At 41.6% G+C, this 72,089-nt stretch overlaps 1 protein-coding gene across 1 annotated transcript; it reads left to right on the top strand.

The window, feature by feature from the left end:
• Positions 1 to 40,162: 40,162 nt before the first annotated feature.
• Positions 40,163 to 70,381, top strand: MC2R (melanocortin 2 receptor). Its single transcript, XM_082257280.1, has 2 exons — positions 40,163 to 40,233; positions 69,370 to 70,381. Exon 2 carries the CDS (start codon positions 69,424 to 69,426, stop codon positions 70,351 to 70,353), a length of 930 nt encoding a protein of 309 aa, XP_082113406.1. The 5' UTR covers positions 40,163 to 40,233; positions 69,370 to 69,423; the 3' UTR covers positions 70,354 to 70,381.
• The last annotated feature ends 1,708 nt before the right edge of the window (positions 70,382 to 72,089 follow it).

Raw genomic sequence — 72,089 nt, 5'->3', positions numbered from 1 at the left:
CAGCCCAGTTCTCCTAAAAAGAACTAAAGAACCACCAGCGTCATATAATATCCATTCCCATGGGGAGCAGGGGCAGCAATTACCAACTGGTACCTGGCAACGTCTCAGGGGGGACAGGGGGATCAGGGGGAGGTGGGACCACCAGCGAGCTCTCGCCGTAACGACCCAGCTTAACCGTGGAGGAAAGGCAGCTAAATACGTTCAGGCTGACGTCTCCAGGTAATGGGCACTACTCCACGTTTGGTGGCATATGCACTCCGGGGCCGCACGTGTCTGTGGTGTGCGGGCGCGGGACGAAGCGGAGCGGGTCCTGGGGAAGTATCGATAGAGCTCTGACCCAGATGAAGTTCTCAGAGGCTTCCTTGGTGTCTTCCGTCGCCCAGTGTTAAGTCCGATACAAAAAGGTAGGTGAAAAAGTGGAAAATCAGGGGAAGAGGGCCGGAGCTCTAGCAGTGCATGTCTTCACGCCGCCATGTCCAGGACATGCCCCCGTCTCCCCCCCCCCCCACCCCCCCAGTTGAATTTTTGAAACATTCCATTCAAAGATAATTGACTGTGATTTCCGTGAGATAGCAATGGTAATATTGACTTAAAACTTAATTTACCGGAATGTCTAGGAACATTAGGGATAGAAAAACCATGGAAGCAGATCCAGATAATGTTGTATTAGTAATAATATATATTAGCTTGTACATTTTATTTCAAAAACATAAAAAGGATGAATTTGGAATATACTGTATTTTGCTAATCTTTTCGATACCATATACCATCTAAAGATTACATTATACATAGCCTCAATAATTTCGGTATTTATTAATTAAAGATGCTCTTTTTGTCAACGATTGTCAGTCATTAGGATTTATAGTTTCTCTTAGATCTAATTCCCAGTTAACCATATAAAATAATTTGTCATTAGATGTGGATAGGAGTCGAGAAAGGAAATATGTCTAGATTGTTTATCAAAGTGTCTGCATAAATATTCAAAGGGAGACATTGCATTTAGGGTTGAGCGAACACCTAGATGTCCGTGTTCGACGGGTTCGGCCGAACTTTAAAAAAAAGTCCGGGTCCGTGTCCCGGACTTTTACCGAACTTTTCCCGGACACCGAACCCCATTGAAGTCAATGGGGACCCGAACTTTAAGGCACTAAAATGGCTCTAAAACACCAAAGGAAAGGGCTAGAGTGCTGCAAATGGCAGCAAAACGTAATTAAGAGCATGGCAAGTGCTCTGCAAACAAATGTGGATAGGGAAATAACTTAAAACAACAAAAAAAAAAACAGAAAAATAAAACAATGTTCTTCTTCATCTCTGAAGGACGAGGCCCATATGGAGTAGGAGGGAGGTTGAGGTGGTGGTGGATGTGGCGGTGACATAGGCGTGCGCACAGGGTGTGCTGGGTGTGCCTGGGCACACCCTAATCACCTAGGGCACATAGCATTGCCAGTGAGGAGATGGGAAAGATCTCCCTGGGACCTGCTCTGCTCTATTTCTCCTTGCCTACAGGTACATGGCCCCGATACATTACTCTCCCTGCTGGCAAACACATGCATGTGTATTTCAACTTTGGGGTGCACACCTTAATGCAATAGGCTGCGCACACCTATGGGCGGTGTAGGTGGAAGCGGCGGTGGAGGAGGACCAGGGCCGGATTAACAGCATCATGGGCTTGGTGCTGAGGATTTTGAAGGGCCTTAAGGGCCGTGCCTTGCCATGCACCCAGAGGAGGAAGGGTGCAGCCATGCATGCCTAATTCAACATGGGATGCTGTCTCTGAAGCCCATAAACACATCCATGCATCGCCAACTGTCCCTCCTTGTCCGGCCTTCACGCTGTGTGGGGAGGTTCTGAGGGTGCTGCCTGGGGAAGCGAGCATAGAAGCCAGACTTCTGTGTTTACAAGTGACAGAAGAGCGGTAACAGTGAATATGGCCAACCCGGGGCCTATATAAAAGGTAGGGGCCTGGAGCTGCAGCTCCAATAGCCCCTACATTAATCTGGCCCTGAGGAGGAGGACGAGGTAGCCAACACTGCTTCTTTTCAAAAATTTTAAATGAGGGTACACCCCAAAAGAGTGAGAAAGAGCAAAAATGGAACAATGGGTGGGTAAGGTCGGTATCCATTGCTATTCTGCATAAGGTACGGAAAAGTCCCGTGGGATCCATGCCTGGTTCATTTTAATGAACGTGAGCTTGTCCACATTGTCTCTGGACAGGCGGCTGCGCTTGTCTGTTATAACGCCCCCAGCCGTGCTAAATACCCGTTTAGATAATACACTGGCTGCAGGGCACGCCAGCACCTCCAAGGCGTAAAGGGCAAGCTCAAGCCATGTGCCCAATTTGGAGACCCAGAAGTTGAAGGGGGCAGACCCGTCATTCACTACATGTAGGCGTGTGCACACATACTGCTCCACCATGTTGGTAAAATGCTGCCTCCTGCTAAGACGTTCCATCTGAGCTGCTGGTGCTGCTGTTTGTTGTGGCGTGCTGACAAAGCTTTTCCACATTTCGGCCATGCTAACCCTGCCTTCTGAGGTGCTGGCGGTGCCCTGGTTGCGTTGGCGACCTCCTCCTCCTCCTCCTCTGCCTTGTGCTTCCACTGTGGCCCCGCTGTCAGATGGGAATGCCAGCAGCATGGCGTCTACCAGCGTGCGCTTGTACTCGCGCATCTTGCGATCGCGCTCCAGTGAGTGAATTAAGGACGGTACGTTGTCCTTGTAACGGGGATCCAGCAGCGTGGCCACCCAGTAATCAGCACAAGTTAGAATGTGGGCAACTCGGCGGTCGTTGTGGAGACACTGCAGCATGTAATCGCTCATGTGTGCCAGGCTGCCCAGAGGCAACGAAAGGCTGTCCTCTGTGGGAGGTGTATCGTCCGTGTCCTCTGTATCCCCCCAGCCACGCACCAGTGATGGCCATGAGCTGGCCTGGGTGCCACCCTGCTGTGAACATGGTTTCATCTCCTCCTCCAGCTCCTCCTCCTCCTCATCCTCCTCATCCTCCAGAACTGTGCCCCTGCTGGACAATTGCGTCCCTGGCGTTTGCGTGTGCAGGAACCCACCCTCGGAGCCCCTTGCGAATGACTGCCCTGAAAGCCTTGGAAATGTTACCTCTTCATCCTCCTCCTCCACCTCATCCTGTGCCACATCCTCTTCCATCATCGCCCGAATTGTTTTTTCAAGGAGGCATAGAAGTGGGATAGTTAAGCTGAGAACGGCGTCATTGCCACTGGCCATGTTGGTGGAGTACTCAAAACAGCGCAACAAGGCACACAGGTCTCGCATGGAGGCCCAGTTAAATTAAATAGCGGAATAGAAAATATGATCCAAAAAAAGTGTATGTATATCACACGTACACAACCACACTGGGCCCCAATTACTATTGTTTGTACCCCTAAAAGGCTAGATGAGGAGTAGGGGGAGTATGGAACAGGCAGCACCCTCAAACCTTCAGAAGTATGAGATGAACCCCAACAACTTGGAAAGGTGGATCTCTCTCACACGTACCGACACAGACTATCCCGCAATTCAATTGATCCTCAAAGGTTTTTATTGAATAGCGGAATAGGAAATATGATCAAAAAAAGTGTATGTATCTCGCACGTACACAACCACACTAGGCCCCAATTACTATTGTTTGTACCCCTAAAAGGCTAGATGAGGAGTAGGGGGGGTATGGAACAGGCAGCACCCTCAAACCTTCAGAAGTATGAGATGAACCCCAACAACTTGGAAAGGTGGATCTCTCTCACACGTACCGACACAGACTATCCCCCAATTTAACTGATCCCCAAAGGTTTTTGATTAAATAGCGGAATAGAAAATATGATCCAAAAAAAGTGTATGTATATCACACGTACACAACCACACTAGGCCCCAATTACTATTGTTTGTACCCCTAAAAGGCTAGATGAGGAGTAGGGGGGGTATGGAACAGGCAGCACCCTCAAACCTTCAGAAGTATGAGATGAACCCCAACAACTTGGAAAGGTGGATCTCTCTCACACGTACCGACACAGACTATCCCCCAATTTAACTGATCCCCAAAGGTTTTTGATTAAATAGCGGAATAGAAAATATGATCCCAAAAAAGTGTATGTATATCACACGTACACAACCACACTGGGCCCCAATTACTATTGTTTGTACCCCTAAAAGGCTAGATGAGGAGTAGGGGGAGTATGGAACAGGCAGCACCCTCAAACCTTCAGAAGTATGAGATGAACCCCAACAACTTGGAAAGGTGGATCTCTCTCACACGTACCGACACAGACTATCCCGCAATTCAATTGATCCTCAAAGGTTTTTATTGAATAGCGGAATAGGAAATATGATCAAAAAAAGTGTATGTATCTCGCACGTACACAACCACACTAGGCCCCAATTACTATTGTTTGTACCCCTAAAAGGCTAGATGAGGAGTAGGGGGGGTATGGAACAGGCAGCACCCTCAAACCTTCAGAAGTATGAGATGAACCCCAACAACTTGGAAAGGTGGATCTCTCTCACACGTACCGACACAGACTATCCCCCAATTTAACTGATCCCCAAAGGTTTTTGATTAAATAGCGGAATAGAAAATATGATCCAAAAAAAGTGTATGTATATCACACGTACACAACCACACTAGGCCCCAATTACTATTGTTTGTACCCCTAAAAGGCTAGATGAGGAGTAGGGGGGGTATGGAACAGGCAGCACCCTCAAACCTTCAGAAGTATGAGATGAACCCCAACAACTTGGAAAGGTGGATCTCTCTCACACGTACCGACACAGACTATCCCCCAATTTAACTGATCCCCAAAGGTTTTTGATTAAATAGCGGAATAGAAAATATGATCCCAAAAAAGTGTATGTATATCACACGTACACAACCACACTGGGCCCCAATTACTATTGTTTGTACCCCTAAAAGGCTAGATGAGGAGTAGGGGGAGTATGGAACAGGCAGCACCCTCAAACCTTCAGAAGTATGAGATGAACCCCAACAACTTGGAAAGGTGGATCTCTCTCACACGTACCAACACAGACTATCCCCCAATTTAACTGATCCCCAAAGGTTTTTGATTAAATAGCGGAATAGAAAATATGATCCAAAAAAAGTGTATGTATATCACACGTACACAACCACACTAGGCCCCAATTACTATTGTTTGTACCCCTAAAAGGCTAGATGAGGAGTAGGGGGAGTATGGAACAGGCAGCACCCTCAAACCTTCAGAAGTATGAGATGAACCCCAACAACTTGGAAAGGTGGATCTCTCTCACACGTACCGACACAGACTATCCCGCAATTCAATTGATCCTCAAAGGTTTTTATTGAATAGCGGAATAGGAAATATGATCAAAAAAAGTGTATGTATCTCGCACGTACACAACCACACTAGGCCCCAATTACTATTGTTTGTACCCCTAAAAGGCTAGATGAGGAGTAGGGGGGGTATGGAACAGGCAGCACCCTCAAACCTTCAGAAGTATGAGATGAACCCCAACAACTTGGAAAGGTGGATCTCTCTCACACGTACCGACACAGACTATCCCCCAATTTAACTGATCCCCAAAGGTTTTTGATTAAATAGCGGAATAGAAAATATGATCCCAAAAAAGTGTATGTATATCACACGTACACAACCACACTGGGCCCCAATTACTATTGTTTGTACCCCTAAAAGGCTAGATGAGGAGTAGGGGGAGTATGGAACAGGCAGCACCCTCAAACCTTCAGAAGTATGAGATGAACCCCAAAAACTTGGAAAGGTGGATCTCTCTCACACGTACCAACACAGACTATCCCCCAATTTAACTGATCCCCAAAGGTTTTTGATTAAATAGCGGAATAGAAAATATGATCCAAAAAAAGTGTATGTATATCACACGTACACAACCACACTAGGCCCCAATTACTATTGTTTGTACCCCTAAAAGGCTAGATGAGGAGTAGGGGGAGTATGGAACAGGCAGCACCCTCAAACCTTCAGAAGTATGAGATGAACCCCAACAACTTGGAAAGGTGGATCTCTCTCACACGTACCGACACAGACTATCCCGCAATTCAATTGATCCTCAAAGGTTTTTATTGAATAGCGGAATAGGAAATATGATCAAAAAAAGTGTATGTATCTCGCACGTACACAACCACACTAGGCCCCAATTACTATTGTTTGTACCCCTAAAAGGCTAGATGAGGAGTAGGGGGGGTATGGAACAGGCAGCACCCTCAAACCTTCAGAAGTATGAGATGAACCCCAACAACTTGGAAAGGTGGATCTCTCTCACACGTACCGACACAGACTATCCCCCAATTTAACTGATCCCCAAAGGTTTTTGATTAAATAGCGGAATAGAAAATATGATCCCAAAAAAGTGTATGTATATCACACGTACACAACCACACTGGGCCCCAATTACTATTGTTTGTACCCCTAAAAGGCTAGATGAGGAGTAGGGGGAGTATGGAACAGGCAGCACCCTCAAACCTTCAGAAGTATGAGATGAACCCCAACAACTTGGAAAGGTGGATCTCTCTCACACGTACCAACACAGACTATCCCCCAATTTAACTGATCCCCAAAGGTTTTTGATTAAATAGCGGAATAGAAAATATGATCCAAAAAAAGTGTATGTATATCACACGTACACAACCACACTAGGCCCCAATTACTATTGTTTGTACCCCTAAAAGGCTAGGAGTAGGGGGAGTATGGAACAGGCAGCACCCTCAAACCTTCAGAAGTATGAGATGAACCCCAACAACTTGGAAAGGTGGATCTCTCTCACACGTACCAACACAGACTATCCCCCAATTTAACTGATCCCCAAAGGTTTTTGATTAAATAGCGGAATAGAAAATATGATCCCAAAAAAGTGTATGTATATCACACGTACACAACCACACTAGGCCCCAATTACTATTGTTTGTACCCCTAAAAGGCTAGGAGTAGGGGGAGTATGGAACAGGCAGCACCCTCAAACCTTCAGAAGTATGAGATGAACCCCAACAACTTGGAAAGGTGGATCTCTCTCACACGTACCAACACAGACTATCCCCCAATTTAACTGATCCCCAAAGGTTTTTGATTAAATAGCGGAATAGAAAATATGATCCCAAAAAAGTGTATGTATATCACACGTACACAACCACACTAGGCCCCAATTACTATTGTTTGTACCCCTAAAAGGCTAGGAGTAGGGGGAGTATGGAACAGGCAGCACCCTCAAACCTTCAGAAGTATGAGATGAACCCCAACAACTTGGAAAGGTGGATCTCTCTCACACGTACCAACACAGACTATCCCCCAATTTAACTGATCCCCAAAGGTTTTTGATTAAATAGCGGAATAGAAAATATGATCCCAAAAAAGTGTATGTATATCACACGTACACAACCACACTAGGCCCCAATTACTATTGTTTGTACCCCTAAAAGGCTAGGAGTAGGGGGAGTATGGAACAGGCAGCACCCTCAAACCTTCAGAAGTATGAGATGAACCCCAACAACTTGGAAAGGTGGATCTCTCTCACACGTACCAACACAGACTATCCCCCAATTTAACTGATCCCCAAAGGTTTTTGATTAAATAGCGGAATAGAAAATATGATCCCAAAAAAGTGTATGTATATCACACGTACACAACCACACTAGGCCCCAATTACTATTGTTTGTACCCCTAAAAGGCTAGATGAGGAGTAGGGGGAGTATGGAAAAGGCAGCACCCTCAAACCTTCAGAAGTATGAGATTGTGTTCACTGTACCCCACAAAGATTGAGTTCACTGCACCCCACAATGATTGTGTTCACTGCACCCCACAAAGATTGTGTTCACTGCACCTCACAAAGATTGTGTTCACTGTACCCCCCAAAGATTGTGTTCACTGCACCCCACAAAGATTCTGTTCACTGTACCCCACAAAGATTGTGTTCACTGCACCCCAAAAAGATTGTGTTCACTGCACCCCAAAAAGGATGTTGTTCACTGCACCCCAAAAAGGATGTTGTTCACTCCACCCCAAAAAGATTGTGTTCACTGCACCCCACAAAGATTGTGTTCACTGCACCCCAAAAAGATTGTGTTCACTGCACCCCAAAAATGATTTTGTTCACTGCACCCCAAAAAGGATTTTGTTCACTGCACCCCAAAAAGGATGTTGTTCACTCCACCCCAAAAAGATTGTGTTCACTGCACCCCAAAAAGATTGTGTTCACTGCACCCCACAAAGGATTTTGTTCACTGCACCCCAAAAAGATTGTGTTCACTGCACCCCAAAAAGGATGTTGTTCACTGCACCCCAAAAAGGATTTTGTTCACTGCACCCCAAAAAGATTGTGTTCACTGCACCCCACAAAGGATTTTGTTCACTGCACCCCACAAAGATTGTGTTCACTGCACACCAAAAAGGATTGTGTTCACTGCACCCCAAAAAGATTTTGTTCACTGCACCCCAAAAAGATTGTGTTCACTGCAGCCCAAAAAGATTGTGTTCACTGCAGCCCAAAAAGATTGTGTTCACTGCAGCCCAAAAAGATTGTGTTCACTGCAGCCCAAAAAGATTGTGTTCACTGCAGCTCACACACAGAAAAATGGATGTGGATCACTGACACCTGCCTATCTCCAATCCCACACCACACAGCAATATCGATTGTAGTTTGTAGAACACAGTTTCCCTAAAATTCAGCAGACTCTGTCCCTAACAGGATTGAGAAGAGATCGTAGATCAGGATTGAGTGCAGATTCACCCCACCCCCCACACAGCAATATCGATTGTAGTTTGTAGAAGACACTGACCCTATAATTCAGCAGACTCTATCCCTAAAATGCCTACAACTCGCCCTGCCTAAACACTCCGACCTGTCCCTCAATTCTATCCGGACACAAATGGTTTTTTCCTGCCTATCTTTCCCTAATCAGCAGCCAGCACGTTGATGTGTGCTCTGTCCCTGAATCTAAGCAGCATAATGACGCCGCTGCGGCTGCCTCGAACTTATAAAGACTTGGTCACATGCTTCAGACGGCCAATCACAGCTACTGAGACATTTGCAGGCATGGCTGGGATGGCTTAAGGCACACCAGTTAAACGATTGTTGATTGGCTGTTGAAAGCCCGCCATGAAAAGAGCGCCAAAGCATGCAAAACCCGGAAATAAAACGACCGAACACGGATTTTTACCCGAACATACAGTAAAGTGTCCGTGTCCGTGTTCGGGTACAAAAAATCCAATTATTCGGTACGAACACGAATAATACAGTCCGTGTTCGCTCAACACTAATTGCATTCCCTACAGCATGGGATGAAAGTGTATTACTTACATTTAGAATTTGACTACAATCATGGATTTCACCTTGTAGAATTTTTCTAATCCTTTCATCAAGCATCTATTGATATTGTACAATGAGATTTGTCGAAATCTGTGATTTTCGCTAGAGCCTTATTTGTCAGTCATTTAACCACCTCCTTCCCAAGCCTATCCTGACACTTCGTTCCTACATGTAAAAATAAATCTACTTTATTTGCTAGAAAATTACATAGAACCCGCAAACATTATATATATATATATATATATATATATATATATATATATATGTATTCTTTTTTTAGCAGAGACCCTATAGAATAAAATGGTGTGTGTTGCAATTTTATATATCAAACGGTATTTGCGCAGCGGTTTTTCAAACACTATTTTTTAAAAAAAAAAAACACATCCATTAATAAAAAAAAAAACAAAAAAAGTAAAGTTAGCCCAATTTTTTTGTATAATGTGAAAGATGATGTTACACTGAGTAAACTGATACCTAACATGTCACGCTTTAAAATTGCATCTGCTGGTGAAATGGCGGCAAATTACGGTGCTTAAAATTCTCCATAAGCGACGGTTTAAATATCTTTACAAGTTACCAGTTTAGAGTTGCACAGGAGGTCTGGTGCTAGAATTATTTCTCTCGCTCTGATGTACCCGACAGAGATCCTCTAGTCCCTTTATTAGCTTTGTTGCCCTTCTCTGGACTCTCTCCAGTTCCAGCACATCCTTCCTGAGGACTGGTGCCCAGAACTGGATTGCATACTCAAGATGATTGTAGGGTGGGAGAGTTATCATTTTATCTCTGGAGTGAATGTCCTTTTTAATACATGCCAATATTCTGTTGGCTTTGCTTGCAGCAGCTTGGCATTGCATGCCATTACTGAGCCTGTCATCTACTAGGATCCCCAGGTCCTTTTTCATCCTAGATTCCCCCCAGAAGTTCTATCCCAAGTAAGTAACTTGCGCTCATATTTATAGAACCCATATGCATTACTTTACATTTTTCAACAATAAACCTCATTTGCCATGTTGTTGCCCACCCCATTATTTTATTTAGATTGTCTTATAAGGTTTCCACATTCTGCACAGAAATGATTGCCCTGCTTAACTTTGTATCATCCGCAAACACTGAGATTGAGCTGGTTATCCCACCCAACATTTATAAATAATTTAAACAGAATTGGTCCCAGGACAGATCCTTGGAGTTCCCCACATACCACACTGGACCATTCCTACTCACTATTTTTTACCATCCTTTGGACCCACCCCTGTGGCCAGTTTTCAATCCAGGTACTCACCCTATGCTCCATGCCGACAGACCTTAGTTTGTAAAGTAAACATTTGTGGGAAACTGTATCAAATGCCTTTGCAAAATCCAGATACACCATGTCCACAGGCCCTCCTTTATCTAGATGGCAACACACTTCTTCATAGAATGGTAATAGATTGGTCTGGCAAGGCTGATAAAACCATGCTGATTATCACTAATGATACCATTTTAATTACTAAAATCTTGTATATAGTCCCTTATCATGTCCTCCAATAGCTTGCAGACCATTTATGTTAGCCTAACTGGTCTGTAGTTTCCAGGGATATATCTCGGCCCTTTTTTTAAATTTGGTACCACTTTGGCTTTTCTCTAATCAACTGGTACCATCTCAGTCAGTAAACTGTCCATAAAAATTAGGAACAATGGTCTGGCTATCACTTGACTGAGTTCCTTAAGGACCCTCGGGTGTAAGCCATCTGGTTTCAGGTGACTTATTTATGGTAAGTAATGTGAGAGGGATTTCATAATGTGAGTGAAATAAAGAGGAATTGAGTATCCCATGTCTATGGTTAGGTTTGATCAACATATCTATTGGGAGAGGAAAACAACCTTGATATTCAATATGAGCCCATTGAGGTAGTATGTGTTTTTGTATAAAGTTGTAATATTTTACCCAGCTGTGCTGCCTAAAAATATTTGAGGAGGGTTGGCATTCCCAAAGCACCTTGTACTTTAGGAGCATTTAGGGTATACTGTACATATTAATGTGGGTTTAATTTTTTCCCCCTATACAAATTTAAAGAGTTTGGATTGAAAAGAATCTTAATTTATAGCCATGTTTATTAGAAGAAATAGAAGAGTTTAGGAAAAATGACAGTATAAAGACATCCCAACCATGAAGGGGTGGTAATGACCATCTATCCAGGCCATCTAAGGACAAAAAGGTGAGTATTTGCAGTGAAAACGTGTATGGAAGAATGGAGTTAACTGTATATCTAAGTAGGAAAGAGATAAAGATGACTATTTGAATTTTAAATAGGACAATAATGTTTTTACACCTTGTTTGTCCAAACTGAGATTCATGACTTGTTATTTAAAATCATCTAGGTTGAGCCTGGATATGTAAGAAAATGCAATAATTTCAACATTCAAGTAAATAAATATTCTGTGCTTCTAAAAATGAATAATTGTTTTAAGACCCTGGAAGCTGTACAAATATCACAAAGATATTCAAAAATAATAATACCAATATTCAGTGCTATAAATAGAAAAAATACAATTAATAAATAATAAATAAAATTGTAAATCATTATCCTAAACAATGTATAGTGCTAGTCAATCAGTAAAACAAATGATCAGTGCATGCTGTGCATTGACAATTCCTATCCACTTTCAGTGTGCTATAACCCAGCTTGCTTTGTCAGAAGGAAGTCTATACAATATAACATGTAGGAAGGGATTTAAACAATGTGATGTCATCATGCACATTGGGGGCTACATGCATGCACAACATTAGGAAGTGGTGGTGCGGTATACTCTCAGAAAACATAAGCGCACAATCTTAAGTGTTGAGTTGCAGCAACCTTTCTTTTTATAGTTTGTGATGGATTGTGTTTGTTAATGAATACTATCAAGCTTTCCTGGAACCTGTATGGACTCATCATACATGTGCTTTCTGACCTTATTATTTATTTAACTTAAAATTAGAAGGAGAGTTTATCACCTGGTTTGCTATGGTAGAGTAGATCTGGCACATTAATTTACTGAATCAAGTTTACACTTTGTGGATGACGTTTGTTATAGAGCACTTCACTGACATGTCAACAGTTTGAAAGTAATTTTTTTTATTCTAGACAGCACATGTTGTTTTTTTATGGACATTAATGTATGTTTTTTTGCACAGTTTATTAGCAAATGAGTATTATTAATATATGCACTGACTATTTTTTTTACTGATTCATTGATTCAACACACTTGTTTTGTGGACATTAAGTGCTTGCCGCCGGGCCACAGTACATTTACAGCATGGGCAGGCAGAATCATGTACATGTACATCATCTAGCCTGTTCCGGGTTAGGGATACACAGCAAGCCACTCCGGCAACCACTGTGTCTCCCAGGACCAGGCCGCTTTGAGCAGCTGGGGATCACATGATCGCTATGTCAACAAAGCTTCATTCATAACAGCTGTTATTCCTATAGTGATGCTGTGATTGGCCTACAGCTATCACATGGTGCCTGGGCCACTCACAGTACCCTGTGCCATTTAATAGCTGTGGGCCAATCACAACACACAATAGTAAATCACAGTTGTTATGAATGAAACCCATTCATGGCCATTCAAAACATTGCTGTTACAGAAATCATCACTGTAACAGAAATTAAAATGTAAAAAACAATACTGAATGAATAAACTACATGTCTCATCTGCCACTACTGGAGGTGCTTGTAATCCATTCACATTGCCTGAAAGCCCTACAGAGATGCGGGCAACAGAGCTGTAGGCAATGTGTACAAGAGCCTGAAAATCCACTGATCTCAGGTGCAATGCTCTGCATGCTTCTGTGAAAAAAAATAACAAATGCTAATTTTTTCCTGCAAAAATATATGTATTTATTATTTTTTTTCAAAAAGGTGAACTTTGTCTTTATATCGTGTTAATTGGTGGCTCACAATATGCAGCGATTCATCAGCAGAAGTCTCTCTATCTGTGAATGGATGTTAAAGCTACATAATTTAGTTTAACAAATGATTTTGCATGTGATTATCCAAAATCAAGATACAATAGTACAGAAGGGAATGTGTATATAGCAATACAATTATCATGAACAATACCTGCTTGGTAAAAACAGCTCTGGTGATGTGTAAGAGCAAATAAGCAGAAAGGTAAGTGAAAAATGTGTAAAGAGTCTGACACAACACTTATGTTGACCTTTACTGTAGAAACACCAGGGGCAGGTTAATGCAAAGGCAGGTAAGACTCCCACCTTGGAATGTATGGTGATTATAAGGCTGGCAGAGGGGCAGCATGAGCAACTACTAGCTCTGTTGGGTTGTCATCACGAAGGCCCATCTCTGCAGATTACACTGACAAAGTGGCATTCTCTGTATATTTAACTGTACTTCTTTGTCAGTGTGACAACCAGGTCCTCCTCTTCATTGATTAAAGGCTGAATTTGTCTTTTGATCTACACATAAAACTTTTTTTTATTCCCTCTTTCCATCCACTTTTTTTTCTCTTTTGCTAATCTTTCAAGCATAAACATTTAACATTTGTATTATTTCTGTTTTCTAGCATTACAATAAAAAATACACATTTTGGCCTCCTTTCCTTGGGTGCCTTAAGACTTCATCCTGGCATTAATTGTCATTCTCATGACATCCTGCACTTTCTTTTGAATCAGTCCAATCTTTGTACCAAGAAAGCAACATTTTGGGGTATCTTGCTGATGCAACCAAGAGGTCTTGCTGACCATATTTGTTGATGTCATATTGTTCAGTTTATGTTTGGTATATTAAAGGTATTTTGTGTAAAGTTATGTTTTATTAGTATCACTATATTTCATTTTATTAGATGAGTCAAGCATCCAGCGTCATTATGGGCAAATTACCATACATATAGAAAAGAAGGTTATAACCGCGCTGAAGGTGAAAAAGTGGTGAGCTGCGACTTCAAGTGTGACCACACCCCTTAAAAATGCAATATAATAAGTCGCGCTAAGTGAAAGAAAAACAAATAAATGTCCAACTATTAAATGTCCCAAATTGAACGTAGATTGTGACTAGTAGTGTTTTGAGAATCCTGAACAGCCTCCAAAGATCCCATAGGAATTGTGCTTACTGGAACGGCAATTTTAAATTGCAAGATTCATATGATGAGGTAAGTTCACATGCCAAGGTAATCCAATAGAGTTCTTGCGCCGGATACTCAGTGTAGATGATCGTATATCACATAGAGGAAAGAAAACATTCCATAGCGTGATACCGTAACAAAAACTTGTCAATTAATCAAAGTGTATTCAACCACATAAAGTGTGAATATCCTTCACCAATTGTGCAACCGCTTACCAAAGGATAAGTAAATATGTGTATTGATCCCAGAGATAAAGGAAGAAAAGACCGCCACCAGACGTAGAGCCTCTTACCAGATAGATCAGCAAAACGTATTTTCTATCCAAAAATAGAGAGGTGAAACCACCACCAGATGTAAGGCCTCTTACCAGATTGAAATGGAAAGTCAGCAGAACATTAGGTCCACATGCACCAAATATCAGCAAGCCACCCAATGACGTTTAAAGCCTCTTACCGGACCATAAAGAATATTGCTCGATATGGACACTTGATGTAATCCCCCAGCATATGGACAGGTATTCTCAGGGACCCAATGGCATCAAGGCAAACCACAGATAGTTGCACGATGTGAACACTTGATGTGCACAGGTGGCCTCTAGGACCCCCTAGTGCCGAAGGCTGAGCCGCTGTTGTTCTCAGGATATATCGGCAGACCAGCCCAATAAAGAGAGAAAGGCGCCAATAGTGTAAAAACTTCTAACAGATTTATTATAAAAGGTAGTGTACTTACAAACAGATATTGTGTAAAGCGAAGGATGTGAAGCCGCCGGCCGGACGGCAAGGCGCATCCGCTCCCTCAATAAGCTTCCGGAGATGACGTCAGCACGCCGTGAAGCTTATTGAGGGAGCGGATGCGCCTTGCCGTCCGGCCGGCGGCTTCACATCCTTCGCTTTACACAATATCTGTTTGTAAGTACACTACCTTTTATAATAAATCTGTTAGAAGTTTTTACACTATTGGCGCCTTTCTCTCTTTATTGGGCTGGTCTGCCGATATATCCTGAGAACAACAGCGGCTCAGCCTTCGGCACTAGGGGGTCCTAGAGGCCACCTGTGCACATCAAGTGTTCACATCGTGCAACTATCTGTGGTTTGCCTTGATGCCATTGGGTCCCTGAGAATACCTGTCCATATGCTGGGGGATTACATCAAGTGTCCATATCGAGCAATATTCTTTATGGTCCGGTAAGAAGCTTTAAACGTCCTTGGGTGGCTTGCTGATATTTGGTGCATGTGGACCTAATGTTCTGCTGACTTTCCATTTCAATCTGGTAAGAGGCCTTACGTCTGGTGGTGGTTTCACCTCTCTATTTTTGGATAGAAAATAAGTTTTGCTGATCTATCTGGTAAGAGGCTCTACGTCTGGTGGCGGTCTTTTCTTCCTTTATCACTGGGATCAATACACATATTTACTTATCCTTTGGTAAGCGGTTGTACAATTGGTGAAGGATATTCACACTTTATGTGGTTGAATACACTTTGATTAATTGACAAATTTTTGTACGGTATCATGCTATGGAATGTTTTCTTTCCTCTATGTGATATACGATCATCTACACTGAGTATCCGGCGCAAGAACTCCATTGGATTACCTTGGCATGTGAACTTACCTCATCATATGAATCTTGCAATTTAAAATTGCCGTTCTGGTAAGCACAATTCCTATGGGATCTTTGGAGGCTGTTCAGGATTCTCAAAACACTACTAGTCACAATCTACTTTCAATTTGGGACATTTAATAGTTGGACATTTATTTGTTTTTCTTTCACTTAGCGCGACTTATTATATTGCAAAGTACCATACATGGCTCCCGATTTAGAAATGTAGTACTAATGTTTTCCTTGCTTGCTTAGCATACAGTTTTGCTTTGCTAGAGAGCGATCTCGTGTGAGGGACCCTTTCTTTGTACTTACTTGGGTTCAATGGGGATGTTAACTATAGTCACAGCTTACACTTTAATTTTATAACATCAGTATTGTAACAGCAAATTATATTTATCTCGACAATCCAATATACAGTAAGCTTCATAAAAAAATCACTTTTTATGTTGTGAGTTTTGCCTATCTTCTAGCCATCTCTACAACTTATTGGATTTCCTGCCACACTTTGTGGCTTCTCCTCTACTCATTCCCTTGGATTACTTTTAATTTCTAAGGGCTATATTATAATATATATATATATATATATATATATATATATATATATATATATATATATATATATATATATATATGCAGTATATATACAGTATGAGTACACCCCTCACATTTTTGAAAATATTTTATTATATCTTTATCTCTACAATGTAAAGTAGTGAGTGCACAGCTTGTATAAACGTGTCAATTTGCTGTCCCCTGAAAATAACTCAACATACAGCCATTAATGTCTAAACCACTGGCAACAAAAGTAAGTACACATCTAAGTGAAAATGTCCAAAGTGGGACTAAAGTGTTTTGTGTGGCCACCATTATTTCCCAGCACTGCCTTAACCCTCTTGGGCATAGAGCTCACCAGAGCTTCACAGGGTTCCACTGGAGTCCTATTCCACTCCTACATGATGACATCACGGAGCTGGTGGATGTTAGAGACCTTGGGCTCTTCCACCTTCCATTTGAGGATGCCCCACAGATGCTCAATAGAGTTTAGATCTGGAGACATGCTTGGCCAATCCATCACCTTTATCCTCAGCTTCTTTAGCAAGGCGGTGGTCGTCTTGGAGGTGTGTTTGGGGCCGTTATCATGTTGGAATACTGGCCTGTGGCCCAGTCTTTGAAGGGAAGGGATTATGCTCTGCTTCAGTATGTCACAGTACATGTTGGCATTCGTGGTTCCCTCAATGAACTGTAGCTCCCCAGTGCCGGTAGCACTCATGCAGCCCCAGACCATGACACTCCCACCACCATGCTTGACTGTAGGCAAGACACACTTGTCTTTGTACTCCTCACCTGGCTGCCGCCACACAGGCTTGACACCATCTGAACCAAATAAGTTTACCTTGGTCTCATCAGACCACAGGACATAGTTCCAGTAATCCATGCCCTTAGTCTGCTTATCTTCAGCAGACTGTTTGCAGGCTTTCTTCTGCATCATCTTTAGAAGAGGCTTCCTTCTGGGACGACAGCCATGCAGACCACTTTGATGCAGTATGCTGCATATGATCTGAGCACTGAGAAGCTGACCCCCTACCCCTTTATCTCTGCAGCAATGCGGGCAGCACTCGTACGTCTATTTCCCAAAGACAACCCCTGGATATGAAACTGAGCATGTCCACTCAACTCCTTTGGTCGACCCAATAGAGGCCTGTTCTGAGTGGAACCTGTCCTGTTAAACTGCTGAATGGTCTTGGCCACCATGCTGCAGCTCAGTTTCAGGGTCTTGGCAACCATCTTATAGCCTAGGCCATCTTTATGTAGAGCAACAATTCTTTTTTTCAGATCCTCAGAGAGTTCTTTGCCATGAGGTGCCATCTTGAACTTCCAGTGACCAGTATGAGAGAGTGAGAGCGATAACACCAAATGTAACACACCTGCTCCCTATTCACACCTGAGACCTTGTAACACTAACGAGTCACATCACACTGGGGAGTGAAAATGGCTAATTGGGCCCAATTTTGACATTTTCACTTAGGGGTGTACTAACTTTCAGAGGCGGCTCTAGGCTTTGTGAGGCCTTAGGCAGAATTTAGACATGAGGCCCACTCACCTCCTTTGCAGGGGTTGAGGAAGAACCCAGAGGCCGAGCATTGAATTACTGCTACTTGTGTGGGTGGGATGTGTACTGTGGCAATCACATGGGATGAATAGGAGAGGGATCGGACTGGGAACCATGGGATAGGGGAGAAGGAGGAAGGGGTAAAAAGGGGGGGAGTGGGTAGATGATGAGGGATGGGTAGTGAAGAACCGGAGTGAAACTGGGGGATCCTGGTCTGTAAAGCAATAAAAAAAGGAGAAGGATTTGTGCTTGCATGAGGGAAAGAAGGGGGGGGGACGAAAGGGGGGGGGAAGAAAGAGAGGGGGGAGAAAGAAAGAAAGGAATGGAGAGAGATGGAGGAAGGGTGCCCCTTACATCAGAGTACTCACTGGAAGGAGAAGAGAGTAGATGGATGGGATGAATCAGGTGCCATCTTTCCTCTTCTTGTTGCTGGTCTGCAATCTTCCTGCCCACACCTCATCTTCTCTGAGGTGAAAACTGTCGGAGAGGGCGGGAATCACAGGTGGAGAGGGCGGGAGGAGAAGCAGAAGCAGCTCTCTCTCCTCCCCCATCTGTGTTCTGTGAGGTAGGAGGAAGTGTCAGCGCCATGGCTGTAGTATATGGCTTGATCTGAAGCTGTCAGCGAGCTCCCATCCCCCGGTGAGCTGCTCCTGATCACAGTCCTGAATCGTAGCAGCCCGAATTCGGGACTGTGCTGATTGCAGGGAGATCCCTGCTGCCAGCCTCAGAGGTGGCTCTTTAACTCGGCAAATTAGGGGGCCGCGAGGCCCCTGTGAGTGCGAGGCCTTAGGCGACCGCCTAATTTGCCTAATTAGAGAGCCAACCCAGAGTGCCAAACTTTGCCATACTTCTTGGGGCATTCCCTATTCATGTACATGTCCTTGTACAAGGGAAGGCTACTGTTTACTAATAGTTTCCACTGGGAGAGAGAAGAAGATGGCTTTTTCCAGTGCATGGTCTTTCTTGCGCAGAGGAGAAGCAAGCTTATCAGTGTTTTCCTAGCTACAGTCGGTGCCAAAGCTTCTACAAGGCTTAGTAAACAAGTTTTTATGAAGGGTTGTATAGGGATAGAAGTGACTGAATCAATTAAAGCAAGTACTTCTTTCCAGAAAACTTCCGCCTTAGGGCAGTGCCAGAAAATGTGAGAGAAGTGCCCCGGGGAGGAACCACATCTCTAACACTCTGGTGAGATGTCGGAGTTCATCATGTGAAGTCTAAGGGGAGTAGGCTCTGTGTACAATTTTAAACTGTACAAGGCGATCCCGTATTGAAACTAGGGACCGAAAGAGAAAATCCCAGACATCATCCCAATCATCATTATCCAATGCAGGAATGTCACATTGCCTATGAGTCCAAAGACCCTCAAGAGGGGCCAGGGACACAAAAATTGTGGGAATACAAATGTGATGCAGGCTTCTCACCACACTGTACGGAGTACTTGTTCCAATTCCAATTGGAAAATCATGCAGGAAGATTGAGAAAATTGGGCATTGAAAGCATGAGAGAGCAGTAGGTGGCGAAACAGGTAATGTGAGGGAAGGTGAGATAGGAGAATTAGCAAATGTTGTGACACCACTTGTGAAATTAGCTTAACGCCAAGTTTGGTCCAGACGTATGAGTCTGGAAGTTTTTAAATCTGTGGCAAAGTAGGGTTAAGCTATAACGGTATATTTGGAGAGACAGCTGTTTTCTGGTAACCTTCACAAGCAAGACCTACCCTGCACGCCTGTAGAGTGGTGAGCATGGAGAGAGTCAGCTCATAGGGTGCCTGAGGTCCTCTGAAAACAAAAAATGTAAGGGCTTCTAGGGATTTGACTACTGCGGCCTCCAGAATGGTGGATGAATTGAGTAGATCAGGGTTTAGCCACCAAGTAGCTGTCACTAGCTGAGCAGCTAGAAAATATTTGTGACAGTCTGGAAAGGCCAGACCCAGACCCCCCTGTGTAACTGGGTGCATTAAGGTGCTCAGCTTGTAACGGGGAGGTCTGTGTCCCCATAAAAAAAGAGGAGAACATCTGGTTTAATTTTGTAAAAAAAGAGTTTGGTAACCACTGTGGGGAATGTCTGAATAAGTTTGTGAAGTTAGGGATAATCTTCATTTTTATCAGATTATTACATCCCATTAGGGACAACGGAATACTCTCCTATGCCTTCAATTTGGTTTTTACCTCCTAAAAAACCAGGAGTAAGTTGAGAGGAAGGAAATCAGAAGCTTGACGGGAGATCAACACACCCAGGTATTTAAAGTCATCTACCCACTGTAGGGGGGTATCTAGAGAAGCTGTAGACCTGGCTGCCTGATCATTTAGAAACAACAGGGACATGGACCAATTCACTCCAAGTCCAGTTATTTTGGAAAATTAGTTTAAAAGTTGTAGGGCATCCTGTAGGGAGGGGCCTGCATAATTTAGGAAGAGTGGCATGTCGTCAGCATACAGGGCAACCCTCTCCTTCAGCAAACCAATGCGAAGACCTGGCGAGGTGCGTACGGCCTCAGCCACCAGTTCAATAGCTATAGCAAACAAGGCCAGGGAGAGAGAGGGCAGCCCTACCTGGTACCTCTACGTAAACCGAAGGAGGCAGGCAGTCCACTTCCCAAACTCACTGAGGAAGTAGGACAACTGTATATCACCCTTAGCCAATCTATGAAAACGAGAGGGAAACCCATCCTGCGAAGCACTTCCCACAGAAAAGGCCACTCGATGGTGTCGAACGCCTTCTCTATGTCAACAAGGCCACCACACGCGAACCTACATTTAGACGCTGGACATGGATATCAGTATGAAGCCTGGGGAGGTTAACATCTGTGGCTCTCGGAGGCATAAGCCCGTCTGGTCTGAGTTGATCACAGAAGAAAAAATTGGGTGCTAAGGGCAAGCAGCTTTGTCAGGAATTTAAAGTCTCTGTTTAATAGGGCTATAGGTCTGTAGGAAGCACAAGCTTTGGGGTCCTTAAGAGGTTTTTAATTAAGAGGTAAGTGAGCGTGGTACATAGATGTGGGTAGTTTTCCATCTGTGAAGCATTGAGTGTAAAGGGGGGGCTAAAATTAGTGCCAGCAATTCCCTGTTTGAGTTATAAATATTAATCGGGAGGCCGTCCGTGCCTGGAGCTTTCCGAATGGAAGGACTGAATTGCGTGGAGAACCTCTTGAATGGTAAAAGGGCACATCAGTGCCTCCTGTTCCTCATCCGAGAGCCAGCCAAGTGCTACAGGATCCAAGAGATCATGAAAGGTGCTCGGTTGAAGGTCGGATAGAAGTGTAGAAGTGTACAGATTTTCATAAAATATTCTGAAGGTTTCCAAAATGTCTGAAGGGTATGTCACTGATTCCCCATAGGAGGTGACAATTTCAGAAATTAATGTAAGCGGTCTGTCATGCTGGGCCATCATGGCTAGCAATCGGCCATTCCGGTAACCTTGCTCAAAGAAACGTTGCTTACTTTTAAACATGTTTAGTCTGGTTACCTCAATTATATGACGTGGCAATTCCCTTTGAGCAACCAGTAATAAGTCAAGGTTGCCAGGTGTAGGATCAGCATTATAGATTTTGGTGCGGTCAGTAACTAGTTGATGAGAGAAGGTCGTGGCCATTTGTTCTTTCTTAATAGCAGCAATGGAAGAAATGTATTGCCCTCTAAAGGCATCCCACAGATTCTCAGGAGAGGCGGACCCTGGATTGTGTTCCCCAAACTCAGCTAATAGGGGTGGAATTTTTTCCTACCAGGTCTTTTTGAAAGATCCAGTGGGGACCAAGCTGCCACGGAGCCACACTGCGTGAAGCAGGGGAGTGGAGTACTATGGCCAAGGGATTATGATCAGATAAGCCACTCGGTAGGTGTGATGCGGTTATTTGAGTTACTGTTGCCTTTCTATCATCTCGAACCAGTCTGCCCATTCTCCTCTGACCCCTGACATCAACAAGGCATTTTCGTTCACACAACTGCCACTCACTGGATATTTTCTCTTTTTCGGATCATTCTCTGTAAACCCTAGAGATGGTTGTGCTTGAAAATCCCAGTAGATCTGCAGTGTTTGAAATACTCAAACTAGCCCGTCTAGCACTAACAACCATACCAAGTTTAAAGTCACTTAAATCCCTTTTCTTCCCCATTCTGATGCCTGATTTGAACTTCAGCAAGTCATCTTCACCATGTCTAGATGCCTAAATGCATTAAGTTGCTGCCATGTGATTGATTGATTAGTCATTTGTGTTACCAAGCAATTGAACAGGTGTACCTAATAAAGTGGCTGGTGAGTACATTATATATGTACAATATATATATATATATATATATATATACTGTATATACAGCATCTCACAAAAGTGAGTACACCCCTCACATTTTTGTAAATATTTTATTATATCTTTTCATGTGACAACACTGAAGAAATGACACTTTGCTACAATGTAGTGAGTGTACAGCTTGTATAACAGTGTAAATTTGCTGTCCTCTCAAAATAACTCAACACACAGGCAATAATGTCTAAACCACTGGCAACAAAAGTTAGCAGAGGCGGCTCTCTAATTAGGCAAATTAGGCGGTCGCCTAAGGCCTCGCATTAACAGGGGCCTCGCGGCCCCCTAATTTGCCGAGTTAAAGAGCCACCTCTGAGGCTGGCAGCAGGGATCTCCCTGCAATCAGCACAGTCCCGAATTCGGGCTGCTACGATTCAGGACTGTGATCAGGAGCAGCTCACCGGGGGATGGGAGCTCGATGACAGCTTCAGAACAAGCCATATACTACAGCCATGGCGCTGACACTTCCTCCTACCTCACAGAACACAGATGGGGGAGGAGAGAGAGCTGCTTCTGCTTCTCCTCCCGCCCTCTCCACCTGTGATTCCCGCCCTCTCCGACAGTTTTCACCTCAGAGAAGATGAGGTGTGGGCAGGAAGATTGCAGACCAGCAACAAGAAGAGGAAAGATGGCACCTGATTCATCCCATCCATCTACTCTCTTCTCCTTCCAGTGAGTACTCTGATGTAAGGGGCACCCTTCCTCCATCTCTCTCCATTCCTTTCTTTCTTTCTCCCCCCTCTCTTTCTTCCCCCCCCTTTCATTCCCCCCCTTCTTTCCCTCATGCAAGCACAAATCCTTCTCCTTTTTTTATTGCTTTACAGACCAGGATCCCCCAGTTTCACTCCGGTTCTTCACTACCCATCCCTCATCATCTACCCACTCCCCCCCTTTTTACCCCTTCCTCCTTCTCCCCTATCCCATGGTTCCCAGTCCGATCCCTCTCCTATTCATCCCATGTGATTGCCACAGTACACATCCCACCCACACAAGTAGCAGTAATTCAATGATCGGCCTCTGGGTTCTTCCTCAACCCCTGCAAAGGAGGTGAGTGGGCCTCATGTCTAAATTCTGCCTAAGGCCTCACAAAGCCTAGAGCCGCCTCTGTGGAGGAACCTTCGACTGCCTTGACTACAGTATATTGTAACACACTTTATGATTGCGTGTTCAAATTTCCATGACTGAAGACACTCATGGTTCAATATGTATGCAGCACCACAATTGTTACAGGGTGCAATAGAAGCCATCCTGCTATAGCTCTGAAGTCTTGAGTTACACACTGCCAAATTGCACCTCTAACTGTAATGTTTTAGGTTGTGTTCTTTTGTCTGGCTATTTGTTATATGTTTAATAGCACAATAAACAGATTAAAAAAAAACAGTAACTCAAATAACCACTCGTTACCAGCAAGGTATGCAGAATACCATCTCTGAACGCACAACACATCAAACCTTGAAGAAGATGGGCTACAGCAGAAGGTGACAACACTGGGTGTCACTCCAGTCAGCTAAGAACAGGAAACTGAGGCAACAATTTGCACAGGCTCACCAAAATTGGACAATAGAATATTGGAAAAACGTTGCCTGGTCTGATGAGTTTAGGCTGGTGGTGTAATGGTGTAAAGGATATTCTTTTGGCACACTTTGGGTCCTTTAGTACCAAATGTCCATGAGTCCCTCGGCCACCCGGGACTCTCCCTCTTAATTGGCTGAAACACAGCTGCGGCGCCATTGGCTCCTGTGGCTGTCAATCAATGTCAGTTAGCCAATCAAGAGAGAGGGGGCTGGGCTGAATGGCACTCCATGTCTAAATGGACACACGGAGCTGCAGCTCAGCTCGGGTGCCTCCATAGCAAGCTGCTTGCTGTGGGGCAACTCAATAGGAGAGAGGGGCCAGGAGCACCAACGAGGGACCCGAGAGAAGGAGGATCTGGGCTGCTCTGTGCAAAACCAACTGCACAGAGGAGGTAAGTATAACATGCTTGTAATTTAAAAAAAAAAAAAAAAAATGAGACTTTACAATCACTTTAACAAGAGTAGGCCATAAATAATTCTAAGACAGAAAGTATGATACTGGCTTGATTAGGAAATATAATAAAGAAAATAAAGAAAAAAAGGCTAAAAAAAAAAAAAAAAAAAAGAAGAATGTGAACACCACATGAAAGTATTGGTAAGATGCAATATATTTTTTTTTTGTGTGTTTGAATTTAATACTACTTTAAGTAGGCAAACAATTTCATATGTTTCTCAAAGCAACCTTCCCTGTCAATGTATTTGCTGAAAATTTACTGTCTGTATAACAAGTGTTATTTCCAGCTGCCCTGTACTTTTCATCACCAGTGTCCTTGCCATCTTCCAATATTTACACATTTCTGATTATTCACCATTGTTATCTGTACACTAAGCACTGCCCATGCCATCTGCCTGCAGATGTAACATTTCCTGCATCAGACTCACGCAGATAAAGTAATATTGGGATGTCTGAAGAATTCATCAATTGAAAAGGTAATTTCCTGATTTAATGTGTCATATTATGACAAGCAAAACAGTTTTGAGCTATTTCTAATATTTGTTGATATTGTGCATTGCTTTTAAACAATGTACTCTGAGTATGTGACTACTACTGTATGTAACATAATTTCAAATACACCGGGTCTTGGAGAGGATATTTTATTGACACTGACCTAGTCTGTACATCTAGTGTTCACAGACAATCCAATTGATATACATAAGGAACAATACTTCGCATAACATAAAATATTAAAAATATCAGCAAAAATGTATAAATGCATTTTTGTCTTGCTTTTTCATATTAGTAGGAACACTTTTATGGTTAGTCCAGAGAAAGTAGAAAATAACTATTGTTGAGCAGTTGGTATAAACTGCTTACGTTTGACATGTTAATTTTTTTTCTTTAACCACTTCAACCCCAGAAGGTTTTACCCCCTTCATCACCAGGCCTTTTTTTGCAATGCGACACTTTTTTACTGACAATTGCGCGGTCGTGCGACGCTGTACCCAAAAAAATGTATGTACTGTTTTTCCCACAAATAGAGCTTTCTTTTGGTGGTATTTGGTCACCTCTGTAGATTTTATTTTAATGCGCTATAAAAAAAATGTCAGACAATTTTGAAAAAAGAAAAAAAAAGCAATATTTTTTACATTCTGCTATAAAACATACCCAATGAAAAAAACTGTAAAAAAATCGAATTTTTTCATCAATTTAGGCCAATATGTATTTTGCTAAATATTTTTGGTAAAAAAAAAATCCCAATAAGTGTATATTGATTGGTTTGAACAAAAGTTAGGTTATGGCAGAGATCAGCGACTTATGGTGGGACACCGACATTGCGGTGGACGAATCGGACACTAAGTGACACCTTTGACACTTTTTTGGAGACCAGTGACACTAATACAGTGATCAGTGCTAAATAATAGGCACTGCAACTGTACTAATGACACTGGCAGGGAGGAAGTTAACATCAGGGGCAATCAAAGGGTTAAATGTGTTCCCTGGAAGTGCTTTCTAACTGTGGGGAGTGGGGGGTGCTTGTACTGTGCTTAGCAGAAACACAAGATCTCTGTCTTCTCCTGTCACAGAACGGCGATCTGCCTTGTTTACACAGGCAGACCGCCATTCTGCCTGCCTCGGGAACAATCAGCGGGTCCTGGCGAGCATCAGATCTGCGGGACCAGATGATTGGCTCCCACTATGTCCAATTACAGCTGGAGCGGGTTGCCGGCGGCACACCCGGCCCCAGACCCGGCTTTTGAAATCACGTACAGGTACGTGATTTCGCACTAAAGGGCCGCCCTGCCGCTGTATTTATGCGGGGTGGTGCTCAAGTGGTTAAAGAAGTTCTTGTTTTTATCCATATCCTTCCAACCCAGCTGCATTACTCTATCGATCTAATACTTTAGGTAGGAGACTCCCTTTTACTTAAGAAATGTTTTTATAAAGCAGTAAAAGTATAATTAAATAGAGAGGAGATGTAGTAGAACACCGGTCAGGTTTTTATTAATGTCTGTGCCTCCATTAGGGAGATTCACCCTCTCTATTTGTTCTGTTTACCATTATCATTCCAAGTGAAACTAAAATAAAATCCCCAATTCTAGACCAATCACAGTGGCCCTTTATCACATGATCAGATGTTAGCCAATGAGAGCCGGTAACCTGCTTGTGTTAGGGACATGTGCACTTATTAGTGTCCTGATTAATAGTGCAGTCACAACAGTGCCCACCAGTGCTAACCAATCAGTGCCCACCAGTGCTGCCAATCATTGCCCATTAGTGTCACCTATCAGTGCCAATCACTGCTGCCTATATGTGCTGCCTATCAGTACCACCTCCAGGTGTCCTTCAGTGCTGCCTATCAGAGGCCATCAATGCCACCTATCAGTGCCCATCAGAGCCGCCTATCAGTGCAACCTCATCAGTGCCACCAAATCAGTGCTCACCAGTGCCGTCTCATCAGTGATCACCAGTGCCACCTATCAGTGCCCATCTGTGCCACCTATTACTGCCACCTCATTAGTAACCATCATTGCAGTCTATCAGTGCCCATCAGTGCAGCCTATCAGTGCCCATTAGTGTAGCCTTATCAGCACACATTAGTGAAGTAGAAAAATTACCTGTTTGCAAAATGTTATAACAAACTATGACAAATTTTTTCTTTCTTTTTTTTTTACTTTTTGGTCTTTTTAGTTTGTTTAGCAAAAAATAAAAAAACCCAGTGATGATTAAATACCACCAAAAGAAAGCTCTATTTGTGTGAAAAAAATGGTAAAAATGTCATACCATTTTTACAGTATTGCATGATCGCGCAATTGTCATTCAAAATGTGAGAGCGCTGAAAGCTGAAAACTGACCTGGACAGGAAGGGGGTAAAAAAGCTCAGTAGGCTAGTGGTTAATTTTCAGAGATTTCCTCTTACTTCTTGGTTGGATATGGGACAGGAACTAATGGAAATCTCCGCCATAGGAAGCAGATGTCAAAAAAAATCTGACAGGGGTTTTAACCCTTCATTGGTCTATCCAAAAAGAAAAAAATGTTTTGTCTATAGTTCTACTTTAACCACTTTAGCCCCGCTCACTGTGCCTCTACTGCGGCACAGTGGCTCGTTCCCGTCCATCGGCGTAGACCTACGTCACTGGACTCCTCCCCTTGTGGGCAGCGCTCGCGCGCCGCCGGGGGCTCACTCCCGCTGTATTCAGTCACAGCGGGAGTCGGGCCAGGGGAGGAGCAGCGGTGATCGCCGCTGCTCTTCCCCGATCGTCTGGGAATCGAGTTTCGAGATCCCCCCGCTCCTAAGTGACAGACAGTGACAGATTGCAGGGTTTAGCATGATCTGTCCCTGTGTCACTCAGTCACCTCCCCCCACACACGTTAGTAAGCCCCAGGCATACATTAACCCCTGCCTCCCAAATAAAATTAACCCCTTCCCTGCCAGTGTCATTTTGACAGTAACAGTGCATATTTATAGCACTGATTACTGTAGTAATGTAACTGGTACCCCCAAAAGTGTCAAAAATGTCAGTCAAGGGTCCGATCTGTCCGCCGCAATGTCGCAGTCCCGCAAAAAAAAAAAACGCAGATCGCCGCCATTACTCATTAAAAAAAAAACACTAAAAATTACAGAAATCTTTCCCTTAGTTAGTAAACGCAATAACTTTTGCGCAAACCAATCAAAATACGGTTATTGTGATTTTTTTTTACCAAACATAGGTAGCAGAAAACAAATTGGCCAAAAATTTAAAAAAAAATTGATTTTTACATTTTTTTGGGTGGGATTTCATATAAAAAAATGTGAAAATATTGTTTATTTTTTCAAAATTAACGCTCTTTTTTTGTTTATAGCGCAAAAAGTAAAAATCGCACAGGTGAACAAATACCACCAAAAGAAATCTCTGTTTGTGGAAAAAAAAGGACGTAAATTTCGTTTGGGTACGGCATCGCACGACCGCGCAATTGTCAGTTAAAGTCTCACAGTGCCGAATCGCAAAAAGTGGCCTGGGCGTAAGACAGCAAAATCCTCCGGTGGTCAAGTGGTTAATCTGACATTCACCAAACATCCCTGCAGGTTAATCTTCATGGCACGTGTGTTTAAATGACATTGATTGATTGACAACCACATAATGTTTGGTAAAAGTCACATTCACTACTTCACTATAAATATGCCACTTAATTGTCAACTTCTGGAACTCTTGAATTTTATGACATGTTTGAGCTGTCCTAGACCCACATCTAAACCCCAAAGCTGCCAAAACACCTTTCTCATGCAGCATTCCTGTGCACAGTTGCAAACTCAAATCCATAATTATTAACACACATACAGTAAATGAAATTTCCTCTGTGATTGATTACATGCACATTACCTAAACAACGTAGACACATGAAAGAAAATGATTATTATTATTAATGTAGCAAGGTTTCCAGGCCTGTGGCCTTAGGTGGGTCTGCCATTGTTACCGGTTACCTCTTCAGCCCAAGTGAGCTGCTGCCCTGGGTGAGAACTGACACATTGACAACTCCGGCATCTTTGTTTGGTTGTTTTACTGTAGTTTTAGGAGATGGGAGAAGGGAATGAGTGGGATACTCCTTTGGCTCGACTATGTAAAATTCTGGGACTTTTGTAGTAAAAATGCCTGTTAGCGCTGTCTTGATGCCGACGCTAGCCAATGCTTACTGACGCTCTAAACACATTGTATCTCTGAAAGATGTGCTGAAACTCCGACTTAAGTCTAGCAGATCCAGGACTGTGAAACATTGAACATCTGACATTGCTTGCACTGCAAATTCACTGACTACTCTCTCCAGCCTTGCCCTGGCTTGAGGTAGCTTGCTGTGTGTTCCTGTATGGCTGAAACTCTCAACTGATGCGCTCACATTGTGCATTAACTCTTCAGGGCCCTAACTGCAGGTGCCCCCTTACAACTTCAGGGTCCTCAACATAGGTACCCCCTCTATCACTTCAGGGTCCTCTGACTAGGTACCCCCTTTACAGCTAGCTGACACTTTGGATCCTAGAACCTCCTCCGGAGTGGTCCCCACTGACTCTAGGTTGACCCCCAGGGTCAATCCTCAGTAATCATGACCTGTGTAGGCTTTCCTGGGACTGGACCCCTCTCGCTCTCCGCTGGTTCTCGGAACACCGGATCCCCGCAGCTCAACTCAGCACTCTCTGGATTCTCAGGCAGCACCCGAGACATCCGCTTCCTCTGACAGGAGGAGAGACAGCCGTCCTCTCCCTCCTGGGACTCTTCTCCCACCAAAGACCATGAGTCATGCTCTCCCTCAAACTTATACCCACTCCCAGAATCCTTTGCGGCAGAATCTGCCTTTTGGGGTAGTTACAAGCCTGAATGTATCCCTGATTGGGTTTCTGAATCCTCTACTGCCCTATGATAAGCCTCTCACAGAGCCAGTGGGGAGACTCCCCTTTCAGCAGACACACCTGGAAACCATGACACCCTACCAAAAAGAAATCATGGCCCTGCTGTTAGGCAAATAAAGCCTACTATACATTTTACCTAGCACCTACCTGTAGGGTGCTACACCAAAATTAGTATTATTATAATAAAAAACAGACATAAAATCATATAGCTGTTCACAAATGAAAAAAAGTCCTAGGGTCAGCATTGAAAACTCCATCAAAGTATGGACAGATAAAAAAAAAAAAAGTTGAGTAAACAATCATTAAAATACAATTAAATGTGGGAGGGAAGTGAAGGGAAATTTCCCCAGAGAAGGCACACAGGAACACAGAACAGGGAACATGGACATAACATTTACTTCTTTACTCTCAGGCTAATTAAAAGGTTTAACTGGAACGGAATAATTCTATGTGTCAATGTCAAGGAAAGGCAATGGCTTAGCTTTAGATATAGGGACTCAGCCTGTTTATTTAACACTTCAAAAAGACATCTTACTGCACACAAAGACAGATATTGATATACCAAAGCTACTGACTGAGAAACACCCCAAGGACATAAAAACACCACACTAATCTCATATAAGTAAAATATAACTGAAGACTGATCTTCATTATCACACAGCCATGGGAAACATCAATATCATCCACAAATAAAAACGTAAATAAACTAAAAAGAAGCAGATTATGCTCCTAGATCAGAACACAAATAAAACAATAATGTCAAATAAACCAAACCCATGAAGGACACATGAGTCATTACACAATTTTCCTTTAGATTTACCAAAACCATAAAATATGAGGTCAAACCTAAACATTTTCAATTTGTATGCAATCAGACAGGCCCTTGCGCTACATAACATAAAGAAATATTGCAGCGCTGCAAGTGCAATCAAAAACTATATAAAATGATATCTCTGTTATAAATAATACATTGAAGTGTATAAAATAGTGATAAGTGTCCTTAATCACAAGAAAGTGTCCTTTATATCAGATCCAAGTGCAGAAAAATAACAGTTTTAGGTGTCAGGTTGATATCTTGCCTCCACCATATAGCTGAAAAATAAACTCACTGGAACCCTTTGCTGTTAAAAATAAAAGGACAGCAACAATGCCTCTAGCTGCTAGGGTTCTTCCTCTCTGGCTATCAATGTTAACCGCTTGCCGACCGCGGCAAGTAGATATACTGCGGCGGTCAGCCCCTCACAGGCAAAGTGACGTATATATACGTCACTAGCCTGTGAGGCTCTGGGGGCGTGTGACCGCCGGACCCGATGTCCGCCGCTCACTCTGCGATCATCGGGGGAGAGGGAGAAAGGCAGGCAGCTTGTGTAAACAAGCTGCCTGTCATTCTCCCCTGTGTAGAAACACTGATCATACGGTTCTACTATGTAGGACCGTTGATCAGTGTTCCTACAGCTCAAGCCACAGCCAATCACAGTTAGAATCACGCCCCTATAGGGACACACACAGTCCCTCCCTCTCAAATAAAGTTAACCCCTTCACTGCCAGTGTAATTTTACAGTAACAGTGCATATGTATAGCACTGATTACTGTAGAAATGTCACTGGTAACCCCAAAAGAGTCAAAAATGTCAGTCAAGGGTCCGATCTGTCCGCCCCAATGTCACAGTACCGCAAAAAAAAAAAATTGCAGATCGCCGCCATTACGCGTTAAAAAAAAAACAACAAAAATTACAAAAATCGTTCCCTTTGTTAGTAAACGCGATAACTTTTGCGCAAACCAATCAAAATACGCTTTTTGTGATTTTTTTTACCAAACATATGTAGCATAAAACAAATTGGCTGAAAATGTTAAAAAATTTTGATTTTTACTTTTTTTGGGGGGGAATTTCATATATAAAAATGTGAAAAATATTGTTATTTTTGCAAAATTGACGCTATTTTTTTGTTTATACCGCGTGATCAAAAAATCGCACAGGTGATCAAATACCACCAAAAGAAATCTCTGTTTGTGGGAAAAAAAGGACGTCAAATTCGTTTAGGTACAGCGTCGCACGACCGCGCAATTGTCCGTTAAAATCACGCAGTGCCGAATCGCAAAATACCCCCTGGTCTTTTAGCAGCCAAATCCTCCGGGGCTTAAGTGGTTAACTGATAAGATGTGGTAAATCTTCTAATCTTTCTGATTAGGCCATTAGGAAACTCTCAACCAATCAGGCAGGAAAATCACCAAACGCAAGAGCAAGTACTCATAATGTAGTATTTACTCACATCAGCAAACCACCAAACTCTGAATGGAGAACTGGCGGCTGGACCTTAAGTAAAGTGCAACTGAAGCAAATAGTCCATAAGGTGCATATGACGCATAGGGCAAACGACACTTACAGAATGACAGATGGACCTCAGGCGTATGATCAAGCTCAACGGCCGTTTCGCTGCACGCGCATCATCAGAAGCATTGAAATATAACCTGCTGTGCCCAAATATTTATGCAACCCTCACCATGTATCAGATTCCCATTGATTGGGGACAACACGAGCAGCGGAACGTCACTTCAGATTTCGCCGCCATTTTAGTGTAGTCTATGATGTAATATCTGGTGTCCACATCGTATAATCTAGGACACAACTTCCGTTCCGGCGCCATGATGCAGCGGACCATTAACAAGGAAATAGCACCGGCGTTATATTACAATGGTCTAGAATACGACGTCCGGTCAGGCGCCATTATGCAGTGGACCCGTCGGCAGGAAATAGCACCGACGCATTATTGCAAAGGACCAGGAAGTAAACAGAGGACCTACTTATTAAATATTAGATCTAAATAAAACTAAAAAATAAATTGAAATGATAAAAGGTACAAATTATATATGAGACATTTTATTGTTAGGCACACCTTAATAACTGTGTATTAAAAAACTTAGGGGCAAAAATTAGGAGTGGGATGTTGATAAGGAATACATATTAATATATGACAACCCAGATACAATTTGACAGGAAACAATAAAGGACATAAAGAGAATACTATGCATAACTAACCAGTTCTTGGAATGAGATGTCAAATGTCCTCGCCAAAATTCAACGAGTATCGATGAAACAGTTGACATTCCATTCTACGTTTAACCCCATGGGGGAAGAACATTTCAATCCATATAACCATTTCATTTCTATCTTAGAAATCTCTCTGGTATGGTGGCATCCCCTCCAATGGGGTTTGAGTTTTGCAATGACCTCAAATTTAAGGGAACTAGGCTTTCTATTGTGACAGGTTCTGAAATGGGTAGATACGCTATGATGTCTGTAGCCTTTCCTAATATTATAGACATGTTCTCTTAACCTGTCTCCCAATTTCCTGGTGGTCCTGCCAACTTATTGTTTATTGCAGGAGCACTCAAGGAGATATACCACATGTCTCGATTCACAGGAAATTAAATTATCAATTATCAATTTGATACCCTTTACCTCTGATGGTAGAGGAAAAATGTGTAATCTTTCTTTTCCTTTCTGTATTTGCGGTGCAAATCATACACCTGTTGCAAGGGAAAAAGCCTTTTAATTCAGTAAAGGGTTTTTGAGGGGGGTTCACAATATTCAAACCCAAGCGATCTCTTAAATTAGGAGCAGCTCTAAAAACAACAATCCTCTGTTCTAAAGATCAGGTTTCCTGAGAAAGGTTACAATGAGACCACTTCAGACCAGATGATTGAGGAGGTTGCCAATCTGAGTAGGGATTCCATATTAACATTTCCTCTACCATCACAGGTGTGTTAATATGCTACCTGGACTTATTCATGCTCTATACATGGGTTGTCTATATATCATTACAGTTCAGGAATGGCGTCGGACTGGAAGTTGTGTCCTAGACTATTAGATCTATTAGGAGACTGTAAGCAAAGGGTCGATCTGTTGCACAACTGACATGCCTTGATGGAAAACATCCCAAGGGACAACTACATTTAAGCCAGCCATACATGGATCGGAATTTACCCAGATTGGCAGGGACGGGCTGAATTTTGATCTATGTATGGGCAGGCTGGTTATAGTGTGTGGATGGGGGAACTGGATCTTATTTTTTTTTTTTTTTGCTGATTGAACAAAAAAATAAAAAAATGATGACTAGGCTTGCCTTACCCTAAAAAAAAAAAAAAAAAAAAAAAAAAGAAATCAAGCCTACCCTTTAATCCCCTCCAGCCCTGTAAAATAATCTCAGCTAGAAGCCCTCCACCCAGATGTTTACCTACCTCCAGTTGACAGCAACAGCATCTTCTTGTGTTTAGTCCCTACATCCCAAAATCTTCTTTGGTTCTGCTCAGACCTGTCTAGTACCTCCTCAATAGTGGCATATCATCCATGGGTGCTAGGTGTTCACTGCACACAGGCCCCAATGGGGGGGGGGGGGGTGTTGCTTGTAACTGACCCCACCGCCACACCGATCACTTCAGATTATTAAATTTCAACTGCTGCAGGAGGTACCCACACTTCACCCATGGTTGATTCCCTCCCTGGTTGGTACCTCCTGCAGCAGATGAAATTTGATAGTCTGAAGTGATCAGTGTGGCGGTGGGGGCAGTTACAAGCACTGATCTCCCTGTATGGCTTTCAATAAAGTAGCTGAAAGCTGCTTCTCCTCCTCTTCCTCCTGCAGATTTCAGCTGCTTACAGGCCATACAGGGAGATCAGTGCTTGTAACTGCCCCCACCGCTGCACCAATCACCCCGACTGTCCAATGGATTTCTCTTCCTTTCTGGGCCACCCTGTGTACTCTTAGGCCCCCTTCATCGGGGGATGTGTCAGGATGGAGAGTAGGGGAAGGGGGGTAATTTCTGGCCCCTTCATTTTCTAAATGAGCGATCAGTGATTACTGAATCTGTCCATTTCAAACTGAAGCATCGTAAATGTACGATGCTTCAGTTTATAAATAAAATGAGTCTCTGTCTCCTCTTCATTCAGCTTCAGTGCAGCTAAGGCTGCAGAGAAAGTGACTGGGGAATCTCTGTCCTTAGTCCCTTTCTCTGTCTCAAAGTGGAGATGTCAGGGGTCTGTTTAGACACCTAATATCTCACCCAAGTCCCCCAACAGAGTTGTTAATAAAGAATTGTAATACATATTAAAAAAACTAATTGTAAGGAAATAATACAAAAAATAAAATTGTAAAAAATAATAGAATATAAAATTTTAACAAAATAACAAAAAACTACTGACACTGCCCACTGCCCTACTGACACCATCCACTGGCCCCCAAAAAGCAATTTAAAAAAATAAAAAAAGTATTAAAAATTAGATTGTGAAAAGATAGAAAAAATAAAACAAATATAAAGAAATACTGAGACCGTCCACTGCCCTACGGACACCATCCTGTACATACTACCCACTGCCATACACTCCACACTCCTCTCCCTGCGCATACTACCCACAGCCAAACACTCGGCACTCCTCTCCCTGCACATACTACCCATCCCCATGCACTTTGCACTCCTCTCCTGCACATACTACCCATCACTGTACACTCTGCACTCCTCTCCCTGCACATACTACCCACCGCTGTACACTCTGCCCTCTCCTGCACATAATAATCACTGCAATATACTCCGCACTCCATTCTTCTCTTGCACATACCACCCACTACTTTACACTACACAACCCTCTCCGGCACATACTACACCCTGCCATGCACTTTGCAATGGGCATTCCCTATATAACATGACCAAATTTTGCACTATGTAGGCAATTTCAGACTCCATTTAACCATACCCACTTTAAGCTACGCCCAATATTTAGTGCAATTTAAACCACACCCACTTTTCACCATTTTTTTTGTTTTAATTAATGCCTAGAACCCACTTTTGATCTTGCACATGGGCCTGCTGATTTCATGATATGCCCCTGTTCCTCATATTTTTTTAATACTAATAAATTAATAGAAGGGACAGTTGGGGGGGCTTTGTCCAGAGATAGACTTGAAAGCTGCCCATACACTGTTAGAATTTCATTCAATTCCTCTGTATTGGGCAAAATTATAAAAGTAAGTGGCACTGCCAGTTCCACAAAATTTGATTACTCAATCAACTTTTGTCAATGAAGCCAGGCAGAAATTGTGGGCAATAGTGCCTGCAGTCAATTAACTGCAGACATTGTTTAGATATTCTGATAGCTTGCACTAGCAGCTGGCAGAATAGTATAGCCCAGAAAGAGGGATTTAACCATCTCCATTGTTTGGGTGGATGGAGGAATCTGGCTGGCAATAGATAAGTCTGTTTTTTTTTTGTTCATCATGCGGGTTGAAGGAAAAAAAACTGAACCCACACGTTTAATGTGAATGGGGGAATCCCCCCTGCTGTGTCAATCTTAGAAAAAGTAGTATAAACATTGCAAAAAGTTCTGCTTTTGAAAAAGCCTACAGCTAGGTCCAAAGTAATAGTTATAAAAAGATGTGTATATTCCAGATTTAAACTCCACAGGAATTTACAATCATGCACATTGCAGCTGAGAAGCTAAAATGTTACTGTAGTTTGCTTGCTTATAAGAAATATCTGTCAGAAAATTTGCTGTAGGCAACATCATATATCTGAGCTAGATGTAGTTTTTTTCTGAGCTTATTCTGCTCTCATTTCATAGGAGGTGAGTGTTTAGCCTTCATTACCATAGATTACTACAGGCAGAGACAAAGTCATTTTCATGTTAGCACTTTTCCAGGGAACTAGACCAATGAAATGAAAAAAAGCAACAGAACAGAGCACTAAATAAAAGGACTACATTTTTTTTAAATTGACATCATTAAACTAAAATACGAATGCTTTCTATGGGGTCCTGTACATTACTTATCGCATTTTCGCCTTTAGGGATATGCTCACAGGAGTTTACTACGAAAGTTAGAAAAGTAATGACCATGAGGAACTTGTGCAAACTAATAAAATACATTGCCAACCTTTAGAAAGCTTTTCATGTACTTTTTTTTATAAAGAATTTCAGGATATTTGTTAAAGTGCTGCTATCCAATTATCATGCCAGAATAGGCAATTTTAAACCTAATTTGCAGATATGTGCTTTTTTCAGCAGGACTAAAATGACTGTTGAGTTTGATCAAAAACTATTAAAAAGTCTGTAATTTCTGAAATGCTCATACATCTAGTGTTCTGACACATACTGTATAAGTCCTGCACCATAGACTCTTTGAAGCACCTCCTACAGGTTTGCCAGAAGGTAGAGGGAGGTTAGGCAGGGAACACTGGAATAAACTCATTGCACAAGAACATAAGAAAGAGAAGAGGTAACCAGACTCCCATAGCACAACAATATTAGGTGAAGACAAGTGCACCAGGCTGTGCTCAGTGCAATTAGAGTGTACCCAGCCTATTACTAATGGGGTTAATAATTATTTGTGTTCTACTGAGATCCCTTAGCACTTCAAAAACAAAATTTGCAAGAGAAGTGGTCACAAAGTGCCCCATTACTGTCCAGTAAAAATATTATTTAGAGAACAAACACAAGCATGCTGCCATTCCATGCATCTGAATCATCCATCTTCATGCATTCCACACTAAGGAGCATTTTTCTGGTCATTGATGTAATCGCAGTGGAGCTTTCTTGTATGCTTGCATTGAGATACACAGAGTAAGAACAGGGCCCAAACCAGTACAATGCCTGGATTAGGGTATATATATATATATATATATATATATATATATATATATATATATATATATATATATATATATATATATTTATATATATATATATATATATATATATATATATATATATATATATATATATATATATATATATATATATATGTGTTAATTTAGTGTGGTGATATTTGTTTGCTTTCCTACACCATTCACTGGGTTTGGAAAAAGGATGATTGTTTCTGGAGGTTCATATCAGGTACCAAAACTTTGAATATTTTAAATTGGCAAATAAATTAATGATGAATTCTATTAAATATTTGGCTGCTCAATTTTCTTGGTTATGGACACCATAAACACTATTTGTGGAAAGATTAAAAGAGAAATATGGGAAAGCCTGGACCCGCTCTGTGATGTCAACAGACAGCCAACCTCAGCCCACTGTTTGCTGAAAATAGAACACAGGAGTGCAGAACAAACTGTACTCCTGTGATCCACAGGAGAAGTATAGTCAAACGAGCTTTGGTTGTACTTCTTCTTTAAACCTAATCTATTGTGAGTTTTGATACTTGTGTAATAGGCATCTATGGATCCCTGACAGCAAGGGACACTCGTTAAGTTCCATAAAAATCATGACATTTACAAGAATGCAAACCATGTTCTTTGCCTTGGAACTATGATGAAGAGAATGACGACTGTCATCTCAGCTTTGGGGCTATTAATATTTTTTTTATATGTTTATTGGATTTTAAACATTCAGTATATCTGAAGTATTAATGACTAATGACAATAGCTCTAGATAAACATCAAACAAGAAAAAGGAAAGCTGATTACAAAAATAAAGATGCCTTAACAAGAATCAGATATGAAGAAAATGAGGACAATTGTTTCTATATGAGACATAGGCAAAACATTACTGTCAGTGATGTGGTGCTCTGCTTTCTCACATGGTACATGAAGAGAAAGCAATACCAGGTTTGGATGACTCTCAGTGGGCAATGCAATATTAACTAACAGTAACCATAAGATATAAGCATAGACTATAATGTGCCCATTGCAAAGATTCAGATTTTTTCTTTAAACGAAATAAAACTAAAAGGGAACATAGAGGAGATGGGGAAGAGAGGGGAATAGGAGGTCATGGGTGATTGGACACAGCGGTCATGTGGTAAAGAGCCAATTTCATTGACTCATTTGCCCTGATCGGGGATGGACTGTGTCAGAGTGACACTCTCCATCACCGATCGCAGCTCTGCACGTCCCTGGGGGCGCACGAGCCGCACGCAAAAGGACAGTGCATGTGGCCGGCTGTAATTGGTCACAGCCGGTCACATGGTAAAGAGCCATTTTTTATTGGCTCTTTACACTGATTGGGGATTGGCTGTGTCCCAAAGGACATGCCTCATCCCCAATCACCGCACTGCATGCCCCAGGGGGCGCAGAAGAGCGGCGAGAATGGGCAAACGTCATATGGCGTCCGCCCGGAGGGAGAAAGCATCCCTGCCAGCATCATTTTACAATGCGCCCGTAGAGAAGTGGTTAAGGGGAACCCCATGCTGTTTATTTTTTTGTGGGATCTCCCATCAACATCTATACCAGCTAAAACGCTTATCTAAAATAAGGGTCATGTAAAGATGAAAATAATCCCCGACCACTTTGCTTATAAACAAAGCATCTAGGAGATGTCACTTACTTGCAATTAAAAAAAAATGTTTGTAAATGTCAGTTTCACTGTAGTAGAGTGTATACCGCATACACATGCACTACATCACTTTCAGATTCATGCCATCCTCCAAGCATTGGTTTTAAAGAAATTTTGCATTTTTAATATTGCCCTCTAAACTTTAAAACTGTCAAACTGAACTTTTAATTAATTCATTATTTTATTTTTTATTGTTTGCTTTAGTACCCAGTTCTAAAGGGCTGCGTTCAGCCCCCCATGTAATTTGACAATCCCTTACCTTTTAACCTAGAAAAAAAAAACTTTCACATTTAGCGGTGGTAGTTATACTGCTGCTAAATGTTTACCCTTCCCCTGCAGCCAGAGGTCCAACTCAGGCAACCTCCTATATTGTTTGGTTGTTCCCCGAACAAGCAACATTCGGTCCAAAAAGGGGTTACTACTGAGCTAGAAGTTCATTCCTTACTTCCCTCCTAGGCAGCTGTCCAAAGAACAGGCGTTCCCTTTGGAAAAAAATCACATGTTCTGGTGACAACTATACCATCTTGGATTTCCCATCACTTTGTGTCTTAATGACGGTGGTCACCAGTACAAATAGGGGAAGTGAATGTACCTAGCAGAGGTAAAGACAGCAATAAAAGCCTGCCATTGGTTATAATCCTTCCCCACTTCTTCAAAAACTAAAAAGAAGTTTTGACCAAACATACATTTCATTTTATTAAGCCCATGCAAAACATACATATACTCTTCATATATCTGCACAAGGGTTGTCATATTATAAATGTTTTCATTTATTCTAAGTGTTTATTAGAACAGCACAAGCTTACATTTTCTTCCAGTTATTGAAGCTATATAGGGCGGTCATTAAATGTCCATTTTAAAATGCACAGTTTGCAGCAAGTTGATTGCATCCAACTTGAACATTATTTCTTGTTGAACATTTATCTAAAGTGACAGTCAAGGCTGTAAAAACAAGATGTAAGCTGTTCGCCTTGATGTATTTTTCCACTACTCTTATGCAATTATTGTGTATGGCGTCCATTTTCTACTAACAAGGATACTTTCTTTCAAGAAGTTAGCACTATCCTTCCAACGTGGTGACTGTTCATTGCTTAAGGTAAGATAGAATCTACATTGTAATACTATTTTAAACTTCAGTCTTACTAAATACTCAAGGTTTAACCCTCACACAGTTTTTGCACCTAATTATGAACAATAGAAGAAAAAGTAAAGTCATTGAAAATCATCGAATGAATTGTTTTCTGGGGGATTTAACTTGTCTAAAGAAAATAAACGACTCTGCAAATCAACTATAAAGTCATTTGCATACAATCAATCTTCATTTAAATCTTGTTAAGAGAAATGTTATGTCTTCTTATTTGTTTCAATGGATTCTTCTATTCCAGCTACTTATAGGATAACATTGTGTTTTTTATTTATGCTTTACCAAGTAGGTTGCTGTACTGTTTTTTTTTTTTTTTGTGTTTTGCATACACATTTCCATGGTCTTAAAATCCCTCATCTTACCACAACAGTTTTTTTTTTTTTTTTGTTATAGCTAGTTACTAAAATGTTATTGATGAGAAGACATGATAAGGTCCCCGTTCAAAATTATTTGCTATGCCTTAAAAGTTTACACACTATAGCTCTGATAACCACTAGTGTATACCAACAAAATAACAACGAGCTGCTAAATTCATTATTAGTTTGATATGCATGGAATCTCAGAGAGCTATATAAGGTTTTCTGGTGGCTAGGGGGGCATTTTCCAGAAAAATTTGAACTGATAGTTCATGATGGAGTTGGCTCTAATATACACATAGAATAGCATCCAGGGGTGATACTGTAATAATTTAACTGTTTTGCACCTAACACTTCCATTTTGGTTGCATCTTACATGTGTATACATGCTTGTGTTGAGACTTAAGAAACCACCATGTGGCACTTGAACTAGATCCCCATTGTTGATGCAGAGCTTTCCCCAAAGTTTTTTGAGATTCCTTGTTTTTCCTCTCATTCTCCAAGTCTACCAAATTAGGCATTTAAAGGGGTATATTTATAAAGCATTGAATATGACATTTACTCTATATCAGTGATGGCGAACCTTGGCACCCCAGATGTTTTGGTACTACATTTACAGAAGCTAAACTACATTACAGAGTGCATGAGCATCATAGGAAATGTAGTTCCAAAATATCTGGGGTTCCAAGGTTCCCCATCACTGCCCTATATATTTACTGAAGGTAAATCCTCCTGGTGCATGTGCAATAAATTGCAGTGATTGATTTGCCACCATGTGTTTAGTGAAAGTCACATATACTGCTTTATAAATATGCTCTAACGTGTATGCAAATCTTAAATCAGCTTGCAGTATTTTAAGCAATATGCCTCACTGCAATTTGAGCAGCGCAAAATTCCTCTAAAATCCACTAAAGTGCCCATGTAAAAAAAAAGGGGGTTCGCAGTATTTAAAAAATATTTTGTGTCAACAAATCCCTCCTGTGCAAACTATACAGAAGTGAGAATTTAAATATACATAAATAAAATAATGAGATTAATAGACCAAATATATAAAGTGGTTTTAGTGCTAGGTACAAAAAAGGCAATAATAGTTCAATATTAATAAGAAGTCCAACAAATGAAGCCCATGTATCAGGTGAAAACAACCATGTGAATATTTTTCGGACCATGCAGGTGGATGGAATGTAGTGATGGTGGGACCCTCCAGACACCGCCAGAAAATAGGAGAATTGGTAACTCACCAGAAGTAGTTGATCTCTGTTGCCATATGCCAACAAGAGATCACAAACGCTTAAAAGATCTCCTAGATCAGGATCCCGTAATATATCTGATATATAAGCACTTTATATATTTGGTCTATTATTTTATTTATGTATATTTAAATTCTCACTTCTGTATAGTTTGCACAGGAGGGATTTGTTGACACAAAATCATTTTTAAATACTGCCAAGTTCAACCCCCCTTTTTTTTTTTTGCACATATGCACTTTAGTGAATTTTAGAGGAATTTTGCGCTGCTCAAATTGCAGTTGTTTGCGATTTGTCATTTACACAGATTATTACCCGCAGGGTCTTTTAGCAGCAGCAATTCCCTTCTATTATTGAGTTTGTTTGGTTTGGCGCGAGTGTTTATATACATAATATGCCTCACTGTATGCAGTTTTTATAAGCAAATTGTTTTTGGAATGTATTGCAAATTTTTTCACCTGGAGATCCTGGAGATCCTGCCTCACTGTATACAGTTTCCTAGAGCAAAAATGTCTTAATCTATTGTGGATCTTGCCAGTAACAGTAGTTCCAATTGGAAGTTGAAAACACAAAACTAACACCTTGCAATTTGCAGTGACTTTGTCAGGCTTCTGTGCAAGGTCCTTTAGTTGGTCATTGGGTTGCCTATCTGATAGCCCTCAAAGGTAGCCTAACAAGCCTGATACATGGCAGGCAGAAAATGCTCCTTTTTTTCAAGGTTGTAGCTTACCATTGTCAGCTTTCAACAGTAAGTGCTGTTACTGGCAGAATCTACAGGTAAGTGCTTTGCAATAGATTCACAAATATTATTTGCTTTTGAAAACTTATACTGTATAGTAAGACATTTTGGCAAACATACTGAAAAATAGATTTTGGGTTTACATGCACTTTAACCACTTTACCACCGGAGGATTTTGCTGTCTTACGTCTGGGCCACTTTTTGCGATTCGGCACTGTGCGACTTTAACTGACAATTGCGCGGTCATGCAATGCTGTACCCAAATTTCCCACAAACAGAGCTTTCTTTTGGTGGTATTTGATCATCTGTGCGATTTTTACTTTTTGCGCTATAAACAAAAAAAGAGCGACAATTTTGAAAAAATAACAATATTTTTCACATTTTTTTATATGAAATTCCCCCCCAAAAAAATGTAAAAATCTAAATTTTTTATCATTATAGGCCAATTTGTTTTCTGCTACATATTTTTGGTAAAAAAAATCGCAATAAGCGTATTTTGATTGGTTTGCGCAAAAGTTATTGCGTTTACTAACTAAGGGAAAGATTTCTGTCATTTTCGGTGTTTTTTTTAACGAGTAATGGCGGCGATCTGCGATTTTTTTGCGGGACTGCTACATTGCGGTGGACAGTTCGGACCCTTGGCTGACATTTTTGACACTTTTGGGGTTACCAGTGACATTACTACAGTAATCAGTTGTATAAAAATGCACTGTTACTGTAAAAATTACACTTGCAGGGAAGGGGTTAATTTTATTGCAGAGGGAGGGGTTAATGTATGCCTGGTGCTTACTGACGTGTGTGGGGGGAGGTGACTGAGTGACACAAGGACAGATCGCAGGTTCAGCTATGCTGAACCCTGCAATCTGACCCTGCCTATCACTTAGGAGATCCGCCCGCTTTGTTTACAAAACAAAGTAAACAAACTCCAGACTCGATTCCCCTGGCCCGACTCCCGCTGTGACTGAATACAGCGGGAGCATGCCTCCGGCGGCGCGCGCGCGCCGCCGAGAAGGGGGAGTGTCTGCCGACGTAGGTCTATGTCGTCAGACCTACAAGAGCCACTTTGCCGCAGTAGAGCTTTAGTGAGCAGCGGTAAAGTGGTTAATGAGTGTGTTTATGGATTTCTTTATTTTTGCAGTAATTGTGTAGGGTGCTGTTGGTGTGAAATAGTTAAGAAAAGGTACAGTATGAATATGTTTCATAAAAGCACTATATAAAAATGATTGATTGATTTTTGCTTTATAAACATACCTATTTCCATTTCCACATCCCTCTGAGGTAGTAACAACCTTAATATAGTTTAGAAAATGCTGCTATCAATTTGAAATTACACATCCAGTCACCACACAGTTTATCTCTCTGACCTGCCTGTTTAATAAATATATTTCATGAACGAAACTCAATCAAACTATAAAATGCTAATGCCTCGGAGATTTATTTTCAATACTTATGAAAATCCCATAAGATAAATAAAATTGTGGAAGACAACACTGAGTCAACAGTATTGATTTTTGAATTAATGTTTTTGCTTATTAAATGTATCATGTAAAATATTTGCTTTGGAAGTTTGAAATACTGTTTGACTTTGTCAGCTACATTAAATATTTTGGTTTAATTAGATTACTTAATGATCACGTGAATTTTCTCATTTCATCACGCTAAAAATACATATTATAAAAGGAGGACCGTTATTCTTTTTATTTCTCAAGTGTTTAAAGTAAAGGGGTAACATAACATTATCCTCTTTATCCTTATTGGCAAAATTTAATTTCAATTCCTGAATAGTTACCAGAATAGCAAGTGAATAGAATCTGAGTTGTTTTACTGCCAAAGGAAAGATCGCCTTCTGTCCAATAATTGGACAGGAAAATAATGAAGATTGACCAACAAGGTACATCAAACAAAACATTACAGAGGTTTTACCTTTTCCCACAATAACCCCCAAATCGATGGAACATTACTTTAAAGAGATGAAATTAATCTGTTGAGAAAATGGTAGGAGATGAGTGGTCACCTACATGGCCCTAATGCTCCCAATCCAATATTAATATGCCCTAGTGAGCAGAGCAAGATTAAAGCGGAACTACACTGCATCTTAGCACAAAAAAACAAAAATACAATTTCATGTTTAGTATTCAAAGCAAACTTATTCATCCATACACATCTCCATGCTTTATGTTGATGAGAAATCACTTTAGTAGTCAAACAGCCCAGTTTGGGAGTGAGCCCACATGAGTGCCCCCCATAGGAAGCAGCTCGGTGGTAGGAGGAGCCAGGAGCACTGAGAGTGGACCCCAGAAGAGGAGGATTGGGGCTATTCTGTACAAAACCACTGCACAGAGGAGGTAAGTATAACATGGTTGTTATTTTTTTTTTTAAATAAAAATCAAAGCTTACAGTCACTTTAAGGGGATTCCACATCAAGAACGGCAACAATATATTCAAATCTGAATTTAAATCTAAATTTAAATTTACATGGTCTTTTTGCAGATGACCCAACACTAAACAAATTATTGCACATGCTGAAATAGAAAAAGGATTGTGAGACTTAATATTCTTTGCAAGAATGAAATACCATGTTTTTTTATTTCAATAATTTTTATTGATTTTTAAAGTACAAATGGAATGTAAACACCAATGCAACGTACAATGGTTCAAGAACAAGTACACAGGCATAGAAGAACAAAATACCCTTGGAATACGAGTAGCTAGTACCGCCTCTAGCATATGCCAATATCAGCTGCAGAGAATAGAAGGTGGGAAAACGCACCCCCTCCCCCCACACCCCAATCTGGGCACAAACTGTGCAGGGGGAGGGGGTGCCAGGCCCCTGTCAGGACACACAGTTATATTGCAAGGAAATGTAGTCATATAGAAAATGCAAATCACATTAATTTATCTGTTGAGTTTACCAGTTGGGTTGAGCCACAGAGTTGAGCCACAGAGTCCATCGGTCATCAAAGGTTTTGCCAGGTCCCCCGATAAATTGCCAACAAGCATTTAAAGACATAATTATGGTTCACAGCAGTTTCTACATCAGATACGTTAAGAGAATTTTGTATAGTGTAAAGTATATTGTTGCACGCTGCCAACAGTACGTGACATACTATCTGTTTCATGCTCAGTGGATAGTGATCAATGCCTAGGTTGAGCATTCCTAGGCCCACAGTGGGGGGTGTCAGTATTCCAGTGAAGCAAGAGATCAGTTGGAAAATCTTATTCCAGTAGCTTGTCAGGCTGGGGCACTCCCACATAATATGGGGGAATGTGGCAACCTGCCCGCATTGTCGCCAGCATGTGGCGGAGTGTTGTGAGGAGAATTTAGAGAGTTTATAAGGTGTGTAGTACCACCTGTGCAGCAGTTTAAGCATCATTTCCCAGTGACTAGTGCACTTGGAGAAGGGGTAGTAAGATTGGATTGCTAGTTGCCAGTCTGCCAAAGTGTATTTCGTGTCAAGCTCTTTTTCCCATTTCTGAATTGGTAGGGATTTTTGAAGTTTGGTTTTGTGCTGCAATGCATTGTAGAAAAGGGAAATAGCTCCCTTGATTGGAGTTGAGTTGGTTAAGAATTTTCACACTGAGGGTGGAATGTGCAAAGAGGGTAGGGGATGTTTGATAAGGAATTGGGATATGCGGTAACAGGGAAAATGTAGAGCCGGCGGCAGGGAGAATATTTCTTTCAATTCCGCCCACCTGCGGGGTTTTCCCTCACAGAAGAAGTCCTGTATGTAGTGAATGTTATGTAAAAGTAGGGGTTTAGTGTATAAAAAGGGTATCCTGGAGGTTAGGGTTTGTACCGGAATAGGTGGAATTGCAGTAGGGGGTTCATTAGAGGACTTTGCGAAGAAGATGGCACCATGCCAGTATGGAGGCCTTAATAGGTGGAGAAAGGGATGAAAGGTCTCTGGGCCCCAGCAAATCAATGTTCAAGAGAGACATTCAATCTGGGGTGTCAGTCTCTATGTCTGTCCAGTGCGGACGGTTGTCTGTGCAGAACCAATTTTGTAGTTGGTCTAGGATCGCTGCTAATCTATAGTCGTTAAGGTCGGGTAGTCCCATACCTCCGACAGATTTGTGATCAATGAGGAATTTGCGGGCACATCTCGTTTTTTAATGGCGCCAGAGGAACCTAGTTAAGGATTTTGTTAAAGAGTCAGTATAACGTTTCGGGATTGGTAGGGAAAGGACCCTGAAATAGTACAAAAGTTGCGGAAGAATTGACATCTTGTACGCCGCAAGTCTACCCACCCATGAAAGGTCTGTTGTAGACAAGCTATGCAATTGAGGTTGTATGTTGTGGATCAGGGGTTTGTAATTCGCCCGTGTGAGTGATCTTACATTCTATGTGGGACTCCATCATTCACCCAGGAGAAGGACGGGAATTTCTGTAGATGGGACTTTGCTGCAGGATCGACTCCTAGGTTCAGGATAAGGGATTTTGAATAATTAACTTTATAGTATGATATTGAGCTGAATGTATTTAGGATGTGTAAGACTTGGGGTAGGGAATGTGTCGGCTCTGTTAGGAGGAGAATCACATCATCTGCAAAGAGGTTAATGACTTCTTGCTCGTCTGAAACTGGAACCCCGTAACGAGAGGGTGTTGGCGTATCGTTTCTGCGAGTGGTTCGATCATCAGATTGAAAATGGTGGGTGAGAGTGAACACCCCTGGCGGGTTCCATTTAATATTTGGAAAGGCTTGGATAAGAGTCCTGACATATACAGTTGTGTTCAAAATTATTCAACCCCCACTGAAATTGATTGTTTTGGCCAGTTTGACATTGATTTTGATCATTCAGTCATCCTGCTTACAATTAAATCAAAGAGGCACGTGTAGGTCAGACAAATATAACATAACATTTGTAATGAAATAACCACAAATGTCTTTTCTGTGCTCATATCATTATCAGTTTTATTCAACCCCCAAGTGACATTCAATCTTAGTACTTAGTACAACATCCTTTTACAGTTATAACAGCTTTTAAATGTGAAGCATAGCTTGACACAAGTGTCTTGCAGCGATTTACGGGTATCTTCGCCCATTCGTCATGGGCAAAAGCCTCCAGTTCAGTCACATTCTTAGACTTGTGCACTGCAACTGCTTTCTTTAAGTCCCACCAGAGGTTCTCAATCGGATTTAAGTCTGGTGACTGTGATGGCCACTCCAAAATGTTCCAGCCTTTAATCTGCAACCATGCTCTAGTGGACTTGGAGGTATGCTTGGTATCATTGTCCTGTTGAAAGGTCCAACGTCTCCCAAGCCTCAGGTTTGTGACGGACTGCATCACATTGTCATCCAATATCTCCTGGTACTGAAGAGAATTCAGGGTACCTTGCACATGCTGAAGCTTCCCTGTACCTGCAGAAGCAAAACAGCCCCAAAGCATGATTTACAGTAGGCAAGGTGTTCTTTTCTTCATAGGCCTTGTTCTTCCTCCTCCAAACATAGCGTTGATCCATGGGCCCAAACAGTTCTAATTTTGTTTCATAAGTCCACAGAACACTATCCCAAAACTTCTGTGGTTTGTCCACATGACTTTTGGCATATTGCAGTCGACTCTTCTTATTCTTTGGAGACAGCAAGTGGGTGCGCCTGGGAGTTCTGGCATGGAGGCCTTCATTACGCAGTGTGCGCCGTATTGTCTGAGCAGAAACTTCAGTACCCACATCTGACAAATCTTTTCTCAGTTCCTCAGCAGTCACACGGGGACTTTTCTCCACTCTACGCTTCAGGTAGCGCACAGCAGTCCAAGTCAGCATCTTCTTTCTGCCACGACCAGGTAGCGTTTCAACAGTGTCCTTTGCCTTGAATTTGCGAATGATGCTTCCTATGGTGTATCTTGGTATGTTTAACATCTTTGCAATCTTCTTATAGCCATTGCCCTTCCTGTGAAGAGTAATCACCTCTTCTCTTGTCTTCCTGGACCATTCTCTTGACTTCAACATGTTTGTAATCACACCAGTAAATGTCTAGAAGGAGCTGAGTATCACAGTCATTTTAAAGCTGCCTAATTGGTGCTTTATTAGGCTTTATTGCTGCTCCCTGACATCTGCAGGTGTTTTCAATACCTGATTGAAAACACTTCAATGAACCTCTGTTCTTCAGAGTGGTAGACTTTAAGGGGTTAAATAATTGTGTCAATGAAGAATTCACAAAAAAAACATTTACTACTGTATTACAAAACCAATTGATGTCATTTTAGTTGCATATGGTTCTTTAAAAAGTCCTTGTAGGATTTCATTCTGAATACAATTATAAATGTACACTAAATTCCCCAAACTCTTTACAGCATTGGGGGTTGAATAATTTTGAACACAACTGTACACCTGGGCAGACGGGCATGAATATAGAGCCATAATAACTGTTTTGATACCACCCCGAAATCCAAACCTGGACAGAACCTCCGTCATGTAATGCCATTCTACTCTGTTGAACGCCTTCTCTGCATCAATAGACAACAGCAGAGAAGGCGCTTGAATTACCTCCGCATGGTGTATTACATTCAAGATCCATCGTATCGCATCCGAGGGCTGCCTACCCTTCAGGAACCCCAGTTGATCATTTTTTATTAAAGACGGGATAATGACAGATAACTTGGTTGCCTTAAGTTTGGCATATATTTTTATATCAGAGTTGAGGAGGGATGTGGGTCTAAAATTGGCCGGTGTAATAGAATAGGATCTTTCCCAGGCTTGGGAAGTGTGACCACATACGACTGGAGCATCTCTTTCAGACCTCCCCTGGACGTACCCTTACAGGAGTCCAAGAGCGGGTCTGTCACTGAGTTGAAATCCCCACATATTAGAACCTGACCATACTTGACTTGGCTCACTTTGTTAAACAATTTTTCAAGAAGCGGCGTTGGTGGACGTTGGGGGCATAGAGTGTCACTATTGTGTAAGGCCTTAAATTGATGTTGCATGTTAGTATGATGTATCGGCCGTTGCTGTCCAAGAAAGGTTGTTTAAGTTGGAAGCAAACATTATTCCTAACAGCTATGAGCACCCCTTTTGCTTTTTTGTCCGAACATGAAAGGAACACATGGGGAAATTAGGGATGGGAACACTTGGGGGTTTTGGAAAGTTCAAAGTGTGATTCCTGCACACATAAGATAAGATTTCTGCCCACATAAGACTCTGTGGCGCATCATTCTGAATAAGGGGTCAGGTCGGGCAGTGGAGGTACTTGTTTCAATAGGCATGTGGTATACAGTGGCGAGCTGTAGGTAGCACTGCAAGGGAGCCTGTAACAAAAACAAAAAGAGAAAAGAAGAGAGGAAGTAAAAAAAGGAACCGAGAGCGGTACCGGAAACATTGGGAATGTCCTTATGATCTTGGGGTATAGTGGAATATCCACTAAGGACCGACCAAGGCTATATTGGAGATCGCAAATTATCTTGAGAACCAGCTACATGTTTTTTCTTCTACGTCTGCCAGTCGTGCTGAGAGGAATTTTTCAGGTGTTGTTGAGAAGATGACGGAGCTTGTGATTGCTCTGGGATGATGCCCCATTGACGCAGGAGGGAGATCCCTTCCTCCAGAGTGGAGATTATCGCAGTAGTGCCAATGTAGTTGACCAACATCTTTGCGGGGTACTTCCACTTGTGTGGAATTTGGTGATTGCGCAGGGCCCTCATAATGGTGACCAGGTTTCTCCGGCGTTGAAGGGTTTGCTGGGACAGATCAGGTAAAATTTAGATGGAAACATAGGCTAGAGGACACTGGTCTTGCTTTCCGAATTGCTCTAACAGGGCTTCTTAGGTTTTATAGTAATGTACCCGCAATAAGACTTCCGTGGGTATGACTTGGGGACCCTGTGAATCCTATCCACAGTAAGCTCCAAATCGGATAGGGTTGGTAATATTGCAAGAAATATGTCCTTAGCGTACTGCAGAAGTTGGGGTGGTGTGACCATCTCGGGGATACCCCTAAGCTTCAAATTATTTCTACGTGATCGGTCCTCCAGATCTGCCAGTTTATCTTTTATCCACATGATCTCGTCAGTGTGGGCGCTGTGTGCATCCACTAAAGAGTTGTAGGACCTGGAGTATTCTCCCAGTGTATGGTCTACCCGATCCACCCTGCCACCTAATGCATGTACTTCTCTGCGGCATTGTGAAACTGAGGCCAGCAAATCATTCTGGAGAGATTCCCTGAGGGACATGAGCATGTCCTTGAGGACTATATCGGAAACTGGTTGTCCGATAGTGGGAATGGGAAACCCTGCAATGGGATCTGGTGTGTCCTTGCCAGCAGGCTGCTGTGACATAGCCCCACTCACCTCCAAGTCTAATGTCCATGTGCCCCTCTCATTGGAGCCTGTCCTTGGGCGGGACTTTACAGGACTCCTGGTTAATGGCGTGGAGGCCCCAGAAGAGGATCCGCTGTGTGGGGTAGCCCTGGATGGCATGGAATTGCCAAATGGTTCTGAATTAAGGTAGGCTGCAGGAGTCCGCTGCCATCTTGGAAAAGGTGCTGGGGCACGGAGGGGAAGAAGCCGGTCAGCTGGCGGCGCTTTACCAGGGGCTCTTTCTTTCTCCGGGGCATGCCTGGTGGTTCTCGCAGTGTTTCGGCGGTCTGGCGGAGCTCCTCTCCTATGCTCCCATCACGGAGCTCGGACACCACGTACCCCCCCCCCCCCAAATACCATGTTTTTTCACCATCGTAAATGCATTAAATCTCCATTAGGGAAAATAGTGCATGTAGTACTATATGCCACATAAACTCCATTTAATATTTCCAAAGGGTTCCAGATGCCTGTTTTCATGGTTGTGCTTCTCCTGGTTCCTTATATATTTTGGGGCTGTGAGAGATTGAGACCTATATGGCGCAAGATTTAAAAAATCTCCTCAAAATTGGTGGGACACTCCTTTTCTCACCATGCCTCTGTGCATGTTGTACAGTATGCTCCATTATCTGATGTTTTCTATCCCTTAGAAAAAATAAATAAATCATACTATATGTATAGCCACACATTGGACAATGTTAACTCTGTTTACCCTGTTAACTCGAAGTCTCCCACCATTCTTCTCTTCCAAATTATTGGCAGAATAGACACCACAATGTTAATAGAGATAATCATATAACATAGTTACATAGTTATATTGTTATATTGTTGGTAAGGTTGAATAAAGACAATGGTCCATCCAGTTCAACCTGTGTGGGTGCGTGTGTTCATGTCAATAATCATTTCCCATATCTCTGTATATTGTGTTTGCTAAGATGCACATCCAAGATTCTTTTAAAACTATCATAAATTCCTGCATGAGGCCACCGATTGCAGAAAAGAGTTCCACATCCTTACCCCCCTGACAGTGAAACTGTAATGTTCCGGTACCTTTGGTACCCTAAATTACACTTTCCACAAGTGTATGCGCCCTACCATTTACTTTTGGAAAGGTGCGCATACACCTTTAAGACTGGAGCTGTCATCACTCAGCGCCGGACTAGATGGCTATTTAAGGCGTCGGTTCTCACTCACATGTGTTCGTTCAAACACTGAAAATACAAAGCAAAAGAAGGGCGCACCAGCCTAGCGCATTATCCTCAGCAAGTTTATTTGGATAAAATTGTTTAAAATCAAATACTCACAAACAAACATGAAGTTCAGGCACATCAATTCCATACACCTGCCTCCTACCAGAGGATCAACGTCTTTACTGGAAGCAGGGGGCTGACGCGTTTCGAGGCCGTGCCTCTTCCTCAGAGCCTGGAGGCCATGGTCAAGTCCATAGTTTAAATATAGTATGTAAGGCCAGGCCTCCACATCAATTTCAGCCAGTAAATACACACAATTAGCAAGCTGGTTCCTAGAGTGACTTTATGTATGTGGTAACACAATGATGAAGGTTGAGGGATAGGTTGAGTGGAGGTGGTAGGTGATAGACACTTGAAGGTGAGACAGTAGCAGATGGATGCAGGAAAGTTTAGCAATGTTGTATGGTAGCAGATGACAGAATAGCAGGTGGACATACAAAAGAGATCAACCCAGTGCAGAAAAGTAGCAGTAGTCTCAAGAGCTAGCAATCTAGTTATGCAGATGTGATAAACAGTCTTTACTATGCAGAGCTAGATAGTGTAAGCTTAGTATAAGTTTATAGAGAATTCCCCTGCGGGGTACTTAGCACTATTAGCGATACAGCCGAAGGGTGGTTCAGGAGAGGCGGATGATCCAGTAGCGGGATACAGGGATCAGCGCAGCAAGGTTCCGTCAGCGAGGTAAGCTTGCAAGCATGGAAGCTTCAAGCAAGGTTAGCATCCAGGTAAGGGTGTTTGAACGAACACATGTGAGTGAGAACCGGCGATTTAAATAGCCATCTAGTCCGGCGCTGGGTGATGACAGCTCCAGTCTTAAAGGTGTATGCGCACCTTTCCAAAAGTAAATGGTGGGGCGCATACACTTGTGGAAAGTGTAATTTAGGGTACCAAAGGTACCGGAACATTACAATACCCCCCCCCTTAAGGCCTGCTCCTGAAGGCCTCTGGAGCTGGTTTGTCTGGGTATCTCGCATGAAAATTGCGGATTAATCTAGGGGCATGTATGTCAGAGGTGTTTAGCCAGGTGTCGTCTTGGGGCCCATAGTTCTTCCATCTAACCAAGTACTGAAGTCTTCTTCTGTAGATACGAGAATCCAGAATCTCTTTTATCTCGTATTCTTCTCCACCTTCAACTTGTACAGGAGGGGGAGGTGGAATATTAGGCCTTATTCCTTGGTCCGGAACATGGGGTTTCAGTAGCGACACATGGAAAATGGGATGGATTTTTAGGTCCATTGGCAATGTAAGCTGCACTGCAGCTTTTCCAATAAGTTTCTTGATTGGGAAAGGTCCCAAGAACAGAGGTCCAAGCTTTTTGCTAGGGATCTTCAGTCTCAAGTTTTTTGTTGAGAGCCAAACGAGGTCCCCGATAGTATACTGTGGAGAAGGTCTTCTACGAAGATCATAGTACTTCTTTTGTTGACTGTGAGCGTGTGCAATGGTAGTATTTAGTAAACCCAGAGAATCCTTTATTTGGGTAAGATAGTCTGAGGCTACTGGGTTATTTGAAGGAAGGATGCGTGGAGGGAGAATAGAGGGATGGAACCCATAGTTCAAGTAGAACGGACTCTGCTTGGTCGTACTGTGGGTTGCGTTGTTGTAGGCAAATTCTGCCAGGGGGAGAAGATCCAACCAATCATCCTGTTGGTAAGAAGTGTAACAACGTAAATACTGCTCGATGCATTGGTTGACTCTTTCAGTCTGTCCGTTGGTCTGCGGATGGTAAGGAGAAGTGAGCTTCCGCTCAATCCGTAGTATGTGACATAGTTCTTGCCAGAATTTAGAAATAAATTGGGATCCACGGTCAGACAGAAGAGTTTTTGGGATACCATGTAATCTGAAGACATGTTTCATCAGGAGTTCTGCCGTTTGTTTGGACGAAGGTAGTCTGCGAATAGCAATGAAAGGTGCCATCTTTGTCAGATGGTCCACTGACACCAAGATGGTATTAAATCCTTTGGAAGGAGGCAATTCTACGATGAAGTCCAATGACAAAACCTCCCATGGAGTTTGGGGTATTGGTAGACTGCATAGTAGACCGGATGGTCTCGTAGTGTCAATTTTGGACCTGGCACAGACATTGCATGAAGAGACGAATTTTTGTATAGATGTTTTCATGTCAGGCCACCAGAATTGCCGAGAAATCAAATTGAAAGTCTTTGTCATACCCATATGTCCTGCCATAGGCACATCATGCGATAATTCCAAGATCTTGGTGCGTAGGGTAGGTGGTATGTAAAGTTTGTCGTTGTAGTAGAGGAAGCCTTCTGCATCAGTATTTAGTTGTGGTGGGGGTGAATCCAAACTTATACCATGCAGAACCTCTTCCTTCAAGGAACGGACAACTCCAATAATGCGTTTGTGAGGTATTATAGGAACGGAAGGAATTTCAAAGTAATTTTCTTCAGTTAGTCGTGATAGTGCATCCGCCTTTTTGTTCTTATCTGCAGGTGTGTAGGTCACTAGGAAGTTAAACCTTAGAAAGAATAGTGACCATCGTACCTGTCGATGCGAGAGAGTTTTGCTAGTCTGAAGATATTGGAGGTTTTTATGGTCCGTGTATATAATTATTGGTAATTGGGTGCCTTCGAGTAAATGTCGCCAATTCTCCAGAGCCAATTTTATAGCAAGCAGTTCCTTTTCACCCACGGGGTAATTTATCTCGGGACTGCTCAGGGATTTAGAAAAAAAAGTGACTGGATGAAGTGGTGAAGTGTGGGTAGGTCGTTGGGAGAGTATTGCTCCTACTGCCATGTTTGACGCATCTACCTCCAGAATGTATTGGAGGGATGGGTCTGGATGGCGTAATATGGGAGCGGAAGTAAACCTTGTCTTTAACAAGTGGAAAGCCTTATTTGCTTCTTCTGACCATTTAAATGGTATTTTTATGCTAGTGAGCTGTGTGAGGGGTCTCACAATAGCAGAAAAGTTTTTTATGAACTTCCTGTAGAAATTTGAAAATCCCAGGAATCGCTGTAGCGCCTTGCGTGTAGTTGGTGTAGGCCAATCCTGAATGCAGGATATTTTACTCATGTCCATCTCGATTCCTGTTTTGGATATGATGTAGCCTAGGAAGAGTACCTCATCTTTATGGAACAAGCATTTCTTCAGCTTCACATAAAGATTATGTGCAAGCAATCTCGATAATACAAGTCTTACATGTCTTATGTGTTCAGACAGGGTCCGTGAATATATAAGTATATCGTCCAGATATACCACAACACAGACATCTAGTAAGTCTTTAAAAATATTGTTTATAAATCGTTGGAAAACTGCAGGGGCATTGCATAGGCCGAATGGCATCACAAGATATTCGAACAATCCGTATCTAGTTCTGAATGCAGTCTTCCACTCGTGTCCATCACGGATTCGAATGAGATTGTATGCTCCTTTCAGGTCTAATTTTGAAAAATAGGTAGCTCCACGCACCTGCTCAATGAGCTTAGGGATAAGCGGTAGAGGATAGCGATCTTTTATTGTGATAGCATTCAATTTCCTGTAGTCGATGATAGGTCTGAGACTTGAATCTTTATTGCGAACAAAAAAGAGTCCTGCTGCTGTGGAAGAAGTGGAAGGTCTAATAAAACCTTTTTCCAAGTTCTCATCCAAATAGGTTTTGAGATGGGCAAGTTCATCCTGTGAAAGAGGATAAACATGACCGAACGGCAATTTGCTATTTGGGAGTAGATCAATGCTACAATCATAGTCTCGATGAGGAGGTAATGCTTGAGCATTTTTCTCAAGAAAAACCTCAGAAAGATCCTGATAACATAGTGGTGCAATCTCATCTGTCACCACAGACAGAATCTTCCCGGAAAACGGGAGGTTACACGTTTCCTCGCAATAACAAGAAGGGAAGGTCAAGGACCGTTTCTTCCAATCTATGGTTGGTTGGTGTGTGTGTAACCAGGGAAGTCCCAACACAATGGGAAAGTGGGGTGAAGGTATTAAATCGAAGGTAGAAGTCTCCATATGAGACGCGTTAATAGTGACTAGAAGTGCTTGTGTCTGATCGGTGATCGGACCAGAGGATAACAGAACACCGGTAATAAGACTTACTGAGACAGGTTTGAGTTTAGAAATAATAGGAATTTTATTTAAAGCAGCAAAACATATATCCATATAATTTCCACAAGATCCTGTGTCAATCATGGCCTTAGTAGTAATCCTGTTCTGGTCCCACTGTAATGTCAAAAAAACAGAAATGTAGGGGTTAGTGAATGAAGTTGTCAATCCTCCTAGAGAGACATGTGAACACTCACCCTTCTTTTTGTTGACTAGGGGACAGACGTTTATCTTGTGATCCGGGGATGCACAGTACAAGCAGAGATTTTCATTTCGTCTTTTGGCTTTTTCCATAGTTGATAGCGGTGGGCGTATGGTTCCTACCTCCATAGGAACGGCCAGACTCCGAGAGGAAACGGATAATGGCATTCCCATCTTTTCAGCCTTTCTTTCTTGTAGTCTTCTATCTATGGTAATACTGAGTTGTAATAATGCATCCAGGGTTTTTGGCAGATCCGCTCGGGCGAGCTCGTCCTTAACGGCTTCTGATAGGCCAAGCCTAAATTGGGTTTTCAGAGATGCATCATTCCATTCTGAATCAAGGGTCCATCTCTTGAACTCTGCGACAAAGTCTTCTACAGGCCTCCTTCCTTGTTTCAAGGATCTTAACTGAAGATCAGCAGTACTCTGCCTATTGGGGTCATCATATAGGCTAGTGAGCTCTGCCAGGAACAAGGCATAGGAGTTTAGAAGCTGGTCGTTTTTCTCAAAAAGAGAATCTGCCCAGGCTCGAGGATCGCTTGATAGGTAAGAAATAATAGTACAAACCTTAATGTGATCAGTAAGGTAGGTACGAGGTTTTAGCAAAAAAAAGTAACTCACATGCGTTTTTAAATTCGCGAAATTTTTTGCGATCACCTGTAAATACCAAAGGGGGATTTATCTTGGGTTCAGGGGACTGAGCAGAGGTAAGTTGTGTCAGTCTAATTACCTGCTGCGACAGAGCCTGATTGTCTTCTTTTAATTCAGCAAGTGTGTGTATTAACGCAGATACTTGCTGTTTTAATTGTGTCACCTGAGTGGTTATTTCTGCTGAATCCATTTTTGGGTTCGTTCAATCTGTAACGCTCCTGCATTTCTTATATGGTGTGGATTTTCAGCTGCAGAAATAGTTCCACGTCAGTAGTCATGTAAGAGATATGCTGAGATACCATTCCCAACCTCAATGACTCATCATGTGTGGAAGGTCTTATTTCAGCCAGTAAATACACACAATTAGCAAGCTGGTTCCTAGAGTGACTTTATGTATGTGGTAACACAATGATGAAGGTTGAGGGATAGGTTGAGTGGAGGTGGTAGGTGATAGACACTTGAAGGTGAGACAGTAGCAGATGGATGCAGGAAGGTTTAGCAATGTTGTATGGTAGCAGATGACAGAATAGCAGGTGGACATACAAAAGAGATCAACCCAGTGCAGAAAAGTAGCAGTAGTCTCAAGAGCTAGCAATCTAGTTATGCAGATGTGATAAACAGTCTTTACTATGCAGAGCTAGATAGTGTAAGCTTAGTATAAGTTTATAGAGAATTCCCCTGTGGGGTACTTAGCACTATTAGCGATACAGCCGAAGGGTGGTTCAGGAGAGGCGGATGATCCAGTAGCGGGATACAGGGATCAGCGCAGCGAGGTTCCGTCAGCGAGGTAAGCTTGCAAGCATGGAAGCTTCAAGCAAGGTTAGCATCCAGGTAAGGGTGTTTGAACGAACACATGTGAGTGAGAACCGGCGATTTAAATAGCCATCTAGTCCGGCGCTGGATGATGACAGCTCCAGTCTTAAAGGTGTATGCGCACCTTTCCAAAAGTAAATGGTGGGGCGCATACACTTGTGGAAAGTGTAATTTAGGGTACCAAAGGTACCGGAACATTACACTAAGTCAGTCTTCTACCTCATTTGTCATATAGTTGCCCACTCCATTAATTTATTCAGGTCCTCTTGTAAGGTTTATATATCCTGTTGTGATGTTATTGCCCTACTCATTTTTTCTGTCATCAGAAAACACTGAGTTTCATTAGCTGCAAGTACTCCATTCAAGTACAACATTTTAAGTACAGTGAAGAGATATTGCAGGAGACTGAAGAGATTGAAGAGATACTGAAAGAGATTGGCTTGGAGTTTGCAACTGAGTCATCTGTGTTTTTTTGCTGACCATTGCTTGAGAAGAGGAAAGGAATTTGGTCAGGTGTTTGCTATTGTGCATTTGCTAATGAGACCAGCTCATTAAGGTGTTACATTTGTTGCTGGGGGAGGAGCTGTGAAGGAGTGAGTGTATATATAGAGACATACTCATTAGCTGGCCTAATTCATTAGCTGCAAGTACTCCATTCAAGTACAACATTTTAAGTACAGTGAAGAGATATTGCAGGAGATAGTCAGGAGGCTGGAAGGTGGAAAAAAGAAAAAAAAAAAGGTAAGATTTGTTTGACTTAAATTTACAATTTTTTTTTTCTCCTCTTTAAAATGGCAGACTTGGTTCAGTGCAGGAATTGTTGTGCATTTATTTCATGTTCCACTCTTTGGAGATTTGGATGCTGTCAGATCTGTAGACAATTCTCCTTACTGCAGCAGGAAATTGCATTTTTGTAATCAGAGATATTTAAATTATCTGTTAAACAAACTCCAGCTGGGACTGCTGCAATGCCACTGCCACAGAGGACCCCCAGAAATGGCAGATGGGTTACTGTAGGTTCTGGAAGACTTAGAGTGGTGGATAGAAGACATGTCCCACAGTCGGTGGTTCTCCAAAATTCATTTGCAGCACTCTCAGAATGTAAGGACAACATGGATATGGACTCAAGCACAGAGGGTGAGAAACCATCGACTCCTATGTGTAATGTATGCAAGACTGCAGCCAAGGACAAAAAAGATAAAGTGAAGTCTCAAAGGAAGCAGCTGTTGCTGGGTGATTCAATCATAAGAAGTGTGGAGCTTAAAGAAAATGGTTTTGTGAGATGTCTCCCTGGTGCTACTGCTAGACGAGATAGAAGACGTATTATTAATATTGTTAAGCAAGCAAAGCAGGAAGGGGACGTGGATGTTCTTGTCCATCTAGGGACAAATGACCTGGCTTGCAATGAAGTGTCAGAGGTGAAAAAATCTTTTATCACACTTGGTAATGACGTACAGGATTTTGCATTAACCATTTCATTTTCTGAAGTTCTGCCTGTGCATAATGTTCAGAATGATAGGCAGAGGCGCATAAAGGAGTTCAACATATGGCTTAGTAAATGGTGTCAAGAGCAAGGATTTGGCTTTGTTTCTTATGATAGCTCTACTTGGAATAGAAAGGAACTGTACAAAAAAAGATGGTTTGCATCTTTCTCTCAAAGGAACAAATGTACTTAGTGAACAACTCCAAGAATTTGTGAAAGAGTATTTAAACTAGGAAGGGGGGGGCAAAAGAGTGGAAATACAAGAGTCCAATTGCCCCCCGAAACAATGCCAGAACAGGTCAGAAGCACAGAGGTTAAGAAATGATAAGCTCAGAGTCCTGTCTACAAATGCTCGCAGTTTAGGTAAAAAAAATCAATGAACTTGGGTCAATAATGGCATCTGAGAATGTAGATTTAGTGGCTGTTACGGAGACATGGTTTAATGAAAGAAATGACTGGGACATAACCATACCAGGGTACTCTTTATACAGAAGAGACAGAGAAGGCAAGAAAGGAGGAGGAGTGGCCCTGTATGTGAAAGATAGCATTAAATCTAACCTAATACAAGTTGGTGAGGCCAACATAGAGTCAGTTTGGGTTACGTTGCAGTTTGCTAATCATGCAGTAACTCGTGTAGGTGTGATATATAGACCACCTGGTCAAGTTAAAGAACTAGATGATCTACTAGTTGAAGAAATAGCTAAAATGACAATGAAAGGAGAAGTTATCATTATGGGAGATTTCAATCTTCCAGATATAAACTGGAAAACCAAAATAGCAAGTTCTACCAGGAGTACAGATATTCTAAATTCCCTACTGGGGTTGTCTCTGCAACAAGTGGTTGAGGAGCCAACCCGGAGTGAGGCCATTTTGGATTTGGTATTCACAAATGGGGATTCGGTATATGATGTCATTGTAGGCGAAACCTTCTGATCTAGTGATCACCAGTCAGTGTGGTTTAATATAAGAACTGTGAAAGAGTCACACCACACAAAAACAAAAGTTTTATATTTTAGAAAAACAGACTTTTCAAAAATAAAATTAGTCATAAATGAGTCCTTATCAGACTGGAACGGATTACATGGAGTCCAGGAGAAATGGGACTACTTAAAAGGTGCATTATTGAAGGCAACAGAAAATTGCATTAGACTTGTCAGTAAAAGCAAAAAAAGGAAGAGACCACTGTGGTACTCAGCAGAAGTGGCCCAAATCATTAAAAATAAAAAGCTAGCATTTTGTAATTATAAAAAAACCCAGAGCAATGAAGATAAGGAAATCTACAAGATTAGGCAGAAAGAGGCCAAGCAAGTTATAAGAACTTCTAAAGCGCAGGCAGAAGAAAAACTAGCTCAGTCTATGAAAAGGGGGGATAAGACATTCTTCAGATATATAAATGAAAAAAGGAAATTAAAACAAGGAATAACTAAATTAAAAACAAAGGACAGAAGGTATGTAGAAGAGAATAAAGGGCTAGCCGACTGCCTTAATGAATACTTATGTTCAGTTTTTACAGAAGAAAAAGAAGGAGAAGGACCTCCACTTGAAAGGATGACTAATGAATCGTGTGATGCATGTGTCTTTACTGAGGAAGACGTTCTAAGATTGCTGTCTAAAGTGAAGACAAATAAGTCACAGGGTCCTGATGAGATACACCCAAAATTATTAAAAGAGCTTTGTGGTGAGCTGGCAAAACCATTAACAGATTAATTTAACCAATCATTAGTAACAGGAGTCATCCCGGAAGATTGGAAATTGGCAAATGTCGTGCCCATTCACAAGAAAGGTAGTAGGGAGGAATCGAGCAACTATAGACCAGTGAGTCTGACATCAATAGTAGGCAAATTAATGGAAACCCTATTAAAGGATAGGATTGTGGAACATCTTAAATCCCATGGATTGCAAGATGAAAAACAACATGGGTTTACTTCAGGGAGATCATGTCAAACAAATCTTATAGATTTTTTTGACTGGGTGACTAAAATAATAGACGGTGGAGGTGCAGTAGACATTGCATATCTAGATTTTAGTAAGGCTTTTGACACTGTCCCACATAGAAGACTTATCAATAAACTGCAGTCATTGAGCATGGACTCCCATATTGTTGAGTGGATTAGGCAGTGGCTGAGTGACAGACAACAGAGGGTTGTAGTCAATGGAGAACATTCAGAACAAGGTCATGTTACCAGTGGGGTACCTCAGGGATCTGTACTGGGACCAATTTTGTTTAATATCTTCATAAGTGATATTGCAAAATGCCTCGATGGTAAGGTTTGTCTTTTTGCTGATGACACAAAGATATGTAACAGGGTTGATGTTCCTGGAGGGAAACGCCAAATGGAAAAGGATTTAGGAAAACTAGAAGAATGGTCAGAACTCTGGCAACTGAAATTTAATGTGGATAAGTGCAAGATAATGCACCTGGGGCGTAAAAACCCAAGGGCAGAATATAGAATATTTGACACAGTCCTGACCTCAGTATCTGAGGAAAGGGATTTAGGAGTAATTATTTCAGAAGACTTAAAGGTGGGAAGACAATGTAATAGAGCAGCACAAAATGCCAGCAGAATGCTTGGATGTATAGGGAGAGGTATAAGCAGTAGAAAGAGAGAAGTGCTTATGCCGCTGTACAGAACACTGGTGAGACCTCACTTGGAGTATTGTGCGCAGTACTGGAGGCCATATCTCCAGAAGGATATAGATACTCTAGAGAGAGTTCAGAGAAGAGCTACTAAACTAGCACATGGATTGCAGGAAAAAACTTACCAGGAAAGGTTAAAGGACCTTAACATGTATAGCTTGGAAGAAAGAAGAGACAGAGGGAATATGATAGAAACTTTTAAATACATAAAGGGAATCAACTCGGTAAAGGAGGAGAGCATATTTAAAAGAAGAAAAACTACCACAAGAGGACACAGTTTTAAATTAGAGGGGCAAAGTTTTAAAAGTAATATGAGGAAGTATTACTTTACTGAGAGAGTAGTGGATGCATGGAATAACCTTCCTGCAGAAGTGGTAGCTGCAAATACAGTGAAGGAGTTTAAGCATGCATGGGATAGGCATAAGGCTATCCTTCATATAAGATAGGGCCAGGGACTATTCATAGGATTCAGATATATTGGGCAGACTAGATGGGCCAAATGGTTCTTATCTGCCGACACATTCTATAAGTTTGAGCTATGTATCCCATCCTCTATATCATTTTAAAAATAGGTTAAACAAGAGTTGGTCCCAGGACAGAGCTTTGGGTTACCCCACTTACCACTCCAAACCATTCTGAGTACACGTTATTTATCACCACCCTTTAGATGTGCCCCTGTAGCCAGTATTCTATCCGGGAACAAACCCTAGGGTCTATGCCTACAGACCTTAGTTTGTAGATTAAGCATTTGAGGGGGACTGTATCAAACGCCTTGGCAAACAGAAATATTTATGGACATTTTTTTTTTCTTTGCTATGTGTGCTTCTGTGTGAAATGTTATGTTAAAGCGGAGTTCCGGGCACAAAATCGATCTTTTTTTTTTTGTGCCCGTCCGCTTGTTCTCCTTCACCTGAAAAGGAATTGGATAGTTAGGTTTTTTTTTTTTTTTTTACTCACCTTGTAATTGAAGATCGAATATACTCGCCTATTCTGCACTTCCTCCCTCTGCGTCGCGGCTCCGCCGTCACTTCCTGGCTTGCAATGATTCCTGGGAGCTGAACGTCATCGCTCCCAGGAATCAATGCGACGGCACCGGCCCGCTCGTCACTTCCGGGGCAACGCCGCATTCCCTGCTAAACAGCTTCTGGGCATGCCCAGGAGCTGTGGAGGAATGCGGTGCCGCACCGGAAGTGACGAGAGGGGCCGGTGCAGGCGCATTCTGGGAGAAAAGGACACGGAAGAAGACGCAGAAGAGGATCGCGCCGGCTTCAGCTGCCCACAAGAGAGATGGCAACGCTGTGGAAGAAATGTTATAAGTGAGTATTTCTTCTTGCAGGTAAGTGCGAACCGGGACAGATCAGAGGCTAGCCATTGTGGAATGTACTAGCCCTGACTGTCCTGGGGGTATGTTTACTGAAAATTTTTTTCTGTGCCCGGAACTCCGCTTTAATGATACCATTTTATAATACCTTTTTGTATATGTATATTGTTTACATTTTGTATGTTGCTGCCTAAATAAATAGTATGTAAAAAAAAAACAAAAAAAAAACAAACAGCGTAGGGTGTCCCCCCCCCCCACCCCTCTTCATATCAGGCCCTTCAGATCTGTTACGGATTTTAAAGAGAACCCCATGCCAAAATTTAAAAAAAAGTGTGGGATCCCCCCCCCAAAATATATACCAGACCCTTATCCGAGTATGCAGATAGCAAACACCTTGGTGCAGCTAATGCATAAAACAATCTGCTTCTAGTGCAGTAAAATTTAAATGGCATTAAAATGTATTGCACTAAAATACTTTGCATGAATAAATCAAAGATTTGAATTATGAATAATAGATTGAAAATTCCTGCACCTTCTTTATTCATCCCTTGTATCCCAATGTTCCATAAGTTCTTTCATTTTCCATACATTTTGGTATACTATAAAAGAATGTAAACCCTTTCCATCTTCTGTAATTTTCCTAATGCCCTAATAGTCTGTAAGCGCTTCCATCTTCTGTATCTCTCCCTTATAGCCTAGTATGACTCTTCCACCTTCTGTATCCTCCCTTATACACTCTTCCTCCTTCTGTATTCCTCTGTAATCGCTTCCTCCTTCTATATTTCTCTGTTATATTCTAATATGTTTCTTCCTCCTTCTGTAGGCCTCTTATACCCTTGTAGACAGCAAGCTTTTTCACTTTTATTTCCTCCTTTCCTTCTTTATACCCCAGCAGACTGTAAGCGCTTCCTACTTCTGTACCCTGCTTTATACCCTAATAAACTGTAAACTATTGCACCTTCTATGTCCTTTTCTTTTCCTCAAATATGGTTCATAAACTTTCTCCCATATACTACAATCGACTATAAGTGCTTCCACCTTCCTTTCCTTCTTTGTACCCTAACAGACTGTAAGCTCTTCCTCCTTCTGTACCTTGCTTTAAACTCTAGCAGACTGTAAACTATTGCACCTTCTGTATACCTTTCTTTTAGCCTAATATGGCTCTTCCAACTACCTTATCCTCCCATAAACTGCAATAGACTGTAAGCCTTTTCACGTTCTTATCCCCCTAAACTTGCTATCTGAATCCTCCCTTATACCCTAGCATGTTGTAAGTTATTATACCTTCCGTAGCCTCTCTTATATTCCAATAGGTTGAGTGAATCCTTTCTTATCATTTAAAGCTGAACTTCAGGTGAACGCCACTTTCTAAAATGTGCTAGCTTACTATGGGTTAAAAAAGGAACCTTTAGAATCACTTTAAGGGGGAGTGGTTGGGGGTGGTGAAAACTCAGCTCAACTGTTACTTTTACATTGGTACATTTTACAATCCCTTGCCTATTAGCCATGAAAATTGAAAGAATTGACTTTTCAAAATTCACATCCAAATGACCTCAAAGAGGTTCACATTAAAGTTCAAAATTTGCTGATTTTTGGATGCTTTCCCTGAGTGTGCCTATGAATCGAATTCAATGAAATTTACTCATCACTACTCAATTATAAAAAACCCATACTCTCATTTTTTTCAAGACTAATTGCCCTTAAAATATACTATTATATGTAAAAAAAAAAAAAAAAAAAAGAGTTTATTTGAATGGACCACAGCTCTCTTTCTCTGTATCAATGTCAGTAACAAAGAAGAGACAACTCTATATACAGTATGCACAATCACTCAATATTAATGTTTTTGTTAAATGTCATTATTCAAGTACAACCGTGGTTTAAGCACACTCAATTTAACCAAAGAAAAACCTCAATATGAATCTGTATAACTGTTTAGCTTTTCCTAGAAGATGTTCCGTCATAATAATCTCTAAGTCAGTAGATGCTCAAATAGAAATTGAACCTTTGAAGATGGTATTTGTGCACACTCTTTGAATTATAAAACTACAATAATATCTATTTATCAGCTAACAAACATAGTGATGGGACCAAGATGAACATTGACGTCGATGGACATTTAATTTCCCAGAAATCAAAATCAGAACATTACTTCATACAAGCTAAGAGCAACAATAGTGTGTAACAAATACGATGAAAGGCAAATAAGCTAGAAAATTCAGAATTTGCAAAATCTTAAATGTCCCAAAGCACCCTAGTTATATAATAAAATGTTTCAATGTTGTAGGTGTATTAGATATTGTGCTCAAACTAGTATGATGAGCAGCATGTATAAAGAGACAGTACACAATGTTTTTTGATCTTTTTTTTTTATATATTTTAGGAAAGCAATATACACCAATACATACATGTAAATAAAAAAAGAAACACAACAAAAATTGTGTCATGTTACTTATAGTTTTTTTTTTTTTGGAACATTCCCACTGTCTAACAAAACAACATTTTACACAATAAAAAAACACTCAAAAACCTTTTAAGTCCCATGAAATTTTTTAAGAAGCCTAAAACGACTTCAGACCATCCTATTGTTACCTTCCCAATTGACCCCAATGCATTTTACCATTTTGCAGATACCAAAATGTATCCATAACGCCTCCAGCTGTCACTCCAAAGTCGCGAGCGTGATTCTGACATGCGCCTTGGTGTCGAACGTCCTAGCCTCCCCCCCCCCCCCCCTCTGTGTGGGGGCTAGGACATTGGACACCACCGCACATGTCAGAATCACGCTCGCAGGTTTTAGAGTAAAAGCCCGAGGTGAAACAGATACATTTTTAACAAAAAGCGTTTGCTCCTTAGTGTCGAGTGGACACTTTTAAAATGTAAGTGATACAATTGTGTTTTTAAAAAAAAAAATGATACAGTGTTTATGGATTTATGCTATGTGGATTCTCCTTTCTTCTTAAAATGAAATACCTCCCAACATCTCTATGAGAGAGCCTGATTATAAAGATGGGAATATCAACTATAGATTTAAGAGCCAGTCTGCTGGACATTTTATAAGAAGGCGTTGAAGCTGGTTTATAACTTTACCAGCCACTCCATCTGGTGAGTCAGTTTAGGGTGATCGGTGGAAGGATTGCACAGGGTGTTTGCACAGATTTGCCTGTTGAAGATTTTTGCACATTGCTACATGCAATTTTTGCACTTTTTTACCTTTTGTCTGGGACTTTATGAAATATGGGACAATTTTTGCTGCCTCTGATTTTTGGATCACTTTATTATGATATTTGGTTTTGGAATCACAGTACATATTTGTCATGCGCTATATGAATTTTTAGTTTATGATTGTATTTTATATATATAATATTTATTTTTCTTGTGGCACTTATTCATCACACTTTTAATTATTTAGTAATTGCTTATAATAATTGTTTACAATAGTTGCACTAGCACTTTAGGATTTAGCACAAAGAAATTATTTCTTGATATAATAGGGGATAATTTATTTAATTATCCCCACTTCATCCACTAGGGGAGTGAAGATCTGCGCTGACTGATTTTCTCAATACAAGAAGTTTGCTAACAGACAAGTATGAAGCTTTTATTTCAAAAGAGATGTAGAGGTTGATTTAATAAAGGCAAACAGGCTAGTCCCTTTTCAAGGGAATCTTCAATTTCCCTTAGCTTAGTGAATGTGGTGAAGCTCACGTTGCAAAGATTACTTACCACCTGCAAGGTAACTAATAATGTAGTCCTCTCCTTTCCCAAAATGTATCCAAAAGGTGTTCTATAGGGTTGAGGTCAGGATTCTGTGCAGGCCGGTCATGTTCTTCTACCCCAAACTTGCTCATCCATGTCTTTATGGACCTTGTTTGTGCACTGGTGCGCAGTCATGTTGGAACAGGAAGCGACCATCCCCAAACTTTTCCCACAAAGTTGGGCGCATGAAATTGTCCAAAATGTTGTGGTATGCTGACACCTTAGGAGTTCCGTTCACTGGAGCTAAGGGGCCAAGCCCAACCCCTGAAAAGCAACCCCAAACCATATTCCGCCCTTCATCAAATGCTTTGGACCAGTGCACAAAGAAAGGTCCATAAAGACATGGATAAGTGAGTTTGGGGTGGAGGAAATTGACTGGACTGCACAGAGTTCTAATTTCAACCCGATAGAACACCTTTGGGATGAATTGGAGCAGAGGTTGCCAGCCAGGCCTTCTCACCCAACATCAGTAACTGACCTCACAAATGCGCTTCTGGAAGAATGATCAAAAAATCCCATAGACGCCAACCTTGTGGACAACCATCCCAGAAGAGTTAAAGCAGTTGTAGCTGCAAAGGGTGAGCCTCTACGGACTAAGACTGGGATGCCATTAAAGTTCATGTGCGTGTAAAGGCAGGCATCCCAATCCTTTTGGTAATATAGTGTATTTTGTAACGTGCATTTCCTTACTGTGCTCCATGTTTACTTAAAAAATGTTGTTTTTATAGTCCTGATTAGGGCTTACCAATACATGTATTGGTGCTGATACTAAGCATTTGCACGAGAACTTGTACTCATGAAAATACTCCGATATCTAAAACTGATACCTTTTTGGTGCCTTGATATAGTGATGTCAGCATGGGTTCACACAGGAATGATGCGGGAAACCGAATGTGATTCGGACAGGAATCGCACCACATTCCTATACAAATCACATTCTTTGCAGTGTGATTTGAACCCATTCATTTCGTATTGGCTCAAATCTCACCGAAAAGGTATAGGTAATTTGTATTGGTGCACAAGTATCAGTACTCATACTTGCTGGTATAAAACAGGTATCGATGCATTCCTAGTCTTTATACTGACTTTCATAAAGAAGAGTTAATGATGTGTATGGCCCTGAAAAAAAACAATATTACTAGTGGTATGCATTGGTAAACGTTTTGTTTTAACCACTTGCCGACCGCCGCACGACTATTTATGTCGGCGGTCAGCCCCTCACAGGCGGAGCGACCTAGGGCTACGTCGCTAGCATGTGAGGGTCTAGGGAGCAAGCGCGCGCCGCCAGAGGCGCGCTCCTGCACGGTCACGGACCCCCCCACGCATGTGACCGGCGGACCCGATGTCCGCCGGTCACTTGCGATCGTCGGGTGGAGAGGGAGAAAGGCAGGCGGCTAATGTAAACAAGCTGCCTGTCATTCTCGCCTGTGTAGGAATAGTGATCATACGGTTCTACTATGTAGGACCGTTGATCACTGTTCCTACACCTCAAGCCACAGCCAATCACAGTTAGAATCACACCCCTAGGGACACACATAACCCCTCCCTCTCAAAAAAAGTTAACCCCTTCACTGCCAGTGTAATTTTACAGTAACAGTGCATATTTATAGCACTGATTACTGTAGTAATGTCACTGGTAACCCCAAAAGTGTCAAAAATGTCAGTCAAGGGTCAGATCTGTCAACCGCAATGTCGCATTACCGCAAAAAAAAACGCAGATCGCCGCCATTACGCGTTAAAAAAAAAAAAACAACAAAAATGACAAAAATCTTTCCCTTTAGTTAGTAAACGCGATAACTTTTGCGCAAACCAATCAAAATACACTTTTTGATTTTTACATTTTTTTGGGGGGAATTTCATATAAAAAAATGTGAAAAATATTGTTATTTTTGCAAAATTGACGCTGTTTTTTTTGTTTATAGCGCATGATCAAAAAATCGCACAGGTGATCAAATACCACCAAAAGAAAGCTCTGTTTGTGGGGAAAAAAGGACGTCAAATTCGTTTAGGTACAGCGTCACACGACCGCGCAATTGTCCGTTAAATTTACGTAGTGCCGAATCGCAAAATAGGCCCTGGTCAGGAAGGGGGTAAAATCTTCCGGGGCTTAAGAGTTTAAATACAACGTATATACATGTACTTTTTAATTAAAATAAAGGTATCCTTTTATACATTATTGTGTTCCTAAGGGAATAGGCATAAGTAAACATGAAAAATAAATAAATAAATAATTGCAACTCTATTTTAACCATTTTTTTATTTATTTCAAGGTGAAAGGCTACTCTGTCAAGAATAAATAATATCGAGGCTAACGAAAAAAATCAAGGAAAAATGAAGATGGAGACAGCCACAGAAATTTCAAAACAAAGCATAGGTCATCCAAATATGACATCCCTCACTTCAAATTATACGAAGTGTGTAAACATCAATATTCCAGAAGAAATTTTCTTTACTATCTCAGCAGTTGGCATTCTGGAAAATGTTCTTGTCCTCATTGCTGTGATTAAAAACAAAAACCTTCACTTACCCATGTACTTTTTTATTTGTAGTTTAGCTGTTTCCGATATCCTAGCAAGTCTGTATAAAATTCTAGAGAGCATCATGATGATTCTGGTCCGAGTTGGTCATCTACAAAAAAAAGGTCTATTCGAACAAAAGATGGATGATGTTATGGACTGGTTTTTTGTATTGTCACTGCTTGGATCAATATTTAGTCTATCTGCTATTGCAGTAGATCGATACATAACTATCTTTTACTCCCTTCGTTACCACAACATAATGACTCTCAGAAGAGCTTGGATCATCTTGGCCACAATCTGGATATTTTGTGGTGGATGTGGAATAGGTATTCTTATCAATTTCCATGATACAGTAACAATATTGCTTTTTACTGTAATGTTCCTTCTGTTGTTAGTGTTTATGGTATGTCTTTATATCCATATGTTCCTTTTAGCTCAGTCGCATGCCAAAAAAATTGCTTCACTCTCCGGTCAATGGAATTCAGTGCAACAAAGGACAAACATGAAAGGAGCAATTACGCTGACCATTTTACTGGGAGTATTCATTTGCTGTTGGTCTCCATTTTTTGTTCACCTTCTTTTATTCTCATTTTGCCCAAACAATCCTTATTGCGCTTGTTACATGTCAACCGTGTATATAAATTGCACCCTTATTTTGTGCAATTCTGTCATTGACCCATTAATTTATGCATTTCGGAGTCCAGAGTTGCAAAGCACATTCAAGAAAATGCTGTGTTGTTGAGTGGCTTGAAGACTGCAGAGATGTCAACAGGGAACACCTGGAACGGTATAATTAACATACACACATCAAGGGATGTAATTATTATGCAGCTTACAAATGTCACTGTAACATTAACTAGCTATGTACAAGTAAAACAAGCAAACCAAATGTCAATTTATGGAAAACATTTCACAAATATATGTTTAATAGAATGCTGCATAAACAAACAGCATCTAGACATGTTCTATTCTGCTCTAGTTTACCTAGGTTTTGTCAGGTGTTTTGCCTATTTTTGCATAGTTGTTTTCATCCTAAAGTCACTCACTTTTCATACTAAAGATAAGCAGCTAATTTTTATTGTTATTTTTTTTTTATACAGCTGGGAAAAGTTAAATCCTGTGCCAGATGTTTATTGATTTCTGTGTCCCCGCTGGAGAGATTTACCATGCTTCCTGTCACATTGACCATCCTATCATGGCTGTAAGTTAAACTTCTTTTTTTTCCCTTTCTAGACTGCATTCTTCATAAATACGTAAGGCTGCATTCATATGTCAGCGTATGGATCGCGGGCAGAATCGCCGCGATTCCGCCCGCTATCCGGAGATCATTGCAAATCGCGGGGCGCCTGTGCGTTGCCCGTGATTTGCAATAGCACCCCAAACGCTGAGCGATGTTGCCGCGATTTCCGCCTGCCGAATCGCGGTAACATCGAGCAAAAAAAAATCGCGGGACGCATTACGCCCAAAAAAAGTACAAGAGCTTCTTTTTTTTATACAGCTGGGAAAAGTTAAATCCTGTGCCAGATGTTTATTGATTTCTGTGTCCCCGCTGGAGAGATTTACCATGCTTCCTGTCACATTGACCATCCTATCATGGCTGTAAGTTAAACTTCTTTTTTTTCCCTTTCTAGACTGCATTCTTCATAAATACCTAAGGCTGCATTCATATGTCAGCGTATGGATCGCGGGCAGAATCGCCGCGATTCCGCCCGCTATCCAGAGATCATTGCAAATCGCGGGACGCCTGAGCGTTGCCTGTGATTTGCAATAGCACCCCAAACGCTGAGCGATGTTGCCGGGATTTCCGCCTGCCGAATCGCGGTAACATTGCGCTAAAAAAAAGTCGCGGGACGCATTACGCCCAAAAAAGTACAAGAGCTTCTTTGGAGCGTATTGCGTCCCGCGATTTTCACGGCAACATCACTCAGCGTTTGGGGTGCTATTGCAAATCACGGGCAACGCACAGGCGTCCCGCGATTTGCAATGATCTCTGGATCGCGGGCGGAATCGCTGCGATTCTGCCCGTGATCCATACGCTGACATGTGAATGCAGCCTAAAAAGAAGCAAATGGTAACCTCCCCAACAGGGACATATATAGCAATAAAAAAAGTTTATATGGTCAATGAAGTTAAATTGTTTCTTTTTTCACTCCAATTATTTTGTTTGTTTATTTATTTATTTTTTTCTTCATTTAATTAGCATCAGTGCTTTTGGTTTGAGGTCCACTATAATGATGTGTAGAAAGTAACATAACAGTAATTAAATGATATATTAACTAGAAAATGAATATTTTGCCCCTGTGTTTATTCAAGGTTTATCATAATCTTAAAGCGTAACTCCACTTTTGTTGAGAAAAAAAAACATTCCCCTCTGGGTGATCTCTGTACATTGCAGGGATTTTAACAAACGTTGCAGATTCCTATCTTTTGTTATTCTGAAGAAATCACTGTTTGTTTCTCTGTGCTGAGTGGGTCTAA

The sequence above is a fragment of the Pelophylax lessonae genome, assembly GCF_965119305.1.
Source record: "Pelophylax lessonae genome assembly, chromosome: 5".
In the NCBI taxonomy this organism is placed as follows: Eukaryota; Metazoa; Chordata; class Amphibia; order Anura; family Ranidae; genus Pelophylax; species Pelophylax lessonae.
Note: the sequence above shows the minus strand (reverse complement) of the source record. Positions and strands in the feature narration are given on the sequence as shown.

Bases quoted from the DNA above. Each gene is read 5' to 3' on its own strand.
- MC2R (XM_082257280.1), top strand. From the start codon at position 69,424: ATGAAGATGGAGACAGCCACAGAAATTTCAAAACAAAGCATAGGTCAT.